General features: G+C 45.0%; 3 protein-coding genes across 3 annotated transcripts; all 3 read left to right on the top strand.

Annotated features, from left to right (window-relative positions):
* Positions 1–14,886: 14,886 nt before the first annotated feature.
* EV420DRAFT_1488152 (uncharacterized protein) lies at positions 14,887–15,656 on the top strand (the record flags this gene model as incomplete). Its single annotated transcript, XM_060470594.1, has 4 exons — positions 14,887–14,889; positions 14,940–15,245; positions 15,352–15,470; positions 15,569–15,656. 4 exons carry the CDS (start codon positions 14,887–14,889, stop codon positions 15,654–15,656), a joined length of 516 nt encoding a protein of 171 aa, XP_060321930.1.
* Positions 15,657–42,709: 27,053 nt separating this feature from the next.
* EV420DRAFT_1653356 (uncharacterized protein) lies at positions 42,710–45,214 on the top strand (the record flags this gene model as incomplete). The annotated part of the gene is made up of 1 exon (XM_060478735.1): positions 42,710–45,214. One exon carries the CDS (start codon positions 42,710–42,712, stop codon positions 45,212–45,214), a length of 2,505 nt encoding a protein of 834 aa, XP_060321929.1.
* An 8,745-nt stretch (positions 45,215–53,959) lies between these two features.
* EV420DRAFT_1653351 (uncharacterized protein) lies at positions 53,960–54,265 on the top strand (the record flags this gene model as incomplete). Its single annotated transcript, XM_060478734.1, has 1 exon — positions 53,960–54,265. The coding sequence occupies one exon, from the start codon at positions 53,960–53,962 to the stop codon at positions 54,263–54,265; it is 306 nt and encodes a 101-aa protein (XP_060321928.1).
* Positions 54,266–72,089: the final 17,824 nt, after the last annotated feature.

The raw sequence follows: 72,089 nt of genomic DNA, 5'->3' as shown, positions 1-72,089 counted from the left end.
CAGTGTCATTGACCTTATCTGATCCCACCACACACACAGCTTCTTCTTACCATAACTTTCTTTTCTTTTCAACCCTCTACTTTGTCTTTTTCTCACTCTTCCTTGGATATTTTTCCATCGGCTGCTTTCCATGGGTCCGCCGCTAGGTCCCACCATGGGGGGTGGCTCGCATTGCTTCAACCTACGTTGATCACCCTGCCCTCTTGCAGCATCTTCTGAGCCCTCGGACTCAACACCCGATGATAGGTGGGTTTGGGTAACGCAATCAGTCTCCGCTGGCAGTATTGACTAATACAGAACCATTCACTGGGGTGCCTATATGCGTCAATGCAGATCGAGATTGCAACACCACTGAGACGGATGCACACACCTCCTCTCAGAATGATGCCAACGCCATTCAAATCATGGAAAATAGCGCAGAACATCTGCAGCCATTGGGATCAGCTCCCATACCACAAGCCCCCATCAATCCCAAGTTGGGAATGGTATTCAAGGCCCTCTTCTGCAAACGCATCAAGAGGCGCCAATGTCGTGGAACAGTAGACTTAAACTGTTGAATCTTCAATAATAATGCATCATTGTACATCTCCTGAGTGACAAATATTTTCCAGGTTTACTCATCTGCCTCCTAGACACCCTTTGTGGTATACCCTCACTTCTTGGTAGTTATAGTTCGCTCTTTTTCTGACTGTATAACAGATGTTGTATCATGTCCTTTTCTTGGCATCACAGATCTGAATGAACTTTATATCAGATATTCTACTCACAACATACTGTAGATATACATCGACTTTCTTACTTTTGTTTAATGCGCTGACCCAATGCACGACTAACTCTGGAGGTTATGGTGAAGCATACAGACCAAGGCTGGTGCTTGGGATGGAGGAAATGGCTTAAGTCGCACTCCTATGGGCGTAATAGCGTGCAAAAATTCATATAGGTGCAAGTCACATTATCCATTGGCAAGTTGGTTAGTAGCGAGCGCAAGTGACCAATTTTGGTCACAAGTCCATAAACACACAAACACAATAATGTGTTCATGCACAACCCAAGTTTACACCCTTCTGTACTTAACAAGTTCCGTTCCCAGTGCAACACAGCTTCACCCAAGTTTTTTGAAGTGCTGGACCTGCAATGCGAACTCAGTTGGTTTCCTGGTAGGGGCCGACAGAGAAGGATAGAGAGAGAGATACCCTTGAAGGTATAGCTGATGGGCGACTATGTCTCTCTTAGGAATATGAAGACAGCGTGAACTCTGTGGAGGTGTTCTTAACCTCATGCACCTTATTGGAGCACCCTTTCAAGGTCATAACTGCATTGATCTATTCACTGTTTGTTTCAATCTCCACCAATCTTGGGAAGACAGTTTCGATCTCCTTCATAACTGCCTTGAATGGGTTGTGTATCGTGAACACCAGAGAATCTCTCAGCATGATGATGGACACCTTTCTTACCCAGGGCATGGGTCTGGCCATCACAAACATTCTGGTGTTTATCGCAATGTATATGGAAGGTAAGTTGCATTTAACACCCATCTTAGCTGTGACTTATCATGCGTGATATTTCAGGTCTTATGAGCCTGAATATGCTGGACTCCCTGAAAGCCTTGGACAAGCTGAATCCACTTAAAATTCCAAGGAATGATGTGCATGAGGTTCCCATGTTACCTGTCTGGCTCTTGTATGGCAACATCACCTGTACCATTGGTACTGACTCTACCCCCGGTCTGTGCATTTACAGCAACGTTTTTGTTATACTACACTACAACAGTTACATCGGTAAACAGGGAATGCTTAGATCTCTTGGACTCACCTGTAGTTGATTTCTCTGCCATCCCAACCCACATCGAGAACATTGTGATTACAGAGCTGAAACCAGCCTGAAAGTGAAGGCTCCTTGACGGAGTGTTTCTCAGAGGGCCCATGGTGCTCTTGGTGTTATTCAGAAGGACTTTGGCAGCATAGGACCATTTCTGGATGTCCTATTCTGAAACAGATCAGTAGAGGAGCTTGCTGATCTCCGTTCTGTTCGACATTGGTGGATGGTCCAAGCCTACCTGAGAGGTCAAAACTGACTCCTTTGCTAGTATCGTCAACAAGGTATACAAGCATCATGACAGCTTCCTTTCGATCAAAGTACATCTCGGAGTGCCATCATGCCTTCTCTACCACCGAAAATCCTTTTTCTATTCGGTATGCTCACCCGGGTTTATCAGCCTGGGCTGTGCAGCTTGTGCAGTGCCGTTTGAATAGCGGAGTTCACCATCTTGCACATCTGAAAGATCCCTCAAACAAAATGTGACAATACCCTCCTGCAGCAACAAACAGTCATGTTCAAATCCAGATACCGCTTCTTGGGGTGACATTGAGAACTTTAGCTTGGAGGCATCCATTGCTTGAATTAAGCAAGAGGAGAAGATTGTATGGGATATGACTGAGTCAATGGCAGCACCAATGAAGAATGGTGTCCTTGTTGTTCACCAGCAAAGGCAATATTCGCCTGTATGTCATTCTATACTGATTACAAACAGAAATAAACACTTACCATCCTCTTAAGGTTGCTTTTTCCATGATCAACTCTGCTATTATGAGCCAGAACTCTCATGCAAATGGATATTTTGCCCTTGCATTTTCGGTTTTTCATTTTGCCTGCCAATCTCATGTCAACGTCAAATGAATTTCGTGTCGTCTTCAGATGATATCTCATGACACAACAGCTCATAATTCCATGATGGATAAGGGTCGTTCTGCACTTCAAGCATCTATTGCAAACCATACTGCATGTCGAGGAGCAGGATATTGTTGTGTTATCGACAATATTCAGGGGTATTGTCTTGTCCAGGGGGCAGGGATAGAGTATCAAAGTGTTTTGAAGGTTGGAACTGCAGCTACCGCCATTCAACTCAAGGATTGCGACCCAAATGCATTCAGCCTATGGGATTGCTAGAGTCATCAAGAAGGACCGTTTGAAGCTTGACACTGGAGACACGAATCTGGATCAGAACGAACTTGAAGATCAGTGCTGAATCTTCCCCTGAATCTTCATCAGAGATCATTAGCTGCTTCTCCTTTCGAGCTCACTTCTTGGCATTGTGTTTGATCCGGGTTTTATCACGTTAATTGCATTAGGATATGTTCATAGAGATTGTCTTCATATGTTTAAAGTGAAATGCCAGGAGGCATCGCTTAAGATGACAGAGAATAGGACCAGAAGTAATTGTAAGAAGACATCTAGCGATCTTTAGGCATGGAGTCAAAAGGAAGTAGCGCTCTCGAGACAAGAAAGGATTCAAGAGGCATTCCTGCTGATCAAGCTGATTTCCATACTCCGTTAGAGATGCCTGCACCTGCAAAGACTTTTTTTGTCAGTGTAGTCTTGGTATTGGAACGAGGTTTGGTGGCAACTCCATTCGGCAGAAGAAAAGGCGGAGGCAGGTCAGTTCCCTCAGGATACGAAGGTGCAGCAAATTCAAGTGTAACCTTTCCTCTAGACAGCATAACGAGCAAGGGAGCCATCGCTTAGCAGTCAGACAATCCAGATATGTTTTCTTGGTCAGTGGGTTGCGGTTGATCATGGCAATGTAGGAAATCTTCTCGACCAGAAGCATTGTCTTGGCGTAATCCATGGAGTCTTCAAACTTCGATTTCTTCGTTCTTTTCCTGGAGACAATCCACTACTACTCAAAAATTTCTCAGCTGCCTTGAAGTTGCTCAGCTGGACAAGCACTATACCGTGTCCTATGAATTCAAGAAACCGAGCAACGCATCCTTTTCCTGCCAGATTTAGTCTAATGCCTTTGCCACTCTGATAGATAAACTATCAAGAGTACGACAGTCGATTCCATTGGCAAATGCAACTGTTGCAATGACCACCTGACAGTAGGGGTCCTCCTCAAGTAGACGGATTGTCTCGCAGTTGTATTCATCCGAGGAAAGGGAGAAGTACATGTGGACACATCATAGGTGGTCTGTGTCATCCTGCTCCATGGCCCAGAGGTAAACATAAACACGATAGACCTGGTCAATAGTCGAGCAATGAATGATAGTTTTATGACTGCTGTTCAGGTAGGGAATGATCTGTGGAAATGTGTCGGACTTGACACCGCTCTTGAGAGGTTCAAAGAAGTGTGTTTACTTATTACAATGAGGTACTTGCTTCTACGGCAGTGACTACTGGTGCATATGCATCATTAATGTTTGTTTGCTTTGGGACTAACCAGCATTTGTTAGATTTGGAACAGCATGCCAATGATATGAACGTGGATGTCACATCACCTTTTAGGTGATGGACATATTTCAGATACTTAGTAAGGGTTCTCTTTTTCCATTGCTTTCGTGTTTCCTGATTTGTCCTTCTTAGACTGGTATATCTTTGCTTGCCATTTTGAAGATGGCTTTGCTTTGGGTGAAAGCATTCTATCAAGTCCTCTTGCCTTGGGCAGGGGCCATTGCTTCTCTGCAGAGAACAGTGATTTAGCCATGGGCTTTGAATTATTGTCTTCTGGATGGGAAACAGGGTTCGCTGTTTCTGTAATCCATGGGATACTGTTCGGCCGAGTACTTATGGGATCGAGAAGTCTGGTAACGACGCAATTACATCGCAGCTGTTGAGCCTGACATTTGATTGGCAGACTTATCTCATTTTAGTTATTTGGTTGCCACTGCAACCACTGACAGTTCGAAACGTCACTGGGGAATCTTGCAAGACAGCTGCCATGCTCGCAATGTATTTATCAACATCCAGGTTGGCATGACCAGGTATCCTTTTCCCTCACCTCCTTGACGACTAGCATTCTAACTACTAGGAGACACTTGGTCAACATAACTGACTCTCCACAAGTGGAAGAATCTAGAATTAAGAGGTTGCTTTGATATCTTATAGTGGCTCCCGATTGGGAAATAACTCTCAGAGATGCTTGGTCAACATAACCGACTCTCTGATGATGAGCTGCAGCCATTGATACCTCTCAGAATAAGGCTCCCGCTTCTGTGAGCCACCCAACAATAGCACATAGTATTACATTGTGGTGTCACCTTCATGCTCTGCTGGCCTTCTTAAATCCATTTCTATCGCTACTAGTATATCGATGAGCTGTTGGAAAGTCCTCCATATTTTTGTTTCCACCCAAGTTTGCACTCACTTTCCTTTGTCATTTTGCTTGCTATTGCTGTCTCAACCCTTCCCTTGTCTACTTGCCTGCCATCTGATCCATGGGTCCTGTAAGCTTTTGCATAGCGTTAATGTGTGACTTGTGTCTTTCTGATCCTGTCTCCCTGTAGATTATTCTGCACCTAATGAAACACTCTAATAGAGCCAATTTCATCGAGCACATAGTGAAATCATACCAAGACGTCAAAGGTGGTGCAAACCTTCATCACTGGTGGATTTTGGTACAATGTGCATGGAAGGGATGATTCCCTTGAGACTTGAAAGATGACCAAGCATGGCACCATCTTCAACTAGTATGCTGTCATAGATGCTCCTTTCAGACCCATTTTCTAAATTACCTGCAAGGAACTTGAGGGTTATCTTGATGTTATGAGTAGGGCTTCCAGGCCTCCTCATGTCATTGATGCTGATCTCTTTCTCACAAAACCGACATTGCCTTTGGTGAGGGGAATGCCCAGTCACCCTTCGAATTTGATCTTATCAATCATGAAAAGTATAATGGACAGGTTGTTTCTGGTAAAGGTTCTGCCATAGTACCATATGAGCTAGGAGACATGTAGCGATGTAATTATGATAATATAATTTTTATGTTATCAACATGTACCTCTAATTCCAAGTCCTGCAACCTCTCATCAACTTTATCTTTTTTGTGTCATGATGTTTCTCCTAGTCTGTAATCTGCATTTGAGCTCTGAAGTATCGACAGCAGACAAGGTGTCAGTCTATTAGCAACATCCTATACAACTGACCGACAATGATGACATTGGACTAGGGATGATCACCATGACCGTAGTACAGTGTATACAGACGGTCCCTACGGATACGGTCCTAGTGCCATGAGTGCACTGATGAAGGACCCTATGGTACAGATATGGCACGGCAATTGACCTCTATGGACCATATTTCATGTTAAAGTTCAGCTGTATATGGCTGTTTATGGACATCAACGTGGCAATGCTCGCTGCTCTCTTGAAGCATCCACATATGGTACCTTGTTTCACAGGCTCACACATTTAAATGTGCAATGTTCTTATTTGTGCAAAAATATCGAGCATACACTATGCCGTGAGTTTACTATGGACATGACTAAGCACAAAAAGCCTTTAGAAGTCAATGAAACTGCATGCATGGTCTAATATAAAAGCTTGCATCGCACTTAGTGATATTGCTGCTACATTTGCTAACGACTGACCTTGCATCATAGACATTATAGGTGCAATATGTACATGCAATGCATATGGCCATACGTATGACCGTCATGGATGTATATTTGACTGTTAGCACCGTTGCAAGGCCTGACTAGGAAATTACAGTACAGACCCAACCATGTTTGTAGCAGGTCATATACCCTATGGCCATACCTGTAACGGTATGGTGATCATCCCTACATTGGACCGTAGCTTTGTAAAGTCATGATATATATCCTTCGCATCAGTTAGACATCTCTGCATCGTCTCCCAGTCGATTCAGGATCAAACTGACCTAGGTTCAATGTTCCCGCAAAAACTCACGAACTTTGTCTTTGCATCATGATACGTGTCTGCACATTCATGCGTGATGTGCCCAAATACCATCGAAGACGTAATACATTGGTCAAGAAGATCAAGCCACTGTCAGCAAAAATACCATGACTTGTTCTATGATTGGAATCATCAGACAGTATTCAGGGATTTCAATGTACTGACTGACCAACTGACCTGAACCCCCCCATATAGAAAGTGTTCAAGCACCTCAGCGAATGAAACTAGCTGATAAGAACAACTGTCTTCATTAGATATACTTGAATGCATGTTGAATGCATGTAGAACTTTAAGACTAGTATCGCAATACCATCGTCTTCTAGGAACCTATCACACCTTATGCTTGACAACAGTCTATTTTTGTATTGCAAATTTCATTGAGTATGAATCATCCTCATTTCGTGAACCTAAGCAGTTCTCTCCTCAAGGTTCAATTGAAGAAAAGTGTACCCAGTTCAAGAATGTGCTTCGTTGAAGAAATTGCAATCCCCTGAGTTGTCACAAGGTCAATACTTATACCAACAACAGGGTTCTAGTGCACAGTGTGAAACCATAAGCTATAATCAATCCCCCATGAATTTCTGGCTCGAGACAATGTGCATGCTAGCATAGTCCTGAGTCATACTCCCATGAGTTCACATCCTCACTGTTCACTTTCTTCTGCTCCATTCTAGGACATGTGACATCATTCAGAAAACCCAATATTTAATGACAAGGAGATATTTGAATATCATTTTGTGTCCTGGAGTGAGACCATCATCACGACGTGCTTTCTTCATGCCTGGCTGCCACAACTGTACCAAATCCTCACACCTTCTCTTATTTTTGTCTATGGCTGTATTTTTTCATGTGGACTGAAACCCTGACTGCTCACATATGTCTGGAAAAGTACTATCTTCTGCCTGCTCTCATTTGATTCATTCCTTGTGATTATCACTTCGATACTCTACCAGTATCTTGTTAAATCGATGCTTACATCCATTGTCTCATTGCCTATTATCCTTCTCATAAATGACAATTCACTTGTGACTTTTAGAAAAGACTGGACTGGACCTCGTAACATTAGCTCAGCTGGGTGTTGAAGAGATATTGCAGAAAGCAAACAAAGCAATACTCCAGGAGAACATGTCAGATATTCATGACTCGCCCTTCTGGCATGCGTTCCTTAGCCCTGATAACCTTCCTTTTATGACAACTGGCGCAGGTAGTGGGGAAGGAAGGTTTATGTTCAGCTTTGGAATGGATGGCTTCAACCCTTTTCAAGTCAAAGAGGCTAAGCAAACCACATCATGCACTGCTATATACCTGGTTCTTCTCAACTTCCCCCCCCTCACCTTCACAACCTTCCTGAAAATATGTACTTTGTCGATGTCATTCCTGGACCAGGCCACCCTCTGCTGGATGCTGTAAACCATGCTTTGGACATATTGGTCGACAACCTCTTAGACTTTTGGCAGCCAGGTGTTAGATTTACATGCACACATAACTTTGCTGGGGGTTGTCTCTGCAGAGCAGCTTTGGTTCCAGTTGTCTGTGATATGCTGGCAGCACAGCAAGCAGGCGGTTTCTCAAGTGCGACATCAAAATTCTTTTGCACATGTTGCAAGTTAGCGATACAAGACATCAACAACCTCAACAGAGATAGATGGCCTAAACGTGATGTTCATGATCATCTCATGGATGCAACAGCTTGGAAGAATGTGGTGGCTGTGGAAGACCAAGTGAAGGCATTCAAACGGACCTATGTTCGCTGGTCTGCCCTTCTTAGGCTACCGTACTGGAATACATATGGTAGTTGAATCTATGCATATGGGCTCCTTGGGTCTTTTCAAGGAACACTGTCATGTTGTTTGGGGCATTGATGTACAATTTGAAGGAGGTGACAGAATTACCATCAAAACGCCACCCGGAGATTGTTCCAGCAATGCCATCCTCCTACATTGGATATCAATCATCAATGATATGCCCAAAACCAAAGCTTTGAAGAAGCAGCTGATGAAAGCTACCAAAATTATATTATGGTATATATGCTACGACAACGACCTTCCCAACACAAAAACCAAAAGTCAGTTAATTGATGAGATTGCGGGTTGGGTAAGTGTATTTTTCAATGCAGTCCTCTACACCCCTCAAACCTGCCCCCTTCAGCACGAAGTAATGGAGGATTTTACCTTCCACCCCCAACTTGACATTGAGGAAATGATGCTACAGGCCTCCATGACTCCCCTTCCCTAGGCCTGCTGTTGCTGATACAACTGCTCCAGATCATTTTAGTTTTTCAGTTCCTCATGGCCTGACCACCTCTGGTTTGATGTCTCCTGGAAATATACATGCTACATTGTCAGTGATGTCAGAATTGTATTATACACCACCTCAAATGCTTGGTGGGTTTTCCGGACACCGATCACTCATGCCCGCATTGTCAGTTCAGTCTTTCCAACCTGTCACTAACTTGCTGAATAAGCGAAGGTGCAGTGCACCTTTCATCTTCGACAAGGATCTGTATCGAGAGAAGCAGGTGAACTGTCTGAGAATCAGTTGAACTGACTCGTGAAAACATATCCCAAGGCCTTGTGCACAGACAAGGGCATCCTTCGACTTTGGGTGGCTATGTTCCTGCTATCATATGCTTATAGCCCCAATTTTAGATGAAAGATGTCGAAAATATACCATGACCACCATGGCATGTCCTCGGCAAGTCCATTATGGAAGAAGTTCGGAAGGGACATACAATGTGTTCTTCCACTTGCATTATATCCAGTACTGCTAGATTGGGGAACCCCCCGATGAGGAAAACTTAGTGCTGATCAATGGAAAATGATATGTTCAATTCATTTACCGATTACCCTGGTGCACCTTTGGGATTCTGATTTAGGACACAAGAGGGTGATGTTGGAAATTTTTCTTGATATGGTCAAGGCTATAGACACCACCCATAATTGCACAATATCTACCATCTTCGTTGACTCCTACGAACGTCATGCTTTTCGTTATCTTCAAACTGCCCAAATTTTACATAAAGATTTCAAAATGAAGCTGATTCATCAAATTTCCCTCCATCTAGGCGTCAGGTGAATTCATGCGATGCATAGGACCTATTCATTCGTATTGTGTACCTGCTTTTGAGCACCTCAATTTTTTGATGCAGCAGGGAAACACCAACCTGAAATCCGGTAAGGCTAACATTTTCAAACTGATGTTCCCCTCGCTGCTGAGCACATACTGCAGGTGAACTGGGAGTCTACATTCACATGTACCATCACACAAGCATCTAATTTCCTCGTGATATTTAAAGGGGATCCTGATATCCACAAGCAAGCACCCAAACTCATTGAAGAGTACTACAAGATTGAAAGGGAAACAAGGGCTGGTGTGGGAATCTTAGCTGAGGATCTCTCCTTCGACAACGCTGTTGATCACAGTCAGGAATACTTCCCTGACAGTAGTATTCTAGAGCCATTCAGCTCATACATTCTCGCTCATGGATGCGACGAACACCTAAACTTTCGAGATTGGGCTTTCAGGGATCTGCACAGAATGGCCATCAACAGCATAGAATATTCCATCCACCAGCTGTGTGGAAGCCCTGTCCTCGTCAGCCACTCAATCCATCCAGACATTCTCACAGTAACTACCCAGACACAATGGATTTTCACTGCACAGCTCCGTGGGAGCCCGAACAAAGGCATATATATTGCGGTTAGACTGTTGTGTACTATTGAGAGCCTGAGTATAACACCGCCTGTTCCAGATATGTATAGGACATTCGACATGGGGTTTCTGATGTCTTTAGAGCTGCAGCTGCCATCTGGCCTGCAGGTGATACAGACAGATTAAATTATCTGCCCTTTATCAAAATCAAGCTTATCATAGGTGGTCGATGCATTCAGCATGTCCTTCCATACAATCGCGTAAGTACAACGATTCCATCATTTTCTAAAGCTTGCTTATTTTCCTCAATGTTGGGAGGAGGTCACCTGATTTGGACTGTCAACCGATGTTTTTATCTAGCCCACTTGGAAGGAAGGAAGTGAGTTTTATTAGTCGTCGGTGCTCCTGAACAGAAACATAATGATGTCCGTACTATGGGTAGATATCTAAAAATTACATTCTGCAAGTGTCAATGATAATCGGCAGATCTCTACCTGCTACAGGACCAAATGTTGAATATATTGAACAGATCCATCTGGAAAGACAGTCTGAGAGATATCAGAGTTATATGCACTTTTTTGGGTAGAACAATCCTGCAGATTACTCTGTATGGAAATTCAAGCAGAACTTGCATAACAAATGTTTGAAACATCTCCTTGTAGTATGAATGTCATTACATTTCTGTTCAAGAGCATGGACGACTAATAAAATCTCCTTCCTTCTGCTAAAAACATGGAAGAGGCAGCATAAACAAACAAAGGCATTCCGTGTTCCTAACATGGGCGACGTCCGCATTATGTTGGATAGCTATCTATGAGGCATACTGGTCCTTACTAACTGCTGACCAAACTACCCCAATGCTAATTAGTTATGAATCTTGCAAGAATGTTGTGTTCTTTTGTTGGAATTTCTGCATTTGGCTTTTTAGACACAATAAGGGTTGAAATGCTGAAAGGCAGCCAGTGGCCTGACTAGGCCTTGCCAGATGAAAGTCCGGTCTGAAAGGCATTGAGTTATGTGACTTCGCCAGACATTCTGCTAAGACTTTGTCATTTTGAGGAACAGAGCGGCCATTGTTAGGGGTGTTCGGTTTGATAAGAGTGATAAAGCTCATTGTCACACAATTGTATTACTTAATAATTTCATTTACCTTATTAAGCTTCGACACTTTTTCTGACAATTTGTTTTCCAGGTACCCCTTGCTTTTGCACCTGTTAAAGCATGATCAATACCTGAACACCCAATGTTACATCCTTCTCTCTTGCAAACATCAGCCATGCTCACCTCCCAATCAAGTCCTGAAAGTGACTTTTAAAGGTGCCTTTTCTTCAGACTCCCCAAAGGAGCAGAAGGTGAGGATGACATTTGGACTCACTGATTCGAACACGTGGCATCCATCTACATAAACAAGTCAATGTAACTTTTTTCAAAAAAATCCGAAGGAAGCATCATGCCAAACAAGTAGATAGGAAAGGTTGTCACCTCAGTAATCGTTCTTTGTCGTTTGGAACTTCACTTTTGAACAGAGAATAAGTATAGATTCACATATCGTCAAGGATCATGATAGTCTAGATTAGTGAACTGCGACACATCTCGTAATGAATATTCTACTACTGTATATGACTCTATCATTGCTGTTATTTTAGTTCCTGATTCTTCAATTTTCTTCGGCCTCCTCATGCTCTGCCATCCTCTTTGTGTCTCCTTTGCCTTTATGGGATTTTGTTCTTCCTCTTCAATCTTCTTCAAGCCGCTTTTTTCCCTCTTGTTCCCATTGCTTCTTCTGTTCTTGCAATATCTCATTCAAAACCCCAGAAAGAGAGATCTTTTCACCAGGATCAGAGAGTGCTACACCCATTTCCAGAAACATTTTCAGATCCTCTACATGAGGTAAACCAATGAACATGACGACCCTTCTGGCATAATTCTGAGCCAGAGAAGCCCAGGAACAATGAGCCACTCTCTTCCACGAATGGGACAATGCCTGCTCATGAAGCCTACACACAATTTTTTCAGCGGCCTGATCTTTGCTGAGGGGGAATCCATATGCTCTGCAATGTGTTGGAACATATGACATGGGGTCCAGTACCATAAGCAAAAAGGACGCTAGGCTCCATTTATAGAGTGCTGAAGATCTCATCAGATGTGAAGAGCAGCTATGTTGAGAAAACGGTGCATATGCTTATCGGGGTGTGTCGGTAGGTATAACATCATACATACCAGTGCCTCATACACACGTTCAGGATCGTGGTCAAGGTTTGTCAACCAAATACCTCCCTCAATGTCATATAAACAAGATACTTCAACTTGGTGCATAGTGGCTAAGGACCAAAATGATGCTCCTCAGGTGAAGCTAGGCTCTGGGGTATATATGGTGTGGACTGCACCAGAAGGCTGGAAGCTAGGGAGCATCATATCAGTGCTGTTCTACAAATAGACAGAGTGGCATACTAGCAATCTCCTGGTAGCAAAACTAGAGTAAATCCCACACACAAATCTTGTCCGCATCTTAGTTTGTCATGCTCATTGATATTGAGGGCGTCATGGTAAAACTTGTATACCTCGTTGCGACAGAGGGCTCACGTAGGTAAAATCGCGATCCAAAGTTTGCAACCTTGTTCTGCGGCTATAAGCGTAATCTTACCATCTGCATCATGGTGTTCATCAGTCCATGTGAGGGCGTGATGAAGAAGCCTCCAGTTTATATCAGCCTATTGCTCTCTGGATAGTCCATGTGGCCAATTGTACTGCGATGAGATATTATTCCAAGTGCCATAGCTGTCATCCATGAGACTATCTGCACATCAGAAGCAGCATTAGAAAGCAAGAAACAAGGCATGGACCCAAAAGGAGGGGGGGCTCCTCGATGTGACATGGGACCATCAAGGATCTTTTCACTACATGTTGGATCAGTGACGCCTTCAATGAACTCGGAATGCAGCATCTTCTTGAATGGGTCAGCAGGTTTCTTCATGCTTTGCAACGTATCTGTGGCACTGATTTGATGCAGGAGCACACTGAACATGCAGAACACATACCATGGACCTCGACGAGCTGTGCAGGCTGAACATTCCAATGCTTTGCCATGTACTCTGATGTCAATGCCTTGACGATGTCTGGTTTGCGAAATCCTTCTAGTTTAACACCTCGATTGTGTGCTAAATGCTCGAGAATGGTGTTAATCAATTGCATATCGTCTGGGAAGGGTGGGTGTATAAAGATGATATGCTCGTTGGTATCTTCCAGAATGAGATGACATGAGGCCTGGCTACGAAAATTGTCAGCATGCTGTAGATATATGAATGGATTTAACTCCAGGAAACCGAAGGACTCATGTGCTGAAGTAAATTTTCTGATCCTTCAGGAATGTATGGTAGTACAACGTGAGCCGGGGGTATGGAAGAGTTGCCAGGCATACGTATTTGATGCCAGGATATGGTTGGCATGTCGTTGGATACACCAGAAGCACTGACACCAAAATCTGTTACATGGCATGGGGGCATTCTGAGGTCGCATTGGATCCCTTTGTCAGTGCTAGAAGAAGCAGGGATGTCAACAACAGGACATGGTCCTGCCAAACATGATGCTGATAGGTTATTGATGGTCTTGATGGAGGGAGACCGAACCCTAACATGAGGAGGTAGATCAGGATTGCTTGGAATGTTCCAAGAAGCCTCCTCAGTGCGCTTTTGCTGTTTGGATGGACCTGCAGCGGGAGCTTCACTTTCTACTTCAGATCTGCCCTCATCGTCATCAAAGGTTCATGCAGAGAAAACCTGCAGACGTACTGTTGCACATCCCTCTTCCATTTATTCTCTGTGGCTCGCAAACACCTTGAAAATGCATCGTTGCTCTCTCCTTCATGTTTTTGACGGACTGTAATCTCTCTTTTACTCTTCTTCCTGGGGACTTCTGGAATGACCGGGTATCTGGCTTGGAGCTCTTCCTCAGTTACGCTAGGATAGCCTCAGTAATTGTGAATTTACAAGCTACCACTATGTACTCTGGTTTCCTTCTCTTGAATGAAGCAATGCTATTGAGCTTATGAGTCTGCTCTTTGCATAGCATGTCATTGTCATGTCCTGGCCATTCCATTGGTGTGTCGTTGGTCAAAGGGCTTGGAGATGGAGATGGAGATAGCAGTACTAAGAAACACATTCAGCACATCCATTCTTGCATTTGCGCTACTCATAATTCACATAAATGATTGATTGACATCAAGGCATACATCTGATGTCTACCAACTAAAAATTGCAAGCCAAGCAGGGAAAGCTTATATAATCTAAACGATGTCCCTATACCAGACAGTGGTAGAGGTCACGTGGATTTTTTTTTTCTTCCTTTCGATCCACTTAAGTTCATTGTACTTGTAGTATGGTAAGTTTTCAAATTTTAACATACAGAGCTTGTATGTATATTAAGACACCATGAATACTGCATTCAAACATCCTGGTCAATGAAACTGTTAAGCTAATCTTGAAACTGACACAAAATGACAGCTGTAAACATGTGAAGAGCTACCCACCCCATCTCGCGTGTGACGTTAATGGTATGTTGCTGTCGTATAAGTGCAATGTGGTGTGCTCACTCTGATTGCAGTCTGCATTTCTGGATCTTGAAGCCAGTGTAGCTCATGATGGAGATGACCAGTCCTCTGACTCAGAATATGAAGGTGAAGATAACTTTATTGTTGAAGAGGAGGATTGGGACAAAACAACCGATTCACCGGATGTGGACCTCATTGCCAACTTATCTGCTCCATTTGTGGAGGAAGATAGATGGGGCAGCCTCTTGGAGAGGGCAAGAGCTTGTGCAAGCACCTCTGAGAGCCTGCCGAATGGTAGCAAAGGATTTGACCTTGGTCTTCTGGACGCTGCCCCTGAACTTTGGGTCCTATCATGCATCGTGAGTAGAAAAGTTGAACTTCTTTGTTCATCTCTGATTGATCTCCAAGCTGGGCTGGGAGGAATTTGTCATGTTCCACATTGGGTGCTGCATTTGACCAGGACAGGGCATCAAGGCCCCCTTCATTATGCCACATATGGAGAAACAAGTGTGGCTAGAGGCCGATATGTCAGCCGATTTGAAGAGCTGGCTGATATACCTGGTGTTATCTGTCGCAATCAACAGGTGCTGCTTCATGCTATCTCCCCCACAGAAAGTCAGCGTGCACTCTTAAGTACACTAACACCTCCCTTCGTGTTAGCCACTAACTCTTATCGACTTAGATCAACCAAGGATCGCCACTCGCACTTCGGTGGACGATACACAAGGAGGTCAAAGGCGAAAGACGGAGTCAGGAGCGAACTTAGATAGTCGCGAAGAACGGAGTTCGATGTTAGGTAGAATAAACCTTAGCCGAAGCTGGGGTTTAGACCAGCTAAGGCTTCTACTTAAATACACGTTCGGTAACTAAAAATAGTACTGTGAGAACGTCCGATGTGAATCGCACCATAGAGTAAGCGTGAATGTGTAAGAAAAGAAAAAGAAAAAGGAAAAGAAAAGAATAACCGTAACATTACCCCCCTCTCAAGACTCGTTCGTCCCGAATGAGTCCTTGGTTTCCCTCCCACTCTTGGCTGATTCACTTTCGAAAGAGAGGGAATCGTCGTCGCCGTCAACTTCACTGTCGAAGTCCCAATTTTCGTATACACGTTGTAGGTGGTTCAAATCCACCTCGTCCTCTGACTGATCTCCCTCCTGTCCTGGTTCTATTATGGGGATTCCTTCTGCGTCGTCTGAGGTGACTTCCAACCGGTCAATCTTTGAGTAATGGGAAGAGGGATAAGAGTCTTGTTGGGCCTCCGAGTGCCGTGGGTTCGTGCATTCGGAGGAATACACTGTCTCCACGTCCGTGACACAAGGGGTGTCCGGTTGATGATAAGTTGCTATCGCGTTGGGAGGTATTTTGTTGTCCACTCCGACCGTCTTCCCATGTTTATTGATTTCCCATAGGATCCTTTGGATATGGGCTTCGTATTTGTTCACCAGTTCTTCTGCATTGGCCATGTTTGAACGTTTCACCCACGAGTTTTCTTCCATTGGGTAACCCTTCCATTTTACGAGGTACTCGGTTATGGTTCGACGATTGCGACCGCGTCCGACGATTTTGTCCTTCTGTTCCACTATTTCCTCAATCTCATACTCCTCCTCGTCGTCAATCAGCTCTGGCGGTGGTCTCTCCGGGTGTGGTTGGTTCGGAAAGGCTGGGGCGACATAGGGAGTTAAGAGAGATTCGTTAAAACGGTTGTGGATCTTCCAGCCGACCGGTAGCTTGAGTTCGTACGCTGAGGCCCCTCGCTTTGCGACGATAGTGAAAGGTCCTACTCGTCGGTCGCCCAGTTTTTTCGTTGGACGTGGGAGGTGAAGGTTGGTCGCGTCAAGCCAAACCTTGTCCCCAACATGATACTCAACCGCTGCATCCTTGTGTTTATCGTAGGCCTTCTTCATCGATTCCGCAGCCCTTTCCAATGATTTCTTTGCCTTGTCTTGTGCCTTCCCCATTTCCGCCACCAGTTTCCCTGCTGCTGGGACCACGGCCGTCCTTTGGGGCTTTTTGATAACCTCTCCGTCTCTCCCGAAGATAACCTTGTAAGGAGAATATCCCGTGGCCGAGTGTTGGCGATTGTTATGGGTGAAGGCGGCCAGGGGTAGCCATTCACTCCAGTCATCCTGTTGATCATTAACGAACATTTTGAGGTATTTTTCGATCTCTTGGTTAACTCGTTCGGTCTGCCCATCAGTCTGAGGATGATACGCGGTGGAGGGATTCCCTTCGACATGGAGGAGTCGGTAAAACTCTTTCATGAACTTTGAGACGAATACCGACCCCCTATCGGAGATGACCTTCTCGGGCATCACACCATAGGGCACGTAGACGTAGTCCCTAAGGATTTTGGTGAAGCCTAGGGACGTGAGCTCTTCAGTGCAAGCGATAGGGATGATGGCCTTCGAGAAACGGTCTACTATGACTAAAATGGAGTCGAATCCCTTGGAGGTCGGGAGTTTGGTAATCATATCGACTGAGATGTGAGTCCATGGACGTACGGGGACTTCGTTAGGATGAAGGGGGGCCTTCTTGGGTCGACGATCTGCCTTAGTTCGTTGACACTTCTCGCACCCCTTTACATAGGCCTCCACGTCTCGGCGCATGCGTGGCCACCAGTAGTCTCGAAGTATTAACTCTTTGGTTTTTTCAATGCCTGGATGCCCTGCCGTGACGTGGTCATGCTTAAGGGTGATGATTTGCCCACAAAGGTCACGGTCCACTGGTATGTAGATCCGCCCGTCATACCATAACAAGTCCTGGTCACGTGAGATCCCCTTTTCATGGTTAAGGGAGTCGGATATCCCCTTGTCCCAGCGGCGAGGTTCGTGCGTGGCGGCCTTGATCTTTTCATGCAGCTCTTCAGCGGTAGGCATGATTAAGGCCCTAAAGTGTTCTGTCTTGAGGACCACCACGTCATGGTTGTCCTCCTTCCCTTGGTCGTGGTCAGCTCTCCGTGATAGGAGATCCGCCTTACGATTTTGGGCTCCGGGCTTGTGATGCAAGGTAAATTGATACTCCACGAGCTCCGTTACCCACCGAGCTTGTCGTCGGTTGAGTTTTTGGGGTTTGCGGAAGTATTGAAGATTGGAATGATCAGTCCAGATTTCAAAATCTTCCCTTGCTCCCATGAGGTACTGGCGCCACTCTTCTAAGGCGATCATGATGGCGAGGAGCTCCTTGTCGTAAATCTCATAATTGCGCTCTGTTATGGATAACGCTTTGGAGAGAAAGGCCACTGGTCGCCACTTGTCATCCTGATACTGGGAGAGTACCGCCCCAACCACCCCTTCGCTTGAATCTGCCTCCACTCGGAATCGTCCTACATCCAACGGGATGGCTAGTACCACGTCTTCCCGAAAGAGCTCTTTCAGCTTCTCAAACGCCCCTTGTTGGGCTTCGCCCCACTTCCACTCTTGCTTCCCAGTCAGAGAGGTCAGTGGTTTAACGTGTTTGCTGTAGTCTCTTATGAACCATCGGTAGAAGTTGCAGAACCCGAGAAAGGATTGTAGCTCCTGTTTCCTGCGAGGGATTGGCCAATCCAAGAGGCCTGCGATTTTGACCGGGTCCATACGGATTTTTCCTTCACTGATGATGACTCCTAGGTACTCTGTCTCCTCCACTTCGAATTCGCATTTCTCGGCTTTGAGGAAGAGGTGATTTTCCCGGAGGATCTGAAGTACCCTTCGTACGATCCTTCTGTGGTCCACCTTGGACTTTGACACAATAAGGATATCGTCTAGGTACACCGATACCTCTCCTGCGGAGATGAGATCCTTGAAGATGTCGTTCATCATCCACTGGAAGGTTGCCGGTGAGTTGGTGAGCCCGAAAAACATTACCAGGGGTTCATAGAGCCCCCGATTCGTTCGAAAGGCGGCCTTCCATTCATCTCCCTGTTTAATCCTCACGTTGTTGTATCCCCATCGTACATCCAGTTTAGTGAAGTACTTAGCCTTCTTCAACCGGTCCATGAGTTCGCCTATGAGTGGCAAAGGATAACGGTTCTTGATCATCATCTCGTTTAGTTTGCGATAGTCTTGTACTGGGCGGAGTTTCCCGTCTTTCTTCTTTACAAAGAAAAAGGGGGAAGCCATGGGCGACTTCGAGGCTTGAATACGCCCCGTGGACAGGTTCTCGTCAAGGAATTTATCCAGTTCTTCCTGCTCTGCCGGGTTGAGAGGGTAGACTTTACAGTCTAAGTTGGCGTTGGCGTTAGGAATTAACTCGATGGCATGATCCCAGGGTTTTCGCGGTGGTAGCTCATCGAAGTTCTCTTTGTCAAAGACGTCTTTAAAGTCTCGATATTCCTCGGGCACGATTTCCTCAAAGGACTTGGCCACTTTCTTGGAGTTAGCTCGAGCTGCCAGCTCATTGGCTTTGGTCCCCATAGCTCGTACGTGAAAGGCTTCCTCAAAATCTATTACTAGAATGGTGTCTCCTTCCTCGTATTCTTCCCACCGAGAGGAGGGATCTGTGTCAGGTAGCGAAAATGGAATTTTGCGACAGGTGCATCGTGCTAAGGTGATGGCTCCGGTGTCCCAGTCTATTAGCGGATTGTGACGTTGCAGCCAATCATGGCCAAGGAACAGGGGTGTAGACCCTAGGTCGACTACGGCCAGTTTGATCCGTTCCACATGGTCCCCGATTCGTAACCTCACTTCGGCATACTCCGTGATGTCTCCTCCTTTGTTCCTGGTTCCATCGGCGTTATAGACCAGGACCGGTCGGGCCGCTTTTTTGAGGTTGATGTCATGTGCCTGGGCCCAGGCATGATCGATGGAACTACCCATGGCTCCGCTGTCGACTAGGGCATTCACCTCATGGATCTCCCTCATATCTAGCGTTTCCAATTGTACTTTTATTGAGACATTCCATCCCTTCCTTCCTCGTATGTACATCGGGGCCTTTTTCAGATCTTCCATCCATTCCCACCGCTCCCTTGCTTGGGCGGCGGTCTCGGTTTGTTCCTCCAGCTGATGGCACAACCGATCGGTGACTTCCTCTATCCGTCGTGGGTGTACCCATCCTTTGAGGACGGCTCACGTGGCTGCGTCCCCCCGTGCAATCCTAAGCGCCCGGCGGGTCCATAGTACACTATGGGGTTCATAGTACATATCCCGGATCTCGTAACGTGGGGTACCGTCTTCCTGCGAAGATAAGTTCTGACTCTTCTTCGCGGGGGTCATACGAGACGTCCCCTTGGGTGGCGTGATCGGGATATCGGATTGGAGGTGAACTTCTTCGTCTTCTACTTCCTCCAATGAAACGGGGGTAGTCTTGCTTCGAGGTGGCATTTGGTCACCTTCCGTCGAAGTGGGGGAGGAGGGCTCGCTGCCCTGTGTTCTGCCCTGGCCAAGGGCGCTTGTGCGTGGCGTTGTAACCTCCCCGTTTGGTCCTTGCTTACCCTCATTCCTAACCGGGGCAGTACTCGTGGAAACTCCTGGCAGACGCACACGTATTGGCTCCCCCAAGAGGTCTTCACCGTTTGCCGATGAGGGGGCTACTAAGTGAAGGGGGTCTCCCGGGTTCCCGGCCTCAGCTGCATTTCTGGCACTGACAGTGGGTACGTTTGTTGTCCTGACTGTCGGAGTCGTCGGCCGTTTCTCCCTGCCCGGGCGACCTCGGTCACGTCTGACTCTGGCCTTGACTTGACCTGCAGCAGCGGCCTCTTTGCAATCAAGTGGGGGTTCCAGAGGTGGGACGGCCCCTCGGGGTTCAGTGCTGGACGCAGACTGCGTGGAGCGGCGGAAATCCCCTCCTACGCTGTCGGTGTTTTGCGATTCCTTGTTCTTAGTTTCTTCGACTGGTAGCATGGCGAAAAAGTTTGCATATTGTTCATACGGGGTACCTATATACGTAGTATAAGTCTGGGTGGTATTACAAGGGTGCGCACCAGATGAAACTAAGTCCTCTGCCGACGCCGTCGAATCGCTTATTTTGACGCCAGCTGGTCTTTTGACAACTTATCGTCCTTGACCTCCTCAACCTTCGTGTCCTTGCCTGATTCCTCCTTTTCTGCCTCTGCGAGTAGCTGTCGTAGTCGCTGCGTGGGGATCTTTTTGCGTGGTGGGAGTTTGACGGGGAGCCACTTGGACTTGTCCGTTGGACATTTATGGTCTCGGCTCCACCCGGTGTTCCCACACTTGAAGCACCGCTTATCGCTTTAGAGCTTGTCGATTTCCATCGGCTGCCTGGCACCTCCATAGGTGGTTCCCGTGGCATCCTTCTTATCGCCGCTTGACCCTTGGCCACCGCTTTTCGATGATTGATTTTGGTTGCCTCGACCTGAACCGCTGTTCTGGGAGGACTTACTGCCCAACCCCTGGGCTACTCCGTACCGGTAGTTGGCATCGATTCTCAGGACGCGCGTCTTCCATTCTGCGTAGGTTGTGGGGCGCTCGTTGTCCCCATGCATAACCGTATTTCTCACCGTCGGTCGTATCGCTGCTTCGACAGCCTCGAACATCTGCTTCTCATCTCCGAACTCCTCGCACTTGTGAGCTAATCTTTCAAACTTCGTGAAGAATTCCACCGCTGACTTGAAGTCCGATTGTTGGACCTTCTTCCACTCGGCTTTCCAGATCGTTAACTCCGCTACTTCTCGGAACTGCACAGTGAGGTCATGGGAAAACTCGGCCCATGTCGGAAACCTCCAATGACCGTGCGGGTCTCGGTAATGGTAGTATTGGTCCACCCACCACTGTTGCGCTTCCCCGCATAGGTATCCTTGGGTGAATGTGATGCGATAGGGGTTCTGTCCCTCGTTGTTCATGGTGTAATACATTGGGAAGACCTGGAAGTACACTTCACAATGATGAAGGAACCGCGTGATATCCGATGACACCCCGGTAAAGTATTCCGGCTGGGTGATGAGTTTAGGCTTTATATCATTCCAGGGGTTGTTAACTGCCTCTGGAGCCAGCTGCCAGGGTGGTATCGGATCGGGTGGCGACGGGATATGCGGAGGAACTGGGGGCTTAGGTGGTCGCGAGAGGGATCGTAGGTTCCGATTGTCGCCTGGAGGTGGGTAGGCCCCGAGGTTCCAGGATGGATGCAATGGTCTTGCAGGCGGAACGGGGGGCACCGTAGACCCCTTTCCTTTGTCCAGATGAGAGGGTCCAGCACCTTCGTCTGCATAGCCGTCATCGTCTCCTCCTGCTCCTGCAGCAAACGCCATGGTTTCCAGAGGGTGGAGCATCGGCTGGGGTCGGCGGTAGGGTTCACACCCAGGTTGTGGGTGCTCGGGGTGCACCATGTTCCATACGATGGCCGCCCGGTGCCAGGTTTCCACTTCCAAGATATTTTTCATGAGGTAGACGTCCCCCATGCGCTTTGCATGCTGATAGTCCTCCCCGGCGTCCGTGAACATCCACTGGGGGTCCCTCTCCATATCTTCCATCATTATTTCGTACAGCCCGTGCCAGGGGAGTAGGTTGAAGATGTCGGGCAGCGGATGGGGCCCGTTAAGCAGAACCTGCCTCACCGCCGCCATTACCGTCGGCTCGAGGGTTCAGTTCGGGGGTCGACTCGGCATCCTTTGCCTCCTCCCTCTCTCGGGCGAGACGGTTGATTTCTCTGTTCCTCCTCCATCGTCCGATGTCCGAGTCCTCGTCACTGATCTCTGCCTGGTAGGAGTTCCAGGCCCTTCTTCTGGCCTCCAAGTCGGTTCCAGCCCTTCGTGCGGCTCCTGAATATCGGACTGCGGCAGCGCGTATTCTGTTCTCAACCTCGGCGTCGGTGGCATCGGGCTTGAGGGGTAAGTCCCACCAGCCTCCAGGTCCTTGGAGTGCGTCTTCTTCTGCCCTTCGGATGCGTGCATCATGCGCTCTTCCTTGCTCCATTCGGGCCTGGATGCTTGGGGACTCCCTGGCATCTCGAGAGAGTCCGAGGGACTCGACGTATGTGTGATAAAGGAGAGGCCACGGACGCTGGGAGGCGGGGACGGGACTGGCAAAGGCTCGTGATGCGACCGAGGGGGTAAAGTTGGGGATTGGGGCGAGGTCTCCGGCCCCGGCAATTGCTCCAAGTTCCTCAGAGTCGTAGTCTGGGAACTCGCTCCAAAGCTCCCTATCCGTCGGCTTGTGCGAGGGGACGGTGGTAGGGATCGTTGGGGCCTCGGCCCCCTCAGGGACCTGGTTGGACTCTGATCTGGGCGCAACTCCGGCCACAGGAGTTTCTTCCCTTGGGTCGGCATAGACCCAACCGGTGGCGGGATGCCAGGCGACGGGAGGTCCTCGGTTCGTTGGCCAAGAAGCTGGAACACGTCTTGTTCCATCTGTACTGGAGGTCGATCCGGTGGAGGCCCCAAGGGCAAGCTCTCCGGGATCCTCGTCGAAGTCATCTCTAGACTTTCTTTGGTCGTATCTTCTCTGCTCGCTCCCCCAGTTGGCGTCAGACCACCTGTGCTGAGACCGCCCGCTCCAATTGTTTCCGGTATAGGTTGCATTTTCCTCCTCGTCCGGGTAGAGGTCGCCGAGGAGGTCTTCGAGTCTGATCCTTTCGAGGTCGGTGAGCTCATTGCCTTCGAACTCGGTGTCAGAGCCTTCTTCGCTCTGGACCATATGCCCGGGGCCTTCTCCTCCGACTCCGTCGGTACTTGACTCACCTTGGACTGGAGACTGAGCGAAGAGGCCTGGTAGGGGCGAGTCTCCTCGGTCGAGGAGTACGCCCCGGGTATCGGTGATGTCGACGGAGTCTGCTGACTCGATGGTAGCGCTTCTGTAGGAGTCTGTGCTCGACTCTGAGCCTCCCGAGCTGGACTGCGACGACCCGTAGAGGGACTCTCCAGGTCCTCTGGGTGTAATGGGTCAGCCATCGTGAAGGGATTGTTGCGAGGCCAGGGGGATATCGATTATCTGCGGCGGGTAAGCCGGTGTGGTCGGGACGTAGTGAAATGGGAGCTGCGCCCGGATATTTCTTTGCCTCTGGCAGCAGCGGTGAATCTGGTACAAGGAGATGGATAAGAAACAAAGAATAAAAATGGCGGAGATTGCAGGAATGACGTCGGATAAGGGCATCCGTTCGTGGACTTATTTGAAGGTGAGTCCGACGGTTGCGATGGACCATGCGACGGATATGGCAAGAAGGGTGAGAGCGGCAAGTAAGGCGATGATCAGGTTGAGGTCAGTTTCGTATGCGGAACCGGTCATCAACGGTGAGTCGTCAAAAGAAAAGATGTCGGTTCCGGCTAACAGTACGACTGCTAACAAGGATGCCGACTGTAGGGCTATTCTGAAGAGGTTCGTGGTGCCTTCAGACAAGGGGGAAGTATCCGCCGTACAGGGCTACTAGCAGTCCGGCTAGGAGCGGTGCGGCGATACAAACTCGTATGAGGGCGAGGGTAAGGAATACAGTTACTAAAACTGCGAATATAGGATCGTCGATAATGAAGGGTAGAATCCAAGCAATGACTGCAGCTTGGAGCAGTAGGTCGAAGGGGGTAACCCAAAGGGCTACTGCGACAAGGAAGTGTATTGGATGAATTTTCGGTAAGTGCTCTTCCGTGGGTCCACTCGCGGTGCGCTGGCAATCACGGGACTGCCCTCACGAACGCAAGGCGATGACCTCTCTGGTCAAGCGGGGAATACGGCTGGTAGATGGTTGGGCAGCGTTCTTTCTCGGAAGTGACGCTGAGCAACGTGTGTACGAGCTTCGGCTAAATGTTAGCCACTAACTCTTATCGACTTAGATCAACCAAGGATCACCACTCGCACTTCGGTGGACGATACACAAGGAGGTCAAAGGCGAAAGACGGAGTCAGGAGCGAACTTAGATAGTCGTGAAGAACGGAGTTCGATGTTAGGTAGAATAAACCTTAGCCGAAGCTGGGGTTTAGACCAGCTAAGGCTTCTACTTAAATACACGTTCAGTAACTAAAAATAGTACTGTGAGAACGTCCGATGTGAATTGCACCATAGAGTAAGCGTGAATGCATAAGAAAAGAAAAAGAAAAAGGAAAAGAAAAGAATAACCGTAACACTTCGTCCCTGGTAGCTGGATTAAAGTGTGTCATGGTCAATCCAAAGGTGATATTGGGATAGTGAGCAAGTTATACCCTTGGGGATGCAAGATAATTTTGGTGCCTAGACTCTATCATAGGGCTAGGGAAGATCAGTCGACACACTAGCTGTTCGACCCTACAGCAGTCAATGCTGTTCAGAAGAGGCAGTCATGCTATTGCTACTGGGGGTTGACATATGAACACAATCTTCTCACCAGATGGCTTAACTTCTCCCAGTTCCAGAGTGCTTCCAAGATCCCAGACACTCTCGCAACTCTTTTTTCCCAATCACAACATTCCCAAGCTCGTCAAAACATACGCAGCTTACCTAGGATCTTAGAATGGTGTTTTCAAGTAGGAGAAACCATCACAGACACCAGCAGAGGCCAATCAGGGATCATCCGTAGCATTGGCAAACAAAACTTAGAGGTAGAATTTGTTGAAGGACTTCTCCCCATTAGATAGGCCGACTGTCAAAAGGAATTTAACATAGGGCAGTATGTCGAGATCTCAGAGGGAGCATTGGTGGATAGATGGTCCAGATGGATTAGTGCTGTTGAAGATGATATGTTACATTTAATTTCCACTCGTGGGTGTACAAATCACCAAGTCGAGGTATGTCGCATATATAGAACTTCGTCTCCATCTCATGGCGTTTTCAGGTATGTGGTGTTCACCCCAATGCTGTCATTGCGATCCCTGTTCCACACAACTTGTGTGCCCTCTCAGCTACAACCTCTCTGGATGTGGAATCAACACACTCCATGCCATGGAAGGGGACTATGGTCCAGGTAACAAAGGCAGGCCATATATGGCATACAAAGATGGGATATGTGGTTGATGTAAACCGCATAATGGATCCTAATACTGATGTGCCAGTCTTGCAAGTGCTTGTACAGCTCATGCACTACGATCCGAATGCCCCCTTCCTTTCTCTATGGTTCTCATACCTTGATATCATTGAGGAGGAATCATGGCTACCCCTCAATGAAGCACAACCATTGCAAAATGACCATCACTTGTTTCATAATTTGATACCGGAAACCAATGTGCTGGAAATGAAGGGCAGACACATTCTTCCACAACGTGAAGAAGAGCCAGGCAACACTACTCCTCTACCAGATCCCTTGGAACAATGCCTCTCTCCAGCGTGGAATCCCTCATCTCCAGACCCACCGTCGCACTGGTGCCTTGGTCCTCGCCTTCCTGGTGCCAACTTCCATGTGCAGTACAATGGTCGCAAAATCATGGTCTTGGTGAAACACAACTACCAAGGGAAGATAGTTTGTGTCAGGAATGATACACCACTAGAAGAAGCCCTGGATCCCTTGAGAGTGCTGGCAATCCACCCTAAAACCCGGCACTATGACATGTTTTTGGTAATTTTGGGAGAGCATTGTGGGAAGTGGGTCAGGAGCATCAAATTCGAAAAGCGCTCTCACAACGATAACTCAGATCTTGATTGGACTGTTGCTGTTGTTGTTCCCAGAGCTCCCTACCTCCCAGATGATGTGACTGACAAAAAGCTGATCTTGCACAATTCAAAGATGACCATTGCTGACGAGACCAAGGAATCTAAGGCATTGAACTTAAATTTGAAGAAGCAGTTACGATTACCTTCTCAAGATTACTAGTGATTGTTATGTTTTGTTTTGTTGTATTTATAGCCACTCATTGATGCAATTCCTTGCACCATCATCAATTCTTGTGGGTGCGGTTTCTGATTCCTCTCATGCGAATGGCCTTCGAGTGTGTCTGGCGATGCTGCACATACTTCAGGAGGACCTTAATCTGATGGGCAGTGCGCATATTGCGTGAGCTATGCAGGCGATGTCCTAGTATAAATAGGGGCTGCAACATTTCTTTGCTGTCTGCTCCAAGTGTCAATGCATGCTGGTGCTCCATAGCTTCTTGCTATAGTGCCAATTTCCTGGCAAGGCTACTGCTACCATGTAGAGCTGTCACAAAGCTTCCACATGTCACACTACCTTTCCCTTGTTTGCCCCTATATTCATAGGTGCATACTTTGTCTCTGCCTTGGCATTGTCCAACGCAGGCATCTCATACAGCTAGCTTCATGCACAACATGTTTTCCTTATGGAAATCAGTGCCTTTGTTCTGATATTTCACCTTGCCATTGCTGATGCCATGAGGGAGTGTAGAATATTGATGTCCCTGTGGCTGTGCAAGCTGGCACGTTAGTCCGAGTCTTGCTGAGTAAAAGTTTACTATAAGAGAAAGAAAGTACTAGAAGATACAGAAAGATATTTAAGTGGCTAGTTTTGTAGTATTCTGTACTCATTTGCCTTCCTTATGTTTCTTTTAAGGAGCACTGATGACTAATCAGACTTCCTTCCTTCCTCAAAACTGGTTTTTGATTGCCTATGATTGAACATGACCTGTGTTTAAGGTCAGAAAGCGGATAACATAGTAAAAGACATCCTCCTGACGGTTCAGAAAATACACGAGCAAAGTAGTAGTAGTAGTAGTAGAGGTGCCTCAATGGATGGCAGTCATTGTATGGTGTGTATTAATGCCATAAGCATGAATGCATGGAGGCATAATGTGATTAAGAGGAGGGATGGCAAACAAAACATTCTCAGAACTTTCCAGCGAGATTAAAAAGACTCTAAACCATTGCACTACCAATATGCACTCTTCCAGTAAGATACCAACTAAGCTTCATGTACATATCGTGAGAACATGTGCAGGTGAAAGATCAATGAAGGAAATCCAGAAATTGATGATGGTTGGATAGGAGAAATCCTGAACAGCTTCCGATTGGTGATCATTCAATGAGCAAAATGATGATGATAATGATGACATGGACTTTGTCTTTGCATCATGATATGTGTCCTGCATGTCAATTGAACCTCCCTTAGGCCACTTCTAAGTAGATCGTCAACTCAAACATATCCTCTGTACTGGTACTAGTGGAACTGTGTTGTGGGGTTCGCTAGGAAGGAAGGAAGGAGGTTTGATTAATCATTGGTGCTCCTGAACAGAAACATAATGACGTCCGTACTACAGTTAGATAAAAATAAGATGTACCACTAATAACTGCTATGGTACCGAACCTAGGCAATTGGATGCTATAGTGCAAAACTGAATGGATAGCAAGACACTACGGTGAAGCTTCCAAAACCTGCCCTCACTCCGATCATGCCTGATTTTCTACACAGAGGAAGGCACTGAAAATTTTTCCTTATACCGGTTCCATAAGGTAACAAACTTTCTTCCTGCCAAAAATCTGATTTCCAAGATGGAATCATGGGAACCTTTTTCAGCTGGGGCCTAGAACACATGTGGTCGCAGAGGGACCGGACCATGCCCAACACCATCCTATGGATCCTCTCACAATGAGCCATCGAGGTTGGTAGGAGTAGTTTAATTCTATTTACCTGAGCTGTATCAGTGGAGATGGCCAATCAAGCACCCTGCACCTGCCTCTGATGTCACAGCTAGAGACACCAGACGTCAAGGCTTTGAAGTTCGAATTACATCATTGCAGCGACTCGTTCCCAGATCCCCTGGGAAAGTCTTCTGGGTTCTTTTCCTTTCCAGGAGGAGAACATGTCTGGTCAGTTTTTTTGGCAAATATATGCTGTAGTTTTCACCCTTCCTTGTTCACTCCCCCCTGCTTGTACTCAACTGTGGCTCTCCACCCCTCAGCATTTAACTTCCCACCCTGTTTTGCTGCTGTAACTTTTGTGTCCTATGGGAAATGGAACAAGCATCCACGAGTTCAACAAACATGGTTGACCTGCCACCAATCCCTCCCGAACCTTGTCTGCCCACGCCATTGGAAAGTGAAGAACAATTCGGCAACCCTTTCAAGTACCCGCATGAAATCTCAGAGATCATCTGCCCTCTTCTACTCGCTGACAGTGGTTGTTCCACTACTTCAGAGATTTTGTCTGTTGTAGAGCAAGTTCATCCACTGCTGGTGAGATGGCCACACATCTTCTTACGCGTTCATACTAATTGAGTATTGCTTTGCAGGTGGCCTATGTAGAAGAGTTGAAGAAGAACAATCAGAAAAGCGATCGCATGGGCATACTATTGTGCCAAACTTGTTATTCATTCCCTTGTCAAACCCCTCCCTGTCACCATAAGATGAAGGAGTGGAGCATTTTGGCCCCTACAGCCGAGGAGTATGATTTGTTACCTCCAGACAAGGCTAGTTTCCTTTTCTTGCATTTTGTTGCCTAACTTATGCACTACTCTTTGTTCAGGCCATTGACGAAACTGAACAGTTCTCTGTGACACATCGCTACAAAAATCACGAGGCACAGTACCTCAAATACAAGATGGAGTGGATCGAGAGTGATAAAGCATACAGAGATGCGCTTAAGAGTCACGAGCAAGCCATAAAGCTTCATGAAAAAGCCAAACAGACTAGAGCTGCCACAGAATTGAAGGCCAAAAAAGGTCTCAAGGAGAAGAAATTGAAGCTGCTTGCTGTAGCTGGACAAACCAAAACTGATCCCAAGGCTAAAGCCTCACAGAAGCCAAAGAGATACAGACAATTTAAGGTCCAAATGCTGGAGAGCATGTGTTAAATCAGGTCATCGATAGCAAACCCTTTGAAGAGACCTTCTGTAAGTCATCTCTTGCTTCTAGGCAGCTTTCCATCTCTTACACTTCATTTCAGTCATTTACTGAACCTGAAAATGTCTTGAAAGTTGCTCGTCTTGAGGCATCAAATCTGCATCAAATCCCACTCCCACCTTCGGAGACAAATGATGCGTCATCTGCCAGCACTTTCTCTTTCGACCCGGTCTTGCTTTTCCATGCATTGGATTTAGGACCTCCTGTATGTAACTTCACCTAGTGGAATTTTATGACGTGTCAGCTTACATCTCTTTCAGCAGCGGGCCATGTGTTATTCTTGCTTCACGGCTGGTCATGGGGTGTCCTGTGACCATGATGAATTTACTTCAGGCACTTGCATGTGCTGCCACGATGGTCATAGAGGCTGCAAATCGCTTGCCTGCTCCCCTGGCGACCAAAGGCAGTTGGTCAATACTGTCTTTCAAGCATCCCATAGCAGTAATGAAGGTGAGTAATTATCGCCTTTTCTGATCTTGACACAAATTCACACATCTCTCAGCCATCACTCATCAGGTAGCGCAGATTGAACACTGTCAGTCCTTAGTATCTGGCCTGTCTCAAATTGTTGCTTTCGAAGTCAGCAACATGAAGGTGCTCATTAACAACTTGATGAGTAGCCTGCTCTCGATCTGACAGGATGGAACTCCAGGAGATTCCATTCCTGTATTGAAGGAGATGGTATGCAAGTATCCTCTTCTTCAGCACTTGGTTGAAGTGGGTTTGCTCAAATTGAATGACCCCAATCTATCTCCTGCATACATTGGTCACCTGGCAAATGATCATATATCTTCAATGAGTTCGGTGTCCACAAAGCCCAGTCCAGAAACTATGGAAGGCAGCAGTGCTAGCAGCCAAGGGACTGATGATGAAGTAATGGAAACCTAGGTTTGTGGGATTTTGTCATACATATTTATATTTGTAATGTGCAATGTCATGTAATGAAGTAAAGCCTTCTCACTATCAAGCTCCTTGGTCAAAGTACAGTGCCACAAATGAAAAATGCAGGTACCTCATCTGGTGAGAGACCAATTCTCGCATCGTGTTGATTAGAATAAGGTTATCCATTAAAGAAAAAATAGCTGGAGTTCACAATGTAGGTAGTGTAACTGCTCTACTCTTATCGCTCTAGCTTGCTCTAGGAAAGGCAGATGGCTAGATATGCCATGATTGCAAAACCCCCGATTTAGGATTGCCCCTTTCCTTGAAGATGGTGCTCCTTATAGGCTATGTACGACACTTTCAAGTCCAGTAGCTGGTATACCCCTCCTTGCACCTTGCTCACATCAACTGTGGAAGAACCTCCACGTCCTTACACTTATGTAGTTTGACCTCATACTTTGCCGGAGCACCATCTGACAGCTGACGATTGACAGCGTTCACCAATATCGTGCCGTCAAGGTTAAAATTGCAACATGAGATTGGACCTTCACAGATCTGGAGTGCTAAACAAGAAACTGGGTTAAGGTATGTGGGTACGAATTCAAAGGACCCAATGCAATTCCTCAAAGCCTTTCAGCAATCCTTATCCCAGAACTGAATAGTTCTATCAGATCCTGAGGACTTTAATACAGGGCATTCAAAATGATAACAAGTAGCAAATTACCGCAGGCAGCAAGCATCCCATGGACCGGATGGAACAATATATTGTTCACAGAATGTGCAATAGCTTTGTCTCCAGGCCATCGTTTGTCTTGACATGGCAGCAGAAGGTGAAGTTACTGCTATGTTAGGTTGTAAGCACAACCAGTAACTAGAAGCTATTACTGATGTCAAGTTGAATTCATGGACGGTGGAGCTAACGAGTCAAATGAGCAACTGTGAAACTGATGTGAATCCGGCCATACCAGATAGCCACTCATCCATCTATGGCAAGGTGCGACAACCTAGTCTCTCATAGACAGAGACCTATTGATCAGAGGGAGGGATGGTCTGTATGTAGTCTGTTGTTTATGTACCCCTTTGGTAGCAGTTCAATTTTGTTACATAATGGCACCATATGAGATTTTGACCTGTTCACTTACTTCTTCATATCGACACAATTTCGGTCATCTCTTTGCCTGACAAGGATTAATATTTCATTTATTGACTTTCTGTAATCCTAATATACATAGAAAACCCCGAAAAATAGTCTGATATTCACTTCAATATGACAAGTTGAATGATCAAGTCCTTTTGAGTCTATCCAGAAGATTTTTGAAGGCATAGAATCATGTTATAATGAAAAGAGAAGAGAAGTACTCATCGAATTGAACACACAGTTGAGGGTCCTTTGAATCCTGACAGGAGCCTTGCGTGATTTGCACTCATAGAACTATATACATAAAATTGAGACTTTCCGATGTCCTTCTGTGAATCACTTCCCCCCTACACCCACCTTCTCAATGAATGTCCTTCTCGTGAAGGCATGTTAATGTGGGAGCTAGCATGTCCAGAAGTCGTTTCACCTCTGGATTGGACAAGAATGTGGTGAGACTAGCACTGGTATATTCCTATGTCATGGTCAATTCTAGCATTCGGACACAGCAAAATGGTGCATACGCATCGTGGCACCCTCTGCATGGAGACCAGTCTCATCTCTCTGATGGAATCTATCACATGCAAGTCAGTAGTTTTTGGATGCTGAGGCCAAAAGTGTCTAATTTACCTCAGCTGTGTTGAGATCAACCTGTGCACTAACCCACACATTTCCCAGAGCAGTGTACTTTTGCTGGTATGCCTTTTCCCCAGCCTCTTGTTTGGACAATGGTTTGATGGTTCCATCATCAGTGTGCACCTGTGCAACCCACTGCACTTTCGGTTCCCAGTTGAATAGTTTCCAGGAAGTTGCCTCATATATAGTCTTCCAACTATCTTATGAAAGTGGGTTGTGGTTTGTATGAGCAAGTAACGGAGGGACATACTAAGTTGGCTGGTTTTTCGGGTGGTTTTCTCTCTTTCTGTGGAGTCAAATACATCCCCTCCTTCAGTGGCATAGGGGTCGAACATGTCTGGTGAGTAATTAATTGCAAAAAAATTTACAGATTTTGTGAAATAGTATACCTTTCATTAACATGCCAGGGTAAACAGTCAAGAATGGTCACAGTACACGTCGTATTGGGTTGAAAGGAATTGTCATGTGCTCACGATAGAACACAGGAACATGGGTCCAGCATGTCGGCAGCATCTCAACTCTAGCAGAATCTTGGCAGAATTACGGATACTAACAGACTGCCCTCTCTGAATGTCCTCGTGTCGTACTGCAACTAATTCAAAAGGAAAGAACAAGGATGTACCTCCTCCCGTCAACGAGATTGCGACTTGTGCTAAAGTTTATGGCATGCTCATCCCCCCCGATGTTCATGAGACCACCAAAGCGCCTCGATCAAAATCTCCACTGTGCTGCTAATATGGCTGCCAACATCCTCCCTGCATTTTGCAAGATTAACTGCTTGCAAATCTATGTCACTAATACTCTGGCTGCACATGAGCCTCCTGTCATTGTTAGACTGGCCGCAGAGATTGCTGTCATTAAAGATGGTGTTCAGAGCTCTGTTGGAGGTGCTAATGGATGTATGAATGGGTTTTTGGTCATGCTTTTCACTGATCAAATGGTATGCTCCCTATTCCTCTTCATATTCTTCATGACTGATTCCAATGAAGCTCACACCCAACACCAACTCTGGCTGCTACCACCACTCCATTTGTCAGTGGTCCGTCCAGTAAGGGAGACTCCTGCTGCATGGCTGCAGCCAGCGTCACATCTGTGAACACATCCACTCCTTCGTTCATGTAGGATAACTTATGGACATCCTTTTCTCTCAATGAACCTGTCTTTCCCAAGGTCAAATTTCATGCCAGGACACCAACGGGGCAGAAGAAAATCATGATAAGCATCAAAGTTAGTCTTGTAGTTGTCACGCTCATGGAACCACATAAGAGGGGTTATGACCAATCCTCGAATTGCTTATGACAGTGCATCCATCTTTCATTCATTCTCAATATACCCCATTATGCATACAAAATTCTTATGGACAAATAATGGAAACTCTGATGCACTCAAGCCCATTATATCTCGATGTATACCACAACAGAAGGAGGATTACGTGACTTCCTTTCACTGATCAGCAAGAGTACAAAGTCCCTTACATCCTCAAGTGTTATTACAGGTACTGAGAGCTCCACTATTGAGCTGTTGGTGTATTAACCTCTTATTGAGGCTGTAGACAATGTTGCAAGGGACATGTTACGTTCAGTGGCCAAGGAATGTGTCAAAGAAGGTAAATGAAAGGAAAAAAAAAAACACAGACGTGACTTCATCACGTGCCAGTTGATTGGTCATCTCTGGCTTACCTGGGGCCCAGTTAATGATCAAGTAAGATCAGCAAATAATTGGTGTACACTGCCATTTGACACATAGTTAAAACTCTTGAAGTGTTGCATGATGTCATAAAGTGAAGATTCATTCATGAATTATCAGAAGAGACCATTTATGACTTGCATAAAGGTCAGGAACCTGTCGTAAACATTTCCGTTAGAATCTTCTACAAAATTCTTGTACCAAGTTCACGCATCACCAGCTAAAAATGTTGTGAGTGTGTTAGTACATTGAACATCAGTATCTGAGACTTGAGAAATGCCTGAGTCATCTGTGAGGTAGACAGGGCCACAGATATTCGCAATCTTTATCAAGCGAATGACTGAGAAGAGCCAATTGTCAAATTCAATAATATCCAAGTCCCCTCAGAACTTGTGGGGTCATGGAATACTTTGCAGAGGTGTCTGTTGGACAGGAAAATTGAGTCCACGTTGAGGCGTAAGAAGGCTCCAAGCTATGAGACACTGGAAACGCTGGAAAATGGCGAGCATGACATCAGCCTCACTGGGAAACAGGATGATATTCAAATATTTCCTTGTCATTAAATATCAGATTTTCAGACTGATGTTGCAAGTCCTGAAATGGAACAGTGGAAAGCGAACGGTGAGGCATGCTATTGGAGAATGACCACGAAGCTGAATGTGGGTGGTGGGAACTAGACCCTGAATTTGTGGCAACATGACTCAGGAAACTTGAGTCAGCTGCATTTACCTGACCTTGAGATGGATGGGTCATGCTTAATAAAAAGCAGGCTTCTCAGTTGGAAGGCTGTGTGTTGGATTGATTTTCAGAGCTCTCCCCCTGTCAGAATTAAAGAATCATGTAGATTAGTGGGAGTCAGAGTGATCGATTATCGACGATTATGAGGTCGATTATGAGTCTGATTATGAGTTGTAATTGTCATCATAATTGCTCTGACTCTGACCGTGTACCGATTATGGGTAACAATTACATTGACCCAAGAATTATGTAAAGGGGAGGATCCATAATCGCCGTTCATAATCGGTGCTATAATCATATAAGCACCTCCAGAGTCACTTATATGATTATGGTCAATTAGGATTATTCCCATGATTATGGACCTCATAATCGTTTTCATAATCGTCTCATAATCGTTTACTCCCACTACTCCTCCTAGCATTTTGTAACTAGGAAGGTACTGTATTTTAAACAGATGAGTCTTCTGAAGCTAGGCATGCACAAGCATCTTGACATCAAGAGAATGCGACATCAGATTCTCCAGGTTGTAAAGGAAGACTTAAGGTTGCAATAGCAGCCTTCAAATCATTATAAAAATTACTTACTACACCATGAGAAGTATCCTCAGGTTTTGTATTTTTATCACACTGAACTTGAATAGGATGGAAAGAAATCCTTCTATTCAAACTAATACTAGAGTTATCCTGTGCAATATCTATGATTATAAATGTACTACAAGGCATCATAGGCAATGGTACGTATAAGGTGTGGGATGGTATATTCTGAGGGACATGAGGAAAATGTCATGAAGCCAAAACAAGCTCCCCATGATCAAGTAAAGTGGGCTTGACATGAGGAGGTGAGGCGAGAGGCTGTGGCAAGACATGTGGCACATTGTGAGCTGGAGGGATCGTTGCCAGGAAACCATGAGATTCCCAGGCAGTTGAAGAATGGATGGCATGCAATGCAGATGATATGCGAGCTGGCGCAGACAAGGAAAGTGAAGGTGACAGCCAGTAAGTCCCTTCATGAAGCAAAGGAGCAGATGCACATGAGCCAAGGTGCTTCAGGGTAGCTGCAATATGAGATCGGGCAGTGACGGGGAGGTATGAGCCTCAGGTACAAGAGAGAGGGCATATGAAGGCCCTGGAGGCAAACACGATGACGACAAGTTTGCTACATGGGGTGGTGAGGTGTAGACCCATGAGCCAGCATGGCTTAGGTTGTGGCAGGCTGAGCCATAGTTGGCGATGGTGAAGAATAAAGATCCTGTTCGCTTGGAGAGTGAACAGGTGGAGAAGAGATACAAGGTAACTTACCAGGAGCTTCCTCCTCATGATATCGGCGATGTCAAGCTAATTCCTCCAGTATCTCCTCATTGGATGCACAATGTTGAGATGTAGGTGATACCTGCCAAGATTGAACCTGGGGTAGCACAATCAGTGGTTGAGATGAATGAGTAGTGGTAGAAGCGGTACGACACCCCATTGACGATATCATATGCATAGCAGTCGCTCCAGGGACCATAGATCCCAGAGCTGGTGGCCAGCAAAGGTTCTGGTAGAGTCGCACTTGCATTCAGAGGGTGAATGAGCACAGTTGAGTCAAAAAAAGAGAAAAAAAAAGCTCTAGCAGGAGTGTTGAGGTAGCAGCAAAGGCTAGGTCCGGTTGAGGTGCCGGTAAAGTCATGTAGTGTGTCAAAAAAGCATCAGGCAGGTAGACACAGTGTATGCGATGCAGTAGAGATGCTGGACAAGCATCAGAAGGAACTCGCTCCAAGCATATAAACATGTGCCCCGTAGCCTAAGCTATGGTGGAGGCAACCCTCCTAGGCACCAATAACTCAACACATAAAGATATGAGAAAATTGTACCATTGAAGGACTAAAAATCCCTCCATACACCTACTGTAGCTACTGGGGCTGGCCACGAGCAAACACCGCTGCATCTCAATACATAGATTGTGGGTTGCAATTCTCAAAATATGGAGTCAAAAAAAACTGGAGCAACTGGTTCATGTCGGTCCGATAGTACACATGATATTCACCTGACTTTTTCACAGCCACCCACATTATCTGCCAATTCGGACCTGATTTTATGATTCTCATCTCACTTTCTCGCTTGCAATGTCAAGGAGCAAGATGGACAGTTACGAGTCTAGTGGATACCGGTAATTGGAATCTTTAGCAGATCTTTGGAGGACAATTCATGATGCTGAAGACAATAAATATGATATCACCTATTTTGGTGACAGCAACCCCAGTTTGTCTGGAATCACCATTCAAATAGTATTTACTGGATTATGGGTAACATGATTACTTTAACTTGGCCTTTGATTAAAACAACGAATAGATTAAAAAGTCTGGATAATGCAGGATGGCTCTTTGACATGCGTATCCCGTTCATCGAATAGCCCTCTCTCTCATGACTTTACAGTGACACATGAAATCATCATCAAACGAGGAAAGTGGATAGAACTGGCCTGTCAATAGCAGCTGTGCAGAATGTGTTACGACAATATTGAAGATGTAATTCATATCCTGTTTGTATCATTATGCCCTCAAGATGCGACTTGCCTGGGTCATGCTGCATTCCTGGACCCTGCTCATCTTTACCAGGGTCGACAAGAGTGAAGTTGCTGGAGATCCTCTTCCATTGACTAATTAACTCGAAGGATCTTCTCGAAGCAACTGCGCACTTCTTGTATAGTGTTTCTTGTTGAACAAGACACGTGATACCCGACTCTTACCCACCTTGATTACCTATATTGTACACCGCTCGTTATGGACTCTTTCTTTTATCCGTACTCCTATACTTCATTCCAACAGTATATCTACCTTGTAGTTACATCCGCATCCTCAGTCGTTTCACCCATACTGTGCTGACTGAGTTCTGATTACCTTGTTCATCTTACTCTATTTCTTCTGGTACCTTGATTCCCTGGCTGTAGTACAGATTTAATTATGCTTCAGTTCAGGAGCATCAACAGCTAGTAAAATCAATGTTCTTCCTTCCTGTCAAAGCAAGTCAGTATCAAACAGTACAGTCATACCAAAAAGCTCAGGAAGACTGAATCCTGTAAGTCTGGCATACACAAGATTCAGAGGATTCGCACCTTCCTTTCCTGAACACTCAGCAAAGTGAGATCGGCTTCCTTGGCTCACTGTCCATCCATACCACATTGCTCAGGGGGTCTCGGTTGTCCTGAGATTTGTTCTGTGGTCAAAGCAGATACTATGCTGATGCTCAATCTTCAGGCAATAAGCTACAGTTGTGTGATATTCATGATTATCCTATGTACCTACAGATCCACATCCCAAACCCAGTGGCCGGTGGAACGTCCACATCCAAATCTTGCCTCTATCTTGAATGAAAGGGTATCCTTCCCTTCATTCTGACTCGCGGTTAGAGACAGTGAATCAAGTGCAAGGACGCCCAACATGGTCCCATATAGGGGGCACTGGTATGTTCTGCAATACGTGAGTCTAAAGGAATAAAAGTAGTTGAAAAAGATACCATATGTTTGGCTCTAACATGAAAGTAATTTGACCCTTATTGGGCATAAGTATAGCCATGGTTATTGCAGAGAATTGGCCCCTTCTCCAAAGGACCTGTGTCGAGACTTGGGCATTGTTTTTTTTGAGAAAACAGTGCACAGTGGTCAATGTGCCTATAAGGCACCTGGCATATTCATTAGGCAAAAGGTCTGGAGAAACAAGACTGATATAGCCTACAATGTTTTATGAGGCAAAAAGCGGCCCCAGCGAGACATCATCAGACAATGACTGTTGTAAGAATGAAATGCGAATCCAAGATGATTAGATGCGCATAAATGCACCAGAATCTTTGGTTATAAGGGAAACATGTTCGGCAGACACTCCTTAATGGAGGATACAGTTGCCTCATGCCTGTGTTGATGTGTTCTTAACAAAAACGTGAGCCATCTGGGGTATTTGCATGATGGACATGACTAACATTGGGCATCCGGACTCAGCAACTGCTCTCAACCAAGTCCATAGCCGCTTCGGTTGACTGGGGAAATCAAACTAATTGATCGCAGGATGACAGGGTATGAATTCAAAGAAGCTGTGGATTCGCAATGACATGTGGTGACATAGTGAACACTGAACATTAATAGTCAATTGCTGTAATAGGGTCTTTAGCTACCTGCCTACTGGGGAATACTTCTACATGTAGTGCATAGACTGGGTAGAACGGTAAGCATCCAACTTGCTTAGCAGGTATCATGATAGAAGGCATGTGGAGCATGATGACAGTTATTACGGGATCACATAGAGGTGTGGGAAGAAAGCAGATGACTCGAATGAGAAGCACAAATTGGCAGAAAGTGACAAAGTGTCCAATGACTCTGATCAGATTTCTCAGAGCGAATAAACTTGGACAACTTTATTGGTCTGAAAAGATCTTATACAAATTTCTAAGGAGCGGTGCTTGATGCAGATCAACGCAGGCATGGACATCCTGGTTGAAAGGAAGAATCCAATTCAATATTGATGGTAACTAGACCTCAGGCTGTTGAAGATGATACTAAAAGCAGAGAACGTTATCAGTTAAGGCAATATTATGTTGAGTGGGATTGCCCAAGAGCAACTATGCAACTGAAGAGTATCGTATCAAGAGACTCAGAAGTTTTCCGACTTCTTCAGAGATAGGAATCATCCGGTGGATAATGGACCAGCACACTGTGCAGCCCCAGAAAAAAGGATGGATCTAAGCTTTGAGCAGTCAACTTCTTGGCAAGGAGCGTTTCTGAGAACCAGTTACAATGGAAGGTTGTTTCACTGCCAATAATATATACATATACGATGCAAGAATTTGATAGGTGCCTGCATGATATAGTTGCATCACAACGCAACAAAGCCCTGCAACTGCTGTTTGCTACCGTTACTTACGCTATCATAACATCTAAAGAAAGAGGTATAATGTCAGTTTCAGAGTTTCAGACAGGCTTAGAACAAAGCGGTGAGTGTCTCAAGTGATAAAGGTGTCAATGGCAGGGTCCAAGCTGATGGCCAGGAAACAGGGTTAGCTCATGACTCAATATCTATCACCTTAAGGCTTGTCATTATGTCATTTCATTGCACATCATGCCACAGGTGGCATCTCTATATCGTGCCAGTGTTTGAACCTCATGTCCATGTTGTCAATTATGTTATATACAATGTCTCCCATTCTCTCAAGACACTAATTTTGGGGCTCCTGGGTTGTGGGTGGGCTTGCTCTTTTATGATGAATCCAACTAGCTGGATCTGATCCATCGGGTTGATCGATCACTCTTCGATCAAGGGACTTCCCATGTGGCTGAATTGAGAACCACCATCTGCATCCTGCATAATTGAGATTTCCTGTTCTCTGCGCTAGCATATCTAACATTATATTTACAGTATTCCATAGTTTTATATCTACAGAGTCAGTGTCAGTAAACGGAGTCTTTTTTTGCCACCGTAAGAAGAAGCAAAGTGGCTATGCTGCCGGTGGCTCAAAATTAAGCAGCCCACATCTCAGAAGCAGATTCCAAAGTCTAGAGTGTGGAAAACTTTATTTCATATGAGTCATTAAGTTTCGAATGCGAAGGATTGTGGCTGTGAGGTTGCCAAGTATCCAAATGGTAGATACGTCTCTCGAGAAACTAGTGCTCTAGCATACAGACACATATAGGACAGAGAGCTCTTCTTACCATCAGCACATATCCTCCCGCCCAGAAGGGTTGGGTTTGTAAGTGTCTCTAAGATCATCATTTCTGTCCAAGTCCAATAATTTGGGTCGGACCTCCTGACATCCCAAATTCTGTCTCTGTAGAGATCATCATTTCTGTCTACCTTCATTCACTCAGGTTGGACCCGATGCCCCGATGTCCCAAGTCCTGAATTCTGTCTGTGTAGACTACCGCTGTCTTCTCCACGTGCGACCTGGATGTTGCAGCAAAGTCGATCCTGACAGCTGGAGTCACTATGCATCAGACAAATCCTGGCTTATTTTTTGAAGTAGTAGACATCTGAGTTGTTCAATTGACAATTTTGCCAGCAACATCTGCTTGACTAATAGGCCACGAGAAAAATCTGAAAGTTGGTGAAATGATTGTTTATAATCTCAAAAAACTCCTGTTGATTGTTTTGCAAGATGGGAAAATATGCTTGGCATTGTGGTGGGGCCATGGTGTCCTGCCAAACCTTTGCTGCAATTGCTGCATTCTATCTGAATAAGCCAGGATTTGTCTGATGCATAGTGACTCCAGCTGTCAGGATCGACTTTGCTGCAACATCCAGGTCGCACGTGGAGAAGACAGCGGTAGTCTACACAGACAGAATTCAGGACTTGGGACATCGGGGCATCGGGTCCAACCTGAGTGAATGAAGGTAGACAGAAATGATGATCTCTACAGAGACAGAATTTGGGATGTCAGGAGGTCCGACCCAAATTATTGGACTTGGACAGAAATGATGATCTTAGAGACACTTACAAACCCAACCCTTCTGGGCGGGAGGATATGTGCTGATGGTAAGAAGAGCTCTCTGTCCTATATGTGTCTGTATGCTAGAGCACTAGTTTCTCGAGAGACGTATCTACCATTTGGATACTTGGCAACCTCACAGCCACAATCCTTCGCATTCGAAACTTAATGACTCATATGAAATAAAGTTTTCCACACTCTAGACTTTGGAATCTGCTTCTGAGATGCGGGCTGCTTAATTTTGAGCCACCGGCAGCATAGCCACTTTGCTTCTTCTTACGGTGGCAAAAAAAGACTCCGTTTACTGACACTGACTCTGTAGATATAAAACTATGGAATACTGTAAATATAATGTTAGATATGCTAGCGCAGAGAACAGGAAATCTCAATTATGCAGGATGCAGATGGTGGTTCTCAATTCAGCCACATGGGAAGTCCCTTGATCGAAGAGTGATCGATCAACCCGATGGATCAGATCCAGCTAGTTGGATTCATCATAAAAGAGCAAGCCCACCCACAACCCAGGAGCCCCAAAATTAGTGTCTTGAGAGAATGGGAGACATTGTATATAACATAAATCTTACAGGATCCATAATCCATTTCTAGGAATTGAACTTGATTTCTTTTAGGGTAATTTTGGGGTGACAGATGCCAATACAGATAACGGTGTGCACATCCAGTTCAGGCTGCGCACCAAACCAGCTTTTCTCACACAACTGTACTACTAGAAAAGAATAGGCTTAAAGATGGAAGAGGAAATTATCCCTTCAGATCTGTAACCAAGAAATCTCTTGGCATCAGAAATTGATGATAGAACAAATGATCATCCGCAGGGACTCATTGTTTTATTGTTTCATCATTCTATTGTCTTTATTGTTCTCCCCTTTTGGTAATCCTTTCAATTTCTATTGTTCTTATTGTTCTCCTTCATTGTTTGTGTCATGGACCTCATTGTTCTTTTGTTCTCTATTGTATTATAGATCCTATTGTTTCTATTGTTCTACAAGCCTTCTCATTGTTTTATTGTTCTCCATTGTACCCTAAATTAGTAGTCTATTGTTCTCTACTAGTATATATACAGCTGTAGATTAGCAGAGGAGATTCCTCTTTCCCCCCAACATCAGTGGGACCCAATATACTTCCTTTCACTCCACCAACTCAGTAGCAGCCTAGCACCACCTAGGGCTCTGGACCAAGGATTTCTTGTCCTCATATCATACCTAGTCCAAATCTGTCAGAATTGTTGAAGACCCTCCTTCCATTCAAAAGAATTCGCTAGGGAATATATTTCGGTTCACACCAACATTCCCAAGCCTTACAACTGGAGCCCACCGCGAGGGGGGGTTTTGCCTTTCACAATTCATCAGATACCTCACTATCATCTTCGTGACACCCAAGCTCGTCAGGCTTATAACGAAGCCAGAGCTGTTTTAGAAAACTACTGACGATCTATTGTTTCTACAGCATCTACCTCAGACACAGAGGCTGATCAATCATTTTTCTCTATTGTTCCAGAAGAGGAATCCCATCACGCTCACCTTGAGCTACCATCTTCTGATTCAGATTCACATAGCAATCCAGATCCTGACCCTCCTAGTCCAAGCTCTCCTCCACCACATAACACACAATCATCATTCTCACTGCCCATACCTCATATATTCTCCATACCAATATCTTCCCTAATGTCTACCCAACAGCTTCCACTTCGTGGATCAAGTAAAGCTCCATCATGGACATGGAGAGGGGCTGAAGACAACATCATTCTGCCCATATACTTTGATGAAGTGGAGCATACTTGCAAATCAGTTGGAATGACAAAAGATGAAGAATATATTGCAGCAGCAATCCTATATGCTGATCCAGGATCAGCAGAACTTTGGAAGAATATCCCAGCAGTAAAAGCTGCCAACTGGAAAAACTTTAAGACACAATGTTACACCTACTATCCTAAGGCCAATGTGACTAACTGTTATTCTTCAGTCCATCTGGAGCAGGCTGTGCAACATCTTCAAAATATGCCTATATACACTCTTGATGACTTTGGGCGATATGATCGACATATCATGGCAATAGGCCTTGACTTGAGAAAGGGTCAAAGTCCACTTATTTCAGCTCATGAACTCAATCGGCACTATATCAATGGAATTCATCCAATGCTCAGAGTGCAAATAGATCAGCGACTAGCTGTTTTGCATCCAAATCAGGATCCTGCCATACCTTTTGACTATGAAAATGTGAAAACTGCAGCCAAGTATATCTTGGAGAGCCAGCGTTCACCATATATAAATCCAACAATGATGTATCAGGCACCATTCATGCCCTATGGGGTACCCTCACTAGGCTACCCAAATTCTCTATCAATGCCTTATATGCCAGCACCATCTATACCTCAACAACAGCCCATTAATCCTGGATATGCAAGTCCACAAGTATTTGCACAACCTACATCATCAATGGCAGATGCTGTCAAAGCACTCACAAATATGAATTCTGGTGGACAGCTCAACTCTTATTATCCACCATATGGATATCCTGGCTATCCCATGCAACCACCAACATCAATGCTACCATGGGGAGCACCACAGCCATTGGCCCCATCTCAACCAGCTACCACTGCTCAGTCTTTCTCTCCTATGCCAGAAATTGCTCCTCCTGCTCCACAACCAGCTATCAAGACTGAGTTTGAGGAGCGGCTGCTTAAACTGGAGAAGCTAGCCACAACTGCACGCAAGTGTGCATATGATGGCTGTGATAAAAGATGGAAGGACTGTGACAATCGCAGAGCAGATCAGAAAAAAGAGTTAATTAAATGGGATTATGCAACAAAGAGGACTCTCATGCCTGATGGAACAGAAATCCCCAAAGGGTCTGGGAATGCCCGTGATCGAGTACTCAGGTGGCATGCAGATCACAAGACAACCACTCCAGTCATGGTTAATATGTTAACAACAGGTGGTGGAGCTACACAGAAGAACACTTCAATACCTGAAATATGCTATCCACCACATATTCCAGCTACCAGTAAGCAATCATCCTTCCAGAGCACTATCACACCATCACAGTTGACAGGAACTTTGCCTCCTACAGGACCAGTGTCTCAGATGATGTATGCCACAGATGATGAAGAGGAATCTGATGATGGATTTGTCCCTGCTCCAGTCTTTAGACAATATATGCAGCATCAGGAGGAAGGAATTCAGATCCTCAAGCAATCATTTGAAGGTGGTAGAAAAACTCGAGCAAAGAAAGGCACCAATAGCACCTCCAATACCTCAGGCAAGCCAGAAGAACAAGCTCCTACATCCAGAAGTAAACAGGGGCAAATTCCCACTGCAGGAGAAGCACAAGCATCTACTTCACCTACAGCTGCAACCAAACACAAGGAGAATGCTCCTGCTGAAGCACCACCCAAACCAAAGGATACTCGACAATATAGACATGCAGCACCTGTTATGTCAGAAGGGGTAACAGAGGATCTATCAAAGAGAATCCTCAACACACCAATCACCCTTACTGTTGGAGAGCTCTGTAGTGAATCAGCAGGTGTCCGGTCACAAGTAAAAGATGCACTCACAAACTGCAAGGTACCAATTGATTCTAAAGGAAGTGGAGCAGCTGCAGCAGTAGGAAAGGATGCAGTGCTAGTCATGACCCTTCAGGAGGGGTATCATCAGCAAATTATGGTTGCAGACCAAACAGCAGCATTGAGAGCATTAACTCCAGTCATCGATGGAGCATATGAGGTTGAAGCTATTTTGGATGAAGGATGCCAAGTTGTAGCCATGTCAGCAGCTGTATGGAAAGAGCTGGCTCTACCACTGGATCCCTCTATCACAATATCATTGCAGTCAGCAAATAAAAACAGTGACCAGTCAAAAGGAATATGCCACAATGTTCCATTTAACTTTGGTGGCCTAGAAGTCCTTCTCCAGGTTCATGTAGTCGAAAATGCTGCATATGATATCCTATTGGGAAGGCCATTCAGCATACTCACCCAATCCAAGATCGACAATCGTACTACAGGAGATCAGTTAATCACTCTCACAGACCCAAATACAGGGAAGATGGTTACTCTGCCAACTCAGGAGAGAGGAAACCCACGATTCACATGGGAACCAGGTCATATAAAATCCAATCCTCATTTTCATCGAAAACACCCATCCAATGAAGCAAATTTTCCCAATTGACCGAGGATCTCTTTTCCAAGAAGGGAGAGCTCGGTCTATCTATCACTGTTGAAAAGTTACCTTCAGATTTTTCTTCTCGGACATATTCTGTACTACAATCATCAGATGACTCTACACCAAACATAGATCTCACTTCAATACCTGGCTATGCAATATGTATTAAAGCTATCTCAGAATCACAACTGAGTCATACCCCAAATATTGATCAGTCCCAGCCATACATGAGACGTGCAAAAGAATTTGCAAATTCTCTGTATGATGAGCCACTTGTAACACCAACTTCTGCCAGTTTGGACCACACCACAAATGATCCACCAAACCCTTCATCTGTTAATACCTTCTCAGTCATTCAATACATTGATTCACCTCATGAACTCCTTTATCTCAACCTTTTTGAAGTCAATGACTCTTGGGCAGATATGGAACGCTACACCCCAACTGGAATTTTTGCAGTATCACGTCCCAAACCAGGCAAAAAGAAGTACAAGAAAGTTGCCAACCGGACTAAGCCAGTACCTACTACACTACCTGAAGAATTCCGAATTGTTCGAGAAATCATTGGAGATCCCCTTGCTAAAATTCCAATTCTGTCTGCTAATCCCCCTGAATTCACTCCCACTGGAAGATACACTCAAGAGTGCTATAATATCATCGAAGATAACCATCCTGGTGACTTCCTATGGCCAGAGGAGCGAAAACTGATGCATCACTTTATGATGGTGCAGAATGAGGGTTTTGCATGGAATGAATCTCAGAAGGGAAAATTCTGTGAAGATTTCTTTCCACCAGTTGTTATTCCAGTCATTGAGCACATTCCATGGGTCCACAAAAATATACCTATTCCACCTGGTCTATATCATGAAGTAATCACCATTGTCAAAGACAAAATTTCCTCAGGAATCTATGAACCATCCAGCTCATCCTATCGATCCAAATGGTTCACAGTCTTTAAGAAAGATGGACACTCACTCTGCATTGTACATGATCTCCAACCATTGAATGCAGTCACTATCAGAAATGCAGGTGTTCCCCCTTTCATTGAACAACTAGCTGAAACCTTCGGAGGACGAGCCTGCTATGGCGTTTTTGACCTTTTTGTTGCCTTTGACCAAAGGCTGATAGCCACTCAGAGTCGAGACCTTACTACTTTCCAAACACCTCTAGGGACATTTCGCCTAACTAAACTCCCTATGGGATGGACCAATTCTATGCAGATCCTCCAAGGCGACATCACATACACACTCCAAGATGAAATCCCTGATGTTACCATTCCATTTGTTGATGATGCTGGAATCAAGGGCCCAAAATCGCGATATCAGGATGAAAATGGAGAGTATGAGACCATTCCAGAAAATCCTGGTATTTGACGCTTTGTATGGGAACACTTTCAGAATCTAAACCGCATGGTCGAACGGATCAAATATGTGGGCTGTACCTGGTCAGGGAAGAAGGCATATTTGTGTGTGCCAGAGGCAGTCATAGTAGGGCATAAATGCACCTATGAGGGATGAGTTCCAGAAGATGGAAAAGTTGACAAGATCAAGAATTGGGGACCATGCCAGGATCTAACAGATGTCCGATCATTTCTAGGAACATCTGGAATACTTCGCATTTATATTCGCAACTACAGCCTCATTGCCAGACCTTTGGTGAATCTTACACGTAAAGGAGTAGAATTCCATTGGGGCCCAGAGCAAGAAGCTGCTCAACAGACTTTGAAAGAAGCAATAATCAACTCGCCTGCTTTACACCCTATTGATTATCAGTCTGGTGCCCCAGTGATTCTAGCTGTTGACACTAGTTCAGAGGCAGTAGGATATGCATTGTTTCAACAAGATCCTGATAATCCCAAGCGACGATATCCTTCACGGTTTGGATCCATAGCACTAAACAAAACTGAATCCAACTACAGTCAGCCCAAGCTTGAACTATATGGCCTTTATCGTGCACTTAAAGAAGCTGCAATTTGGATTATTGCTGTAAAGAACCTGATTGTGGAAGTAGATGCTACAGCTATCAAAGGAATGATCAATAATCCAGATATGAATCCAAGTGCTGTCATAAATCGATGGGTAGCAGGAATCCTTCTCTTTGACTTCAAACTTGTACATGTTCCAGGCAAGACTCATGGGCCAGATGGTCTATCCAGAAGATGACCCCAGCCAGGAGATCCTCCGCCTTAGGGAGACGACCTGGATTGGGTTGACAAGTACTATGGTTTCCTTCACACCATTAACCCATATCCCGATATTCGAGCTTCAGGGCGAAAGATCATAAGCCCAATCCAAGTACTCGCCAAAGCTACTAAACATCCATTAACCCAAAATCCCATCTCTCCAGATACTCCTATAACCATCCCACGTGTATAGAATACAAGACTGGTACGCTCCGGTTATGACAATAACTGATATTTGTATCTATTTGTATCTACTATACATAGTAATAGGACCTCAGACACATTAGTTGTGCTATTTTAATACATATACAGAACAATTATTATAAGTGCTAATCACTAAAATTTGGATGAATGTATCTTTAACAAATATATTATTGATATAGATCTGTATATACCTTATAAATAAAGTTTGCAGCTTCAGTAAACATTAGAAAACATTATAAGATAGCTGTAATATTGTTTTAACAATCTACCTTATTGAGAGATGTTAAAGTATGCTAAGTACAAATGGCTTGAGTTGGTGACTAGTGGGGACTCTGAGATAAGCAGAGAACTCTCACAAACATGTGAGGGGCTCAATTGCAAGGTACACTATGTTATATACTACTAAAAATAGAATTATACTACAGAAAGGGGTGCAACAATAAGTAATAGCCATCAGAAGTGCAGCATATTTGATATCTCAACAAGAGATATTAGAAATCTCCCAAGTACTACGAAAATATTATCTGAGCATTCTAGTCTAATATTAAACAAGTAAATGATTATAAAATTCAATATTTTAGGCTAGAATGCTAAATTCTCTATGCAGTGACAGTTTAAATAGCTTTAAATAGCTATTACAGCTTAGACAAAACTCTAATTATAAACACAATCATATCTCAAACTTTTATAACAAGTATAGCAGACTAAGATATGAAGTTGAATTTCTTAAATTGAATTTCAATAAAGTGTGATGTGACACAGCCCATCCAGCTCGATGAATTTTGTCACATCACACCTCATCGAGCTGGATGGCTATAGTGTGACATATGTCACATCGAGCGGAGTTTCTTGTCACAAATTTTACAAAATAATAAGTGTAGCCAGATATTTAGTATATGAATACTGCATATAAGAATAGCCACTGTATCTGTATATATAGCAGATATGAATACCATATATATGAGCCTGTACCATACTGTTAAAGGCTGGAAATATAAAGTTTGTGAGTATAATTATATGAGTTCTGTACAAGTAGGTTAAATCTATATGAATATCTATGAGTATCTGGTTGAAATAGTATAGTGTTTTCTAATAACATACATGCTTTCTTTTAAAGAGTCGCATGATTCCTACTAGGACCCAGGTGGACCCATAGAAAGACCTGGGTCTGGGTTTTCAATTTATTAAAAAGTCGGACCTGTGGGTTAACAGGTCCAGGTCAACACATTCTGAGGCAGGCTCACCCATGGGTGACCCATCAGGGACCTGCACACCATTAACGGATAAAAATTGCGAGCCCTGGGAGCTCTGGGAGGTCATAAAAACATCAAAACCCACAAAAAGACAAGTAAAATGACCTTAAGATAGCTATATTCACTTATAGAGAAATCTGATCAATGATTGGATATCATATTTGGATTTGGTGACCCAGACAACCCCTAGATGACCATTCAAATGATTTATGGGGCATGTCTGTGAGCCAGGAAAGTACAGGTGAATCACTGCAAAATTCAGCAAAATAGCTTCGGATGCTTACTGTGCCTCAGGACTGACTCCGCATATTAATCGGTGATAATAATCACATTCTACAGCATCGATAACATATAGCAACCTATGGATGTATTTATTTTGGCTCATGTGTGGCTTGTAACAATGAATCGGAAAAGATCAAGAAAATGAAGAAAAAGCTTCAAATGCCTTCCATGGCTCGAGATCATTCCCGATTTATGATCGGATGGCATATTTGTATTCTATGACCTCAAAAACACTTTAAAACCCATGCAAATAAATTTTATACAATGAAACAAACTCAGGAAATGAGAGGCAAATAGCTCAAAATGATCTAAAAATAGGTTCCAAGGGCTATTTTGGATCAGGGAGATTTCTGATAAAAAATCTGATGCTATATTCGGATTTGGTGACCTTGAAAACCCCTATAGACATATACTAGGTCTATAAAACCCACACACACCCATGGCAAACCTGGGACCCACACCTGTAAGACCTAGGTTTTTAAGAACCAGGTGCAGGTACAGGTCCTGGGTCAGGCAATTTGGTACCTAGGATCTGGCAGGTCAGGTCCAGGTGCACCCAGGTAGAGAACCATGTGACTCTTTACTTTCTTTTCAATCTTACTGTATTTTAATCAATACTCTTCATCTTATATTCATATATCCAGATTTTGGTATATTCCTAACACTATTCAGTATTCTAGTGGAGCAGTGTCTTATTATGCATGACAACTATATTTAGATATACAAAGAGGTATCTTAAAATAGTAATATTGATTACATATAAAAAATATATCTCTATATGAAGTAATATAGAGGTATCCAGGGTATTAAGGCACCAATCTCATTTGAAATTGAGCGTACCAGTCTTGTATTCCATACACGTGATAAGAAGGCACTTGCAGCAGATGCAAGACTTGAGCAAGTCAGACGTTTTCTCTCTGATTTGACTCAACCTCCAGATCTTTCTAAGGATCAATTACAAACATTTGTTAATTATGCTTCTGAGTTCTTCCTCAAGGATGGAGAACTGTGGAAGAGAGACCCAGAAGGAGAGCATAAATTGGTTATCCCATCTGATCGACGATACAATATCATACAAATTGCACATGATGAACTTGGCCATAAAGGTGTTTATTCAGTTCGACAGCACCTTCTGAAGTGTTACTGGTGGCCCCAGATGCTATCAGATGTTAAATGGTTTGTCAAGACATGCCATTTGTGCCAGCTGCGTCAGACAGAGAAATGGCATATCCCTCCAGTCGTCTCCTATCCTGCACCACTCTTCTCCAAGGTTTATATAGACACTTTCCATCTTCCATGATCAAATGGCTTCAAATATATTGTTCATGCCCGATGCTCAATGAGCGCCTATCCAGAATTCCACATGCTTCGCAAAGAAAATGCAACAGCTCTTGCACGTTTCATATATGAAGACCTGATTTGCCGATGGGGGTCACTTCGTGAGATCGTAACAGACAATGGTCAAGCATTCCTGGCTGCACTAGAAGTACTGAAAAAGCAATATGACATCCATCACATCACTATCTCTGGATATAATTCCCAGGCCCAGGGTGTCATAGAACGACGACATTTTGATTTCAGAGAAGCTCTGTTCAAAGCAGCAGATGGGGTGGAAAAGAATTGGTCATATGTGGCATACTCAGTAATTTGGGCAGAACGTGTAACCCCTCTCAGAACACTGGGGCGTAGCCCTTATGAAGTCACAACAGGAGTACCACCTATTCTCCCACTGGACATTGCAGAAGCATCATTCCTTATCCCACCTCCAACTTCAACTCTTACTACAACAGAACTTATCGCTCATCGTGCGATCACACTTCAGAAACGTGAAGCTGACCTACAAGCCATTCAATCAAAGGTCTATGAAGCAAGAGTCAAAGCTGTGAAATGATGGGAAAGGGATCATGCTAGTTGAATTATAGACTGGAATTTCAAGCAGGGTTCCTTAGTCCTCATTCGTAACACCAGAGTGCAATATGAGCTAAATCGCAAATTCAAGCCACGATATCTTGGGCCTCTTGTTGTAATTTCTCGCAACAAGGGAGGTGCATATATCCTTGCAGAGTTGGACAGTACCCTCCTGGCGCAACCAATTGCAGCTTTTCGTTGTATTCCATATCATTCCCGAGCATCTATTGATATACCAGACCTTGCACAATTTCTTGACGTTGATTCAGAGCATCTAAAAGCATTGGAACATACTCCAGACACCTTTGATAAAGATATATAGCCTTACTTTCAAATATTGATTTGTATTTATTCAAGTTGCACATCTTCTGCGCATTCCTGCCTATGATGACTTACTGAGGCAAAATCCACACTGTACTTTGTCTTCCTTTTGGCTAAATATCCTTCGATATTATGGACCTCACTAACACATTCAGTATCAGATGTCAAGCACGACGCATATTCCTGAACCAGTTCCTAAATCTAAGATTGTCTAATCTTATCGCCTCTCTTATCTTATCATTTTATCATGATGACATGTGGCAGTCACCTGATAAGTGATGCAATGAACTCATCATCAGCTTATCAATGCCATGTGGTCTCTAACTTGGTTCTTCCCACGTCACACTCCAGTGACCGCGTTCAATGCCACAGGCAGTTTTGCTATTGGATCAAGGGTAGCATCAGCCATGGGCACGAGAATCATTCCATGCCACATGCCAATGCGCAGTCAGAGCAAATTTTGCGATTGGGGGACACACGTCATAAAAGACCACCCCAGACCACCTGTATCGATAATGCCAAGACCGTCACAAATGATATTTAAGTCAGGGTCAATGATCCACAACCGACAGTCTCGAATCCGGGTCGCCTCAAGCCATCCTCGGGGGTCGCACCTTTCAGGCTCCTTCACTTAACTTCATGACTGCATGAAGGTGTCGTAATAGCTATGAATTGGTGGCATGGTAACTGGGAAGACCCAACACCCTTGGCATATGCGGAGTACCGGCTTTGACGCTGTCTGTAAATATGTGTAAATAAAATCCTATGGAACAATTTATGCTTCAATATAAGACGATCAGTGATCTGAATTCTTCAAGTCCCTTTGCCAACAACTCTCATCGCGCAATTCAAGGATGCTTTCAGATCATTATGTTAGTTACGCCTATCAGAATCCGTTTGCCGACAACTGTCGTAACAGGAGCAATTCCGGATCATCTCATCAACATCATAATCAGGCATTGAATTTTTAACTTAACGCCAAAGAAATAGTGATCATGCTGGTCACATAAGATGCGGCTATCATATCAATTATTTAACCAAGTATGGACTGCCGACAAAAATATAAGGGTGATTCATTGTAGAACCATTCAATCTGCCATCATGCCAGACAATACGCTCGCTTATCTTGCACTTCTCGCCCTACTAGTATTCATTCCTGGTGGGCTAACTATCCGCTACTTCATTAATCGCTACCACCGCTCAAAGCAGCCTGCCTATGGCATGAGCGTTCCATTCCTTCCAACCAACTTTGCCAGTCGACAGCCCCCTCCAGCCAGAGGGAATGATTGCAGCACACCTGGCCAATCGTCTTTCTCTCCCATTCCATCCCACATGCATCACACGCCAGTAGGGCCGCAAGATTCCCTGTATTCAGAATTCATTCAGGGGTCATTGCAGGATCTCATACCAAGGCCAGACTCACCCACACTCCCTCGACCCGAGCCAGCTATCATCCATTCAGCTTGGCGAGGAACATGCATTGAAGGTTTAGACATACCACCCCCACCTAATTATCCTCCTCCAAATCCCCCGAATATCTTTTAGGATACAAAAGATGGATGCAGAAATACCTATATATATTTTTCCATGATTCGTACTATTTCTTGCACATTTTAGAAAAGACACAAAAAGACGATTACTATTCTATTTGATCCTACCATAGACGTGGAATCCTCCCCTCATCCCTGAATGTCACACTCTGGTTGTCTAATTGCAACCAAGTCAGCACATACTCGGAAAAACAGGACTGCATGTTACCAGATTGTTGATCCGAAGCAAGACGATCAAATAAATTGGCCTTGTGTGCGAAATAACGGGCAGGAGGATCTACTCGATGAATGATAGCCTGGACTTCTTGAGAGGAGTATGATGCCACCTCATTTCGAGCAGCATAATACACATCCTATCAGAAAAAATGTCAGAAAGAAGGAAAGTCAATCAGAAATGTAGAAGCGACATACGAGATAGGTTCAAAATAGATGAAGCCAGTCTACCTCATGGCTATCAGGAGAATCAACTGGACCAGACGCAGTCCTGATGCGAGGAGGAATACGACAAATGACAAATTCTAAATTCCTAGCAACGGCATAGAATAGACTGTAGCCCTTGGCTGGAATCATCTGGAGCAAGCGGTGCATGTGGAAGACGACAGAGGATGGAGAATCACACATGGGGACAGCCATGGAGAATGAAGAAAATAGACATGCAGGTTACCCCAAATTTAAATCCCTAATTCCGCCCCACACTAATTGCATCGGGACAAATTGTGGCCGATAGAAGCGGACAGCCCATGATGACGGTGCCTTCTACTCTTCTGAGACAGAGCCACCCCTTAAGGGCTAGTTATATTCAACGCAACATCTAGACCAACTGCGGCATTCTATAAAGCATTCAGAATTGCCACGTCACAGAATTGAAATATCCCTGATCACTCTGGCTATTGCGGCCATCAACAGGGACATTTTCTGACTGAAACTACTTCACCGGTTGCTATACTAGACCCCGAGAAATCTCCAAGCAAGACTAGAAGTGCCAACAATGTGCCCAATTAGGGTATTTAAGGGAAGAGATTATGAGCTAAGACTTTCACCAATTTTGCCAATGTCGTCTGACCAAAGTGCCAATACCCAAAAAGGGTGGTGGGCAGTCCTTGCCATCCTCAGTGCCGCAGTCATCGGCACTGCCATTTATGGTATCTACATCTGCTACATCCTCAAGCATGGCCGCTATGGCCAGGCTCGCTCTCTTGGACTTATGTTCCACCATCATCTTGACCACATCTCCATTGTTGACAATAACGAACCTCCCCAATCGCCTGCTCGTAACCAGCCCCCTGAGCAGAATGAACACTTGGAGCTAGTTGCGCTTCCAGCTTCACCCAAGCCGGTCTACACTGGCTACCATTAGATTGTGAAAAGCAGATGGATGTCGTCGGTAGAGAGGAGATAGGAGATGATCATCTTTCATTGCAGATTGGCTTCTCAAGTTTGTTCATCCATGTTACATGCAGCCTTTCCTGTGCAGTAGAAAACGAGTGACATTTTCCTACATCTATTTCTATCTACTCCAAATCAGAACTCCCAGGATCACTATTATCACTCATACTATGGACGACATATGAACGGGGACGTTCATAAATCATGTTCCCCCCAGTTGTGCACATCCAGTTCAGGCTGCACACCAAACCAGCTTTTCTCACACAACTGTACTACTAGAAAAGAATAGGCTTAAAGATGGAAGAGGAAATTATCCCTTCAGATCTGTAACCAAGAAATCTCTTGGCATCAGAAATTGATGATAGAACAAATGATCATCCGCAGGGACTCATTGTTTTATTGTTTCATCATTCTATTGTCTTTATTGTTCTCTCCTTTTGGTAATCCTTTCAATTTCTATTGTTCTTATTGTTCTCCTTCATTGTTTGTGTCATGGACCTCATTGTTCTTTTGTTCTCTATTGTATTATAGATCCTATTGTTTCTATTGTTCTACAAGCCTTCTCATTGTTTTATTGTTCTCCATTGTACCCTAAATTAGTAGTCTATTGTTCTCTACTAGTATATATACAGCTGTAGATTAGCAGAGGAGATTCCTCTTTCCCCCCAACATCAGTGGGACCCAATATACTTCCTTTCACTCCACCAACTCAGTAGCAGCCTAGCACCACCTAGGGCTCTGGACCAAGGATTTCTTGTCCTCATATCATACCTAGTCCAAATCTGTCAGAATTGTTGAAGACCCTCCTTCCATTCAAAAGAATTCGCTAGGGAATATATTTCGGTTCACACCAACATTCCCAAGCCTTACAATGGGCTGATATTCTGGTAAGTCATTTACAATCATCTGAATGGTTTGGATCATCTGCCTGGAGCAGCTACACACTCCTGGATGAAGTATCACATTATGTAGATACAAATAATTGACAACATGGACATGAGGTTCAAACACTGGCATGATATAGAGATGCCACCTGTGGCATGATGTGCAATGAAATGACATAATGACAAGCCTTAAGGTGATAGATATTGAGTCATGAGCTAACCCTGTTTCCTGGCCATCAGCTTGGACCCTGCCATTGACACCTTTATCACTTGAGACACTCACCGCTTTGTTCTAAGCCTGTCTGAAACTCTGAAACTGACATTATACCTCTTTCTTTAGATGTTATGATAGCGTAAGTAACGGTAGCAAACAGCAGTTGCAGGGCTTTGTTGCGTTGTGATGCAACTATATCATGCAGGCACCTATCAAATTCTTGCATCGTATATGTATATATTATTGGTGCATTCCTTGATCCTCTTTAACAACTGAGCGATTGACAAACCATGTTGTCTCTCTGTACCCAAAATATTTTACTAAACAGGCAGCAAATAAACCTCAAAATACTGCTAACAGCAATGAAGGAGACTCGCTTCCCAACTGAACTGTCTCTTCTTCTCAAGTGGAAGCTTGAGAAATGTATTCTCAATGGCAAATTGGTGACCTAGTTAACCCTAAGTGAAGCCAATGCCCACCATGGTCCAGAAACCCCAGCTTTTCACCTCGTCCTTGAGTCTAACCACGAGATCCTGTTTACCTTTGGACTCATTGAATTTGGATAGATCAATGATGATGAGTGGGACCCAATTGAGAGGCGTCTGGATTGACTGGGGAATTGTGTAGGGCTCCTGTGGAGGTTTCTTGTGGGTGAGAGTGCATTTCAGGGTATAAATTTCCAGCGATATTCTACTGGTATGTTAAATGAGTGAGAATGAATGTGTTCAGAAGGGAACTGAGGTTATAGATTCCGAGGTCAACATCACCTGCCATGGGTTCAAGTTGGGCTCATCGATGATGGTGTTTCACACACTGTAAGGGACTACATCAGAGAAAAAAGAACCAAGAGAAGACTTCTGCTACATGAATGAAATCGGTAGATAAGATGTCAGTCGAGTGCTTGGCATGTATACGGCCTGTGTGAAGAGAAGGTCGAAGGGAAGAGAACGGCAAGTAGACCCTCTTGTCCCAAATGCCAATACACGCACCAAGAACCCTCCATCCTTGTCAACACTTCTCACAACAGTTTGGTCCTCGTTAGCAGTGGGTATGGACTAAAGCCAAGTCGTCAGATCTATGTGAAAAAAAAGGAAATAAACCAACCCTGACAGCGAATTACTATTTGCCATCGTGGTTGACTTGCCTCGGTAGCCCCCAGCGCTTACAAAAACAAACTACTTGACTTGGTATCAACAATAAAAAGGGGGATGAACATAGTAACACGTACCATCTGGATTTCATTTATGCATCTGACAAATATCCCAACATGCTAGACTTGCTGTTCATGTGTTGATACATGCCATAGAAATATGCTCTCCCAATCAATCCTGTTCTGTGTGGACACTCAAAAGCTGCAGATGAGGGAGAGCGTCAGTATTGAAAAGATGGTGATAGAGGGGATCATTACCAAATCGTTACATGCACAAAAATATTCTGACTCCTTCACAGCCACTGCACTACCTTCCAAACTCGGATCCCATGCGACTGCAGCACATTTCTTCTTCCAATACTTTCTCTTATGGAGCATGTTATACCACAGCCTAGTGCAGGGTCATGCACATATCAAAGCACAAGACGTGTATGCAACAACGCATTTGGTGTCTTTGCATCAGGTGTACTGGGCTGTTTCAACCATTAGTTCACATAACACATAACAGGACCCCATGAAGTGAAGCTCCTGGTATTTTGTAACTTTGCATAACAAGCCTTCTCAGAGGTAGTGCTTAAAATGGTAGAATTTCTGCTGGTGCCGATATATGGTAATTTTACATCATCTCTTGGTGAATGAAGCGATAATCATGTCGAGATAGTACAGTATACTGGCAGAATGCAATATACTGGTGGAATGCAATGATACGTTCCACCTGGCAACTTTGAAGCATGCTCTTGATGATAAAGAAACAGAGTGGCATTTGTACGTTGTTTGATGATGGATTCATCCTTCTGATATCTTCCCTTAGATCTTTTGGCATTGCTGAACCCTGATGTAAGGGATACATATTCTGTACCAGTTCAATATGTCATTTCTTATTTTCTGTTTACCTATGCCTTCAGGACAGCTACTTATGCACTTCTTAACCTTTAATTTTACCTTGATGCTGTGTCTTTGGCTCTATGCACTCTGGCTAATGTATGCCAGTCGTGCTCTGTTCTCAGGGTGAAGGCCTTCCTTAAGGTAGGTTCTTTACACCTGAGGCTACTGTGATGGAGGTTCTGAATGGTGTGCTTTACACATGAAAGGATACTTCATCTGTAATTAACCCATACAGCAAAAAGTTTTGGCTCTTTTACCAGGATGACTATTTTCCCTGGAACAAAGAATGCCTATTGGTTACTTGGCTTACAGTCGGACTTCACTTTGGTGTCCTTGTTGCTTAGACTATCACTCATCAATCTTACCCTGTTACAATGGGATGTGAGACATCCGAAATGATCTCTGGCCCAGATTCTGGTATTTGCGCACGGTCGTCATATTGGCCATCTTCTGTTGTGTAGATGCTAATGGCCTCCATGATATCCCAAAGTGCCGTAGTACCTCATGCTTTCAAATTGATGGGTCGTAGTGTTCCGTGAGACTGTTCTTTTCTTCCTCTCCTGTTTTCTCCCTCACATATCATTCAAATTTCAGAATGTTGAAGCACCCCATTTGATATACTAGTCACACCCATGAAACAAGCCCATTCTTCATGTTAGTCAATGGGAGACTGATGTATGTAGATAAGATGATCCATAGCATCATACATAATAGGTTCACTCAGGTTTTGGGAAAACTTGAATAATATAATGTATCTGTGCAAAAACAAATACATGTGCTAAATTCTTCCTCAAAAAGAGAGTAATATCCCAAATTTGTTCTGACTGAAATGGACAACTCAGATCATGTCATATATCAAGCGATGAGAAGAAAATTCCCTATGCCTAGCAGGACTTGAAGATGCCATGGGCTGCAATGGCCCACCACTACATCTACGAGCCGCTCCTAGATCTCCACCATCTCATTATGCCATACACTGACACGAAAGCCAGTGATGTTTGATATTCGAGCTCACATTGTCACCAAGTGATGGCGCTGATCATTAGCTGTGGAGACGCTTGTCTTTGCAGTTGCTGCTTGTTAACGTCTCGTTGTTCTCTCATTAGTAGTTGTATGCATTCGTTGCTTATACCTGTGGCTCTTTGCCAGAATTGTCATATAAAAGGACTGTACTCATGTAGTATACACCATCTCATTTGCAACGGATATATACTCCCTTTTCTCTTGCTCATTTTGCTGTTCTGAGCCTAGCGTTCCCAATAAGTGATTCCGTATGAAAGGTGAAGGCTGCCTAATTGAAACACCCCACATAGCCTCAACAATGGGGCACTCCCTCACTGACTCCCTCATTGGTCTGCTTGTGTGGATATTCAAGAAACTGGTTAACTGGACAACCGGGTGCCTTTGGGAAGGATGAAGGTTGTGAATCAACCTTGTGACTTTTAAAATTGATATATTTCTTTGTAGTCTTAACATAGATCTCCATATACAGGTTCTCAAGAGCGAGACCTGTGACCTTGATCTGCATATCCTACAAAGTCTACAGGTCAGCTGATGACAAAGAAGCTTCCTATACTGCTTGACATATCGTACTTCCCAGCAGAGCACTACCATGGTGGCCACTCAGGAGCAAGAATTAAGCACTATAGTGTAGGACTGGTCAATGAGACACTGGCTCAGATTCCTTCCTCATGCAGCCATGGGCTTCGGACTTTGCCCATATCTCTTCATAGTCCATATTTGTATAATAACCATGAGATTCCGATGCCAATTTTGCTTTGAGAGGCTGAGGGGTGTATATTTTTTGGTGAAGATGAGACAGTTTTAGGGTTGTTTGGCCTCCAATCAGGTTCAAATGGCAGTAAAACTACATATAGCTATTGATACAGTTCCTCAAACTAATATGGTGCTACTTTGGATCCATATATTCTTGCAGGCACCGAGAAATGTGAAGACGAGCTGGTAGTTCTCATGAATCAGGCCTTACCATATTTGGAAGCTGACCAGATCTGACCTTGGCATTATCTTCCTTGCCTATCCTCAAGTTTAAAAAAGTTCACAAAGATTTATGTGGCTTCTCTAAAGCATCTGAAATCCTTATAAGCCCACTTTTGAGGACTCTGTTGAAGAAAAAGAAAAGAGAGAGTAAAGAGATAAGATCACCTATCATATCAAGCAAATGCCGTTAAGTTGCTGGGGTGTCTCATCAAGTAGGATTCGATTGATAAGCCATTTTCACACTGATTACCTTCGGCATGGTACATTTCTATCCTAAACCTTCCTGGATATAGTGTAATCTTGTTCATCTAGCCAGGCTGGTTCTGCCGACAACATTTGATCAGGAAAAAAATAGAAATAATACTATTCCATTGCATTTCTTTATTTGAGCATCTCATGGACCAGTCCTACACTGTATGCAGGGAAAGCAGACAGCGACTACGGATTCGTGTCTGGAGGGTGGCATAAGTTTCTCTCTCCCACAATTCTAGAATTCTGGCTAAATCACATTATCCATCAATACGTTCATTGCTGGCATCCTTGCCAGTTACTGTCTGCTAAGTCCCAGCCATGCTATCTGGCAACCAATGACAAACTCATCAAGAACCATGGCTATGTGATCAGGGTGACGCCTGCTGCTGCCCACCCTCTCACTATCCAGCATGAAGTTCCTACATGCCATACAATCCACCTAGTCCATTTATCCCCCCAACGCTGTTACCATCACCTTTGTGTAACCGCTCCCTATCCTGATGTCTGCTTTTCCTGCCCTATATCTTCCCTTATAGCCTCGCCGCTGCCACAATGACAAGATATCATCGTGCTGATCCTCACAGTGGGCAAGTATAACTGTGAATGAGTCATTATGGTGCTGGTATAGGGACAAAAATATGCTTTCTATGCATTTTCGCCTGAATACCGGGTATTACCGAGTATTACCGAGTAATACCAAGTATTCCCAGGTATTATGCAACCGATCTCACCTCTTCCTCCCCAGTTTCTTCCAGCTACCCATTATCACTCAATACTCCTCAAAACCTCCCTAGCTCTGCCTTTTTTTCCCTCCCTCACCATATGACTGACTTACTTCCTAAACCGTCGACCGATCTATCCAACGGATCTCACTAGTCTCTGGGGTCTTCCTTCCACCACCACGTTGACCTTCCATTCGTTGATTTACTCTCCTCCCCCTCTGATTCCTTGACTGTCCTGCACGCCTCGCATCCTTTACGAATACCTCCTCAATGCTGAACATGAACCTCAATGATGGACGCTACGTACATCCCTCATACTCTCGAACAATGACAGCCTCATCATTGTCTTCCTTGCTCAACATCGTCGGTGAGCATCGACCTCCATGCCTCCCTTGTTTGCACATAGCTCCTCAATGCTACACCTCGACGATGGATGCCAGATACTGTTATTCCCTCAGACAATGACAGCCCTGTCATTGTCTTCCTAGCTCGACATCATCAGCGAGGATCAACTGTCCTCCACACTCTCGCTGGTTGATGGATTTCGTGGCTGAAGCTCAACACCAGATACCATCGTCATGACAATGACAGCCCTATCATTGCTTTTCTCCCTTCACCTCTTCGCCGCTCCTAACCTGCACCCCACACCACCCACCACCATGGCTGTAGCAACCTCTACAAGCACCTCACTGTTCTGAGCAAGGTCACTTGACATCAATGAGCTAACCCAACCTGTCTCGCTAGTCATCTTCTGGACTCTTCTCTTCAATGTATCATGGCTTTGGCCCCACTCTTTTAAATTTTAGTACCTCATGTGTCTCATCTACCCTTGATGTCTAGAGTCTTGCCTTTAAGGTATCACAGTTGTAATAGTAGTCGGTTACCTCTAATATAATATTATTTACATATCAATCCCAATGCTCTCCAAACTCTTGGCTCGTCACACATGCCTAGCGCTACCAATGCTCCAGCACGAGACCAAAAGAGCCCACTGCCACCACTAGGTGCCCACTGCCATAAATGGGTGATACTCCCGACCATCCCCCACAAAACTCGGCTTCCAGGTCTGATCACTTTCTCAAGCATACAGCTTCTTGCCAATTGGTATGTGCCCTGGCTCATCAATGCATCCACACTGACTGACTTATTTCTCTTCAGAATATTATGACTCAGCTCGACATCGTTGTTTACCACACTGAACTTGGAAATCAGAACAAAACTGCCCTTGCTGAGGTTTACGCCTGCCTCGCTCTTGAGCCAGATCCATTTGCTGTGGAGGTAAGTGAAACCGGCCTTGAATTCTATGATTTTCAGGAACTGAGCACAGGAATAAGGCCCATCTGTGGGAGAAGACAAGGTAAATGAACCTTGGAATGACCTTGGTTGGGTACCGAGAATCTTGCTGATTCATTGGTGTGGACTACTTGGCAAGATGTTTTCCTCCCAGACACCGACGAGTTTCGGTATCAAGATCATCCTTGCGATCGACTACAATGATACTTTCCTTGTGAAAGGAAACAAAGCAGAGACGATTCCACACCAGACATCACAGTCATGCATCCATGGTGGTCTGATGGTCATCACTCATACTGGCGCTTCTATGGATGGGGGTTTGGAGATAGTAGTCTCATCGGGATGTATCCCCAGTTCGTCTCATGGGACTACGCTCTGAATTCTCCTGAGCTTCTGCTTTGCACTGCCTTCATCTCTAGTTCTGGTGTAGTGTTCCAACATATTGCTCCTGTCTGGATGAGACTGAAGCTAGTGGTGGTCATGTTCCTGGTTAATCTCTTGCATGGTCTCTACAGGCATCTCTGGGCAGAACCATTCAACGAGACATCAATGCTGGCCAAACCGGGAGAGCATCATTTGGTCCAAGGATACACGGCCAGAGGCTTGTCTGGAACGGAGTCGGACTGAAATGAACCAAGTCCCTGCGGGAATGCTCCTCCAGGTTGAGTGTGAATCCAAGCCCGAACGAGTCCGGTAAACCCTAAGTCCGTCTTCGCCCATACCTAAGCTAGGTTGGAGTCGGAACTGGTCAACACAGCCAAATAAGACTCTGCAACAGGATCAAACGACAATGTGTCGCGACACCCACCATGTACTGCTGCCTATTATTATATCGTCTGCTTCCTGGTATACTCTTCATTCAATAGACTTCTATAGCAATTCCTGTACTGTGAAAATCATTACAATTCTTTCAATCAACATCTCTCGGGCGTGCCCTCCTGCATCTGAGCCTGTACAATGCAGAGTGAACTAATGTGCCTTTGCCAGTTTTTCCGAGTCTCAACCAGTACTATACAGCAAGACCTTTATCTTTGTGGGAGACTTAGCTTTGAAGAAGTATGCATAATGCTCATGGTGCATGTGCAGTAGCTGTATGTTAGATGATATTCTGATACATGTTTTACTCTCCAGATGCATCCCCTTCTTTTCTAAGGCTCTCAGTCCTTCTGCAGAACGACACAAATTATTAGTATCCTTCCGAACGCCAGCAAATTCATTTTCCGTTGACTTACCTCCTATTTCCGGGCGATACCACCGCTCTCCTAAGTTTACGGTCATTGGTTCTCTTCGCTCCAGCATGTCTCAAAACGCAAAAACCTTCAGAGATCCTTTGTGTACGTAAAATGAAAGTTGTTGAACACTACGTGATACTCATATCTTTGATAGTTTGGCAAAGTGGGACAGGAGACAATCGTGGCTTATGGTCGTGCCGTTTGTGCAATGATAAAAACTGGAGGGAGTTCCGACATGCTCTGAGACATGAGGACTCTCAATCACATCAAAGGTCTGTTCGTCATGCCAACTCCTGAAGGGCAGAGCACTTGTCTGGTCCACCGAGCAGCAGCGTCTCTGTGGTGCAACCGAATATTGTTGGGCCCCTCAGTGAACTCCTGTGTGATTTTGACTCTTTGGATCCATCGGGACCAGTTCCTACTGGTGTTGACACTGCACCGTCAGCACCTTTCGATGATGTTGATACTCCAGTTGAACTGGATTGGGATGCATCACTTTCCGGAGCACGGCTGAATATCCGTCACGATGCGGCTGTAGACCTCATTTCTGACCTGCAGCAATGGCTCAGTAATGGGCCAGACATTGCAAATGAAGATTCCGATTGTGAATTAGAGGAACATTCAGAGGAGGAAGGTTTCGTTCCGGCTTCTCCAGTCGAAGGTTGGCATCTATCTTCTTCTATTTCCTCCAACTTGACGTACTGCCTGTCAAGATGATTCTCTTGGGTTTGGTGCACAGCGACCTCGAAAGCAAAGACGAGATGAAGATCAGGAAGACCCTAATTGGACTCCTTGGGCAGATAAAGTGGTGTGTGATCTCTGTCGTATGTCTTGGTCACGTCGCCTTACTGACCGGACTATAGACATGCATACTTGATATCTTACAACATATACCTCGTACAATATTCTCTGACAAGCAAATGGAGATAATCATCTGGGCGATGGCCGTTATGGGCATTGATAACCTACCTTCTGAGAAGACCATGAAGGAGATCGATGACGACCTTCAACGAAGGTGCGGTGTTGATACAATTCGACACCGAGGACCCCTCGGTAATGTGTACTATACCAATGATCTTGCAGCTATTATTGCCCAGGTATGTCAGTGCAATAGCATACCTATGAATTCTAGATTTTGACGCACCATTGGCAGGAAATGGCCAATCCGCGAATACGGCCTCACATTCGACATTATCCCGAGGATGCTGGGCATCAATTGGAGCAATGTTGGCAAGGCCAACATTGGCTGAATGAGATGGACACATCCCTCACGACACCTATGCTTCGAGTCGGAGCCCAGGATTTCTACATCTTTGAGCCTACAAAGCTGAAAAATGGTAGCCTTGTTATACCCCATTGCTGGTTCACGTGGACAATAAATGGACAAGAGTTATTCTTTGCCAAGGCATGGCCTCTTGTGCTGGTGGTATCAGATTCTATGGCTACTGGGTACCTTGTTCATGAATGCAGTGTCATCGAAGTTGCGGCTGCCAATTTACTACTCTCATTTCCCCGCCTGTTGGCTGTCTATCAATCAGATGGTATCTCAGATCCTTGCAACATTATCGGTGTGTAGCATCGTTGATTTTTCACTTGCTGTGGTATCTAAATCCATGTTTAGGTTCTATCCTTACCACCAACAGAGGTATTTCGCTGTGGAAGCACACTGATCCTGACATTGGCAACAAGTGGCGTGCCAAAGCAAAGGGTCATCACGTCCTGACATTCGCAATGTGGCTCTACTGTGATGACACCTCCGGAAACGTATCAAAAAAGTGGAACAAGCACAACTCGTTCTTGTTCACTGCAGCTGGCCTTCCTCGTCATATGGTCCAGGAGGAAAGCAATATCCATTTCGTAGCTACATCAAATCTAGCCCCCCCTTTGGAGATGCTTGATGGGATCATTACTCAGTTAGAGTCAGTGCTTGGAGTTCAACACCACTTCTTTGATACTGACTGCCACCAGAGATGGCCATACAAATGGAATCTGGGCATGGGACTCACAAGCGAAGGAAATGGTGTTACTCATCCCAGTCATCCTCGCTCTGCTGGGTGATAATCCCATGCAGAGTGAGTTTGCTTGTCACATTGGATTGAAGGGCAAGTTCTTCTGTCGTGTATGCCATGTCAAGGGTGCAGACGCTGCTGATCGGGCACCTAATGTCTAGCCTCGTTATGATTCTTCAGCAAATTCAAGCGCGTCTTCTGATGAGTGTTCCGAACATGACATGGTGAGACCAGCACCATCAGCGAACACATCTCCTGGGTTGCCATCACCTGTGGAGACACAGCCTCCAGTAGCAGCGCCAACACGTCGCCGGCATAAAGAGACCCTTTCTGAACTTGTTGACCGTGCGACTCGCTTCTTAGGGGTGAGTCATCTTGGACTTTCAGAGACAGGTTGGGCATAACAATTCATTTTAACAGCCAATGATTCCATGGCTGAAAGCAGAAACACTAATTACACTGAAGTCTAGCTTTGAAGATGTGGTTAAGGTTGGTGCGAAAACAAGGCACAATACCAGAAAGACCGAGACGGGGGTTAAAGACAACCACTTAGAGTTCTTCCTGGTGGCGATCTATTCGTACATGGCCAAACTTTGCGGAACAAGCCAAGGGAAGGAAGAAGCTGTGTGACAGATGATTGAAAGAGACATTCCATTGTTTCCTTATAGTCCCATATGGAGAATCAAAGGTATGCATTGTCTGGTTGCCGTGTTATTGATCATGATTGAACTGATTTCATGCGCAGGCTTGGATCCACATCAAGACACACCCATTGAAATTCTTCACGTTATTTTGCTGGGCTTCATCAAGTATTTTTGGTGAGACGCTATAGCTCGTTTGAATGATGACCAGAAAGCGCTACTCACAACACGCCTCAATTCATTCGATGTTACTGGACTGGGTGTACCTCCTCTTTCTGGACAGATGCTGGTCAAATACAGTGGCTCTCTCACTGGCTGAGACTTCCGGATTATTGCACAAGTGGCGCCTTTTGTGCTGTTTGACCTGGTGCTGGCTGAATGCTATGAAGCGTGGGTTGCCTTGAGTGACATGGTTCCAATAATTTGGCAACCAGTAATTGAAGACATTGACACACATCTGGTTGGTTTTTGACATAAACAATGACTCTTTGCTCACTATGTGATTAGAAATTAATGGAGACGTCGATTGAGACTTTTCTAACACGTACGGCTTGCTGGACACCTCGCTGGTTTAATAAACTGAAGTTTCACATTGTCCGTCATCTTCCCAAACATGTGCGGCATTTTGGGCCTGCTATTTTGTTTGCAATGGAGTCATTTGAGTCCTTCAATGCTGTAATTCAGGGTCACAGTGTGCATAGCAACCATCAAGCACCTTCTTGAGATATCGGACGAGGGCTGGCACGTTGTAATCGTACATGCCATCTGTTGTCTGGTGGTTATTTTCCTGTCCAACTACATAATGGTGATTGTGAAGATGAACGTCCACAACCAAAGGTGCAATTCTTTAGTGATAGGAGCAGCGACTGGCACCAATGCGGACCATCACCAAGGGCTCTATGTCGACCTGGGGTGTCTCGCAGGAACATCATTGCTGAATGTCTCGGGTTTACGGAACCTGAGGATTTCCAAGCTGGTAAGTCTGCTAGCAATGTTGTTGGATTTCAGGAGCTTACTATGGTTCAGGTGCTTGCACATATACTACACTTTCACCACGGCGTCAACCAGAATATTTGGACTGGCTCTCAACATGTGCTGGTCAAACATTACCAAATAGCATTGTTGATGGGTGCAGACATCAGTATTGTGCCTGCAGCACTGTCCTGGCTCTCAATGGAGAGCGCTGCCCTTTGAAAGCCTTTGCTCTTGCGTGCATCAACCAGGATAGCTGTATCATTGGTCAGGTCATGGAGATTCTCGCCGTGGTCAATAGTCCTGAACTCCAACAAGGTTGTGCGAGCTATGTGTTACTGGAGGAGTACATTGTTTCAGGGGCAGCCCCAAAGTACCATTTGCCTCTATTACGGTGCCATGGATCGTGCCTGATCCTAGCCAATGTATGTTGTCTGGATTTGTCATACATATCCATTTCTCATTCACAAATTTCCAGTCAATCCAATGTGTGGTCAACATACAACACAACTGCCATGCCAATAAATGTGATGCTTCCGATACAGAGATTGTCATGCAGGAACGGGAGAAGACAATGAAAACCCAACCATGCATACATCACTATAGGCCTAATGACTTCATTCTCAACTCGCTACAGATGCACAATAGTCTTCATATCCAATCCTTGTGCATACCACTGCCTGTACTTGATCGACAGACTGCCATACAGCTAGGTGCTGTTGCTGAGCATGAAGCACAGAAGACAGCGGTGGCTCAGAGCAGCAGCAGCACAAAACAAAAGCGAACCTCCGCTAAGAGAGCCTCACGAGAAACACCCACTGCAATGGGTCTTCGAGCCATTGCAGCCCACCGTTTTGCCTCTGTGCTTGGATAAACTGTCATGAACATGCTCAGTCACAACGGAGGCAGATGTCTTATCTGACCACAGCAAAATCATTTGACAATTGCATTGGCCACTGATGCGTTATTTGGCTAACCAAACATCCCTCTCTTATAAAGCAGTTCCGTATACTGCTTCCCCCTCTTTCCTTGACTATCATGTCTGACCTGTACATTTCCACCTCTCCCACAACACCTTCTCCCCTGATGACCTTACGGGGCCAACATGGGTTGATCCCACATTACGACGACCTTTACGGTGACAGCAACAGTTCCGATGGGCTTGATGATGATCTCATGACACGTTTTCCATGTCAGCCTGCTGACAAATATACAGAACAGAATACCCCATATTTGACCAATGTGAACACACATGGACACGAAACCTCAGCTTTGTCTCATGATGTCCAAAGTCATGGACCTACACCTTCCAATGGGAGTCATATGCATCATTCTTCAGACCGTGGTCCAACTATTGACGCGTCTTTATCTGCTGATTGTGTCAGGCTTTTGAAGACCTGGTGCGACATGGTTAGTAACAAGTTCGGTCTAACCCAGAAGCAGCTCCAAGATCTTCATGGAATCGTTGATGTATGTTCTTTACCACATGATATTTACATGTGCTAACATCTCTCACTATATCTAGTTCGGTGCTCTTTGCCTGCAGCCTGGTGATATCCAGATCCGGATTTTTCAACAGGTGGCACTCTATCAGACATTTAACACCGTCGCAGCCCAGAAGGTTGATTATACTCAGTTTCAGACGGTGCTAGAAGACACACAGAAGCGTCTTGGTGCAAAATACTCTCTCACAAAGGAGGAAGTGGTGCGTCTTTCAATCTCTCACAAACTATGCCAATTATACTCATTACTACTTTGTATAGAATACCGTGATTACGTTCACGAAGAATACTATCTTCCAAGCTGACCGTACAAGCTATATGGATATTCATCTAGACGTTGAGGTGTGCATACTTGATTTGAATTGACATTGCTCCATAACACTCATTGTCTTCAGGCTATCCTGCGCAAGAAGGCAGAGAGCTTAGATCTACTGCATATCTTCAAATCAGATGTCAAAACTCGAGCAATCAAAACAGTAATGACGGACAAGTCCTCAAGTGTTCGTAACCAATATCGGGTCATTGTACATTGTCTGATCATTCTCATTTGTGTCTGACTCAGTAGTGTCTATACAGCTTTTCAGATCAACCAAACCAGATGGAACGTTGATGTCGCTAGATAAAGTTGCGTATGTCATTGTGGAAAAGTTTAAAAAGGGTGGTCCAGGAAACAAGTTAAAGGCAGATTACCAACTTCACGTTTGTCTCTTGGTATGTCTCTTTGATACCACTGCATGTACTCATCTCTTACTGGGCTCATCACAGCATGCCATTGCTAATGAGTTCTACAATAGTAGATCTACTGGTGTTCCATCATTGCTTCCATGGTCAGATGATGACAAAGAAAACGACAAAGATCATGGTGGACGACCCCAGAAACGAGCTCAGACGGACAGTGCAGATTCGGAGGTGTCAGGTGTAGGTACAGCATCAGCCAGTGATAAGGACCTGCATTTTTGGGAAGCCGTTGATGCTGTTTTCGTACAGAAACTCAAGGAATTTGGTGATGATCTTCATAATAATAACTGGAAACAGTAAGCCTATTTTTACAAACTAGGATTGTATCCTAATTCTTATGTGTTATCCCTTAGATTCCTTACGACTCTTGTGAATCATGACTTCAAGAAGTATGGCCATCCCAAGGTTTCGGATAGCATTAAACTGATTCAGCTCCAGACGGTGACCTCAGCAGCAGTATTTAGTGGGCCTAGCACTGGCAGTTCCCAAAGTCCAGGAAGTACGGCTGTTGCTCACAGTGCTACAGCTGTGAGTATTCCACTTCCATCCTCCATGCCTTGTGCTGCCGGTGGTCAAGCAAGCACCGTTGCGAGTGTTTTAACAGCTATTTATTAGATAAATATGTTTTCTAAATTACCATTTTTACTATCTAGTCCTGTTATAATGTCTTTAAAGCAATAGACATAGTTTGATGATACTGCGACTTGACTGCAATGGTGCGATGTGCTTTTCTGCTCTGAAGTCAAGGGATCACATGATTTGGTCATGTGATGTTGAACTGGGATGTTTTGCAGTTAAACGCACACCACGACCATCCACTTTGCCCGTATTCTCTCATTCTCAATGTGTCACTCTGCCTTCACCCTGAGGATGATCTCAAGTGAGATCAACAGTTTCTATACTTCAATGGTCCTCTGGCACTTGATCTGCGGTGGAATATTGTGCTTCCTTCGGTCTTGTGCCTCTGATTCTGTGTTGTGCTGTCTTTCTTGTTCTGTGTTGCACTGTCTCTCTCTCTCATGTCTCTTGTGCTTTCTCCTGATCTTGGTTTAAGTATTGTCTCTGTAAGCAGCCATTGTGCTCTGAGGATTTTACTGATTTTACTCTTCATCAAGTCAGGTTGTCTAGCATCATTCAAGTTCCAACTCAGTTAGCAGGAAACAGGGACAGGGCTTCACAAGTGCAAAGAGGTTGAGCCAGTGTATACTGCGGGAGGGTGTTGTGGGTATGTTGCATGGGCTTTGCATGCTATCATCTGATTGACTGATTGTTTGTCAGTGAACTCGTGTTTGTCCTCACATTTGAACAGCTCTCATTTGTTGATATCATGTTTCTGCCCATACATATCTGTTATACCGATGAGAATGAAAGCCAGTGGTGTAATACATGCCAATACAGGGAAAGGGCGATGGGTGTCCCCTGGATTAGTGTGGCTCGCAACCGGAATCAAGTGTTTGGAATGCACCCCACTTCAACCCAGTGGTGAGCTGGCCTGTCTGAAGCGAGCTTAGAGCTAGGTTCGCCAAAACTGGGCTTATCACTGAATGATCCTGGGTATTACGGTTTTACCCCTATTTTTCTTATCTTATCTTATCCTTATCTCTCAGAACCCCGGACCTACCTATCTTATCTCTCAGACCCATGATATTCCGCCGGCACACCCTCTACCCATTTACCTGGCTGCTGTCACCCCAGTTCACAGCTGCTGCATCCAGATGACCGACGACCCGCATGTGCCATCATGCTTCTCTTGATGGCATCATGCTTCCTAGTAGTTGGGCGAGAGTCGACCACCAGTCGAGGGCGGTCTGCAGGATGAAGCCCATTCAGATGGAGTCCCGCACGGATGCAGGTGATATGCAGCCTATTCAGTCAAAGTCCCACACGGATGCAGGTGATATGCGCTCTTTACTCTCATTCGTCGGGAGTACACTTCTTTTAGTGTCCTCCCTCCTCATTCATTGTAGAATGCACTTCTCATTTGCATGCGCCTCTGTAGACACTATTCTTAGTACGAGTCTAACATGTATTTAAGCTAGCCTATGCTGTGGCCTTAGACCCCAGCTTCGGCTAAGGTTATACACTCCTAACTCTTATGAGCTCCTTGCTTTTGCTATAAAGTGACGCCTAACTTCTCGCAATCTACCAAATGCCTCTCTAACACTGAATCACTAAACGTGAGTGACAGGATAGAGATCAGCCTTGGCAAAGGTTTGAGTTAGTGCTTAACAATTAGCCGAAGCTTGCCCTTACTACCCTTACCAATATCAACGGTAACTGTACCACCTCAAGGCAGTCACTGCTATACTTCCAAAGAAAGAAACCCTCAGCCCATTATTTAAAATGGCACCCATCGTACCTCGAGATCATAGACACTCGTTGTGGTACAATGGACTCTATGCCCCTCACCCCCTCAGACCGCACCGCCATCATCTTTGGAAGTACCTTCAGTACCTTGATACTACTAACTGCAGTCGCAGTTATCCATTTTTCCTGACCAACCTGCCGCCAAAGAGCACCGACCCCCGGAAGAGGGAGAGTACATGGACTCAATGGCTCATCAACAGGAACCTCATGAACAACAAGCACTGTCCAGCTCCGATCCCTCACGCCACAGCCAAGAGGGGAGTGAGACGCACTTCGACACCCCTTACCCAACAGAGAAGAGCAACCCCCCATGCTCAAGCTTCAGGGAGAGGATCACCGAGATGGTGAAGGCGAAGAATCCCTTCGGGAAGAAGAGCTCGGACGACTCGGCATCCCTCCAGACAATGGAGACGACCGAGTCGACCCCAGATTTACCGCCGAGTACTGGACCAATGCGGACGGATCCTGGGACGACGCGACATGGGGCGATGACAATGACTCCAAGGAGCCATCCATCGCCTCCACAGAGCTATCCGCAGCCGTCCCAGGGTTCGATGACAATGGAGAGCGCCTCTACCAGAGAGGAACAAGTGGGTTCTACCACGACGTATTCGATCGAATTGTCCATGGACGAACCAGGCAAAGAACCACCTTCGAAGAGGGTGAAAACCCGTTCCTCCCTGCCCGGGAACGAGGGGAAATATGGGGAATACCCAACACAGGAGGACATTGAAGAGATGAATCTCCTGAGCCGGAGTGGTATGATGCTCCAACCTCTCTCACATCATACACCCCCGACGGAACCTACAGAGTCGAAGGACCCCCATCCTGGTGGGATGACGAGTCCGTCCATGAGTCAGACTTTGTTTGGCCTTCCCCATGTCCCGAGTCCGAAACCCTACCCCGAACAATTATCACCATCGCCAACCTCAGAGA

This window comes from Desarmillaria tabescens (assembly GCF_030435595.1).
Source record: "Desarmillaria tabescens strain CCBAS 213 chromosome Unknown EV420scaffold_157, whole genome shotgun sequence".
Classification (NCBI taxonomy): domain Eukaryota; kingdom Fungi; phylum Basidiomycota; class Agaricomycetes; order Agaricales; family Physalacriaceae; genus Desarmillaria; species Desarmillaria tabescens.
The sequence above is the reverse complement of the archived record's forward strand: the minus strand, read 5'-3'. Positions and strand labels throughout refer to the sequence as shown.